The sequence below is a fragment of the Gadus chalcogrammus genome, chromosome 20 (genome assembly GCF_026213295.1).
Source record: "Gadus chalcogrammus isolate NIFS_2021 chromosome 20, NIFS_Gcha_1.0, whole genome shotgun sequence".
In the NCBI taxonomy this organism is placed as follows: domain Eukaryota; kingdom Metazoa; phylum Chordata; class Actinopteri; order Gadiformes; family Gadidae; genus Gadus; species Gadus chalcogrammus.
Genome location: NC_079431.1, coordinates 16,942,439 through 17,014,527, shown reverse-complemented (window position 1 = coordinate 17,014,527; position 72,089 = coordinate 16,942,439). Strand labels below are relative to the sequence as shown.

General features: G+C 42.2%; 2 protein-coding genes across 2 annotated transcripts in view; one reads left to right on the top strand and one right to left on the bottom strand.

The window, feature by feature from the left end:
• The window catches only part of LOC130373641 (protein FAM171B-like), a 10,279-nt gene extending 5,183 nt beyond the window's left edge, over nt 1-5,096 (top strand). The window contains exons 6-8 of the mRNA XM_056580265.1: nt 800-916; nt 1,386-1,506; nt 2,164-5,096. Of these exons, the coding sequence (XP_056436240.1) occupies nt 800-916; nt 1,386-1,506; nt 2,164-3,148 (1,223 nt within the window). The 3' untranslated portion in view covers nt 3,149-5,096. The remainder of the gene's footprint in view (nt 1-799; nt 917-1,385; nt 1,507-2,163) is intronic.
• Nucleotides 5,097-42,270: 37,174 nt separating this feature from the next.
• Nucleotides 42,271-69,075, bottom strand: LOC130373628 (calcitonin gene-related peptide type 1 receptor-like). The gene is made up of 13 exons (XM_056580250.1): nt 68,960-69,075; nt 59,022-59,121; nt 57,705-57,861; nt 57,102-57,218; nt 55,330-55,442; nt 54,428-54,519; nt 53,948-54,074; nt 51,780-51,933; nt 51,187-51,247; nt 50,813-50,879; nt 49,093-49,311; nt 46,914-46,955; nt 42,271-46,440 (listed from the first exon to the last, which is right to left on the bottom strand). The coding sequence occupies exons 2-13, from the start codon at nt 59,091-59,093 to the stop codon at nt 46,219-46,221; spliced, it is 1,443 nt and encodes a 480-aa protein (XP_056436225.1). The 5' UTR covers nt 59,094-59,121; nt 68,960-69,075; the 3' UTR covers nt 42,271-46,218.
• Between the last annotated feature and the right edge of the window lie 3,014 nt (nt 69,076-72,089).

The following is a 72,089-nucleotide window of genomic DNA, read 5'->3' as shown; positions in this document are numbered from 1 at the left end:
GAGCCCCTGAAAAGGGAACCTTCTTCACCCTCCAAGTGGTGTGTTCACTTTGAAAAACAAATACAATTCTCTCTCACGTGCATTCTCTGTTGGCTGTTTTGCATCCTTCTGTCAAATCGGATCATGTGGAGCCTCTGTTGATCCGAGTAGAAAGCCCTATTTCTGGCCCTGTGGAGCGAGACTTGAACAGAATTCCCCAGGGGAAGATCTTTACGCTAATGGAGTCTTGTCTGGACATTCAGTAGTCATGCTGTACCGTTAATGTCTCCACTCCTCTGAAGAAAAAGTGCTTGTTGTAAATCATATCTTAATTAATGTTCACGATAGGCCAGACCACGGAGACTTTACGCTGTGCAGTTTATTGCTTTGTAGGTGTGTTTTTTTATTGAACTGAAATGAAAAATGGTTATGATGGATTAAACCCAGGCTTCTAATTTTTCTATATGCGGTTTCACCTTCTATATTCCAATATTATTTTGTAAGCATGATGAGTACATATTTTATGTACATTTTTATTAATATTAGGTTTGAATTGTGATCATTTTAATCTAACAATAGGGCACCATTGCCAGTTATTATTATGTTTTGACATTATTATACCAAGCCAAAATAATGAACAAATTCATTAGTCAGTCAAACTAATATCTAATTAAGATATAATCGAACTCACCAACCAATTAATCAGTCAATCTGCATGTTCAAGCAACCGATTTTAGGTAATGTAGCCACAAATTATTCTGTGAGTCACATGTAAGTTCTTATGAAGACATAGTGGCTATGTGTGTATTCTCCTTCTCAGGTGGATGGATGAGAGCTGGACTGGGGAAGGTGGTTTCCTCAAGGGGAAAACTCACATGGACCTTCATGGCTCCACATCTAGGATACTGGATCGCAGCTCCTCTGTCTTCAACCAGGGGTCAGTAGCTCTTGTCTTGTTCTGTGGCCCTTTTACCAAACTCAGCGTGTGATGAAACAGCAGTGTCACTTCTGCACAAATGACTACACAGGCTTACATCTATTAGTCTTTGGTCCGATCCCAAGCGTCCGCAGGCAAATTGTGGGTATAATTTAATTGATTAATTGATTTAATTGGTTGATTAGCCGTTAAAAGCTGTTTTGGAAATCTGTCCCTTATGACATCACAGTGGGCGTGTCGTTACAGCTTGTAACGGCTAATCAGCCCACACCAGCATGTCATGGGACCTTTAAATCCAAGTTGCCCCTTTTACCATACCTGCTCCTGAATGACAAGTACGGTATCTTGGTCTATTATTCACTAGACAACTACATTTGTAGACAACTCTGTTTTATGTATATTCCCACCAAAAATCCTCAAGGTTAAAATAAATGTGTTTCGTAGTATTCATCATCTGAATGTTTTGAAGGTTCAAAGGACCTGTCTGTCGCCATCGACTTCCTCTTCCAACACTGCCTGTCCATCATGGCCGGCCTGGGTGCCACCCTCCTGGTCATCCTGCTCCTGCTGGTCACGTTGTGCTACTGCAGGTAACCATGAGCTTTATGTACACAGGCTGTATATGGAAATCTAATTGGTCAAGAGAGAGTGCCATTTCTGGCCTTTCCTCGGGTAGTCAGGTTAGCGAAGCAGTCAAAGTGTTTGACTCCTGGCCAAAAGGTTCTGTGTTCGACTCCATTTTCAGCAGTCTACCTTCTATCCTTGAGCAAGATACGCTAACCCTAGCTTTGTGGAAGAAGATGATCATGATGATGGTTGTATTCACGTTTGCGCTGACAGTCCATGCAAGGCCATGGCAATTCCCTGTAGGGCCCAAAAATGTGTGTGGACTCTTAGGTTATGACCTCCATGTTGAGCTTCCAAATTGCAGAGGTGCGCCACACATGACAAAATGGCCTATGAACCGTGATCCGCATTCCTTGGTTACGTAAACTTTGGCTCACGTAGTTCAAACACAGCCGCTATAAATGGTGAAGCTGAAATCTATTTGGATGAACTCATCAATTAACAAATATCTGAATGTAATGTATATTGTTGCCGCAGTATTGGTTGATATATAAAAATGATGATATGCTTGGAGAGTTGATTATGCCTCATGTGCAAATGTGTAGAGTTTGCATATACTGTCATGAACTGTTTGTTCAGTCTGACCCATTCTCTTCTGTCGCCTCTTCTGAATCATCCAGTCAATCCAAGCCTAAAGTGGCCCTCGTGTCCAATCTGCCGCTGTCGAAGCGAGACCAAAGCACGTCGACCTGCGAAAACGACCTGTTTTTGGTGTCGATGCGGGACTCTCGGCTGGACCAGGAGAGCCAGTTAAACATACCGGCTGCGGGACAGAGCAACACCTACCATCGCAACGACTCGGCCTTCTACAGGGAAAATGCCATGGCCGTAGAGATGGAGTCACTCGTGGAGGGGTACCACACCGCCGCTGGCCACGCTGATCACCTTACCAGCCACCCAAATCAACTGACCAGCCTCCCCGATCACCTGACCGGCTTCTCCCAGCAGCTCGGCGCTTCTCTGTCTCTCGACGACAGCCTGTTCTTCTACAACCAGCCGATGGCCATTCTCCACGCGCCGGCGTTCTTCCACGTGGACCAAGAGCATTGCAGATCGTACGCTCTTCCCCAACACCTACCGGCGACCAACCCTCCTCCCGTTGCCGCGGAATCGACACCACAGAGTGCCGCCCCCTCCCTCCAGAACCAGCCGAATGCCGAGAATCCGCCTGAGGCTCAGGGGAGTACCGATCCCTCGACGTCCATCTCACCGTCAGTCGACCCGACCGCCAGCGCCAGCGGCAGCTCCCCCCGGGGGCACCACCTTCCGGAGTCCTTATCGGTCCCGGGGACACTGAACAAAGTCAGAGACAAGAGGCACTCCTGCTCGGGGCCCTTCCCCGGCCCGGGTCTCCAGGGGGCAGGCGGGGACCCGTCTCACCTGCCCCCCAGGGCATGGTTTGTGTCGCTGGACGGGAAGCCCGCGGCGGAGATCCACCGCGCCGTGTCGGACCAGCACAGGCGGCCGCAGCGGCCCGTGGAGAGCCGGGACACCAGCCTGGACTCCGGGGTTGACATGAGTGAGCTGAACCCGACCGCAGGTCGCAGGGCGGCTGTAGCGCTGGAGCGCAGCGTCACGTTTGTGAAGCACGGTCAGCAGCCGTAAGGACCGGGACTGACGCAGTTCACAACCTCAGCCCCAGAGTCGAATTTTGCAGCTGGGAAACGCTGCGGTAACAATCAATGGAAGGCGCCACACACAGGGGCGGATTATGAGTCAGTGGGCCCTTGGGCCCCAGAAGACGAGAAAAGCCCCCACCCTCAAGCAGCACCAGCATACAGCCCAACTCTGCACTGACGCACAAATCAGTTGCGATACAAAGGTTGCGTTAAGAGCACAATACATATTTATGATATTAGATTTATGGCATATGATAAATATGAGAAATATGACATAATATAACCAATGATATATGGCTTCAGGGCCCCATTAAGATATCAGTAGAAAAATGTAATATGTTGTAAAGACAATATTGAAATGGTAGTGCAGATGCTTGGGCTTCAGGCCCCTCTCGGCGCTTGGGCCCCTGGGCCTGGGCCTGGTAGGCCCCAGTAATCCTTAGCCCCGCATCTAGCCAAACAACCAAACCGAGAAAACTGGCTAGCTTCACTTCTCGATGGCCAGTACCAGCATCGACTCGCCCCTTTCAATAATTTATGTTGACAACGTTCTTTGTACATTGATGATTTTCGATAAATGATTTGTGTCGTGCAATATATGGCGAGTTGACGTGGTGGCGCTGATGGGGATGCATTTTCACTGGAGCCCTTGGGTCAGGGTACGGTTTCATCCTTCTCCCTTCGTCACATTTATTCAAACACTCATTGTCGCTCACACAAATTGTACTTCTGTGTCAAATAGCCGTTGTGGGTACGCTGTGGGTACGCTATGGGTCTCTCTGTGTAGTTGACAGAAACCGTAGGTAAAAAGCACGTCCCGCCTTGTCCGCTGAGATTAGACGAGTTGAGGAGACGCATGCATTTGAATTCAGAAGGCACATCATATGCATGTTATAAAGATCACCAGATGTCACTGAATCAGTGGCTTTTGGTGACTTTTGGCAATGTGATGATAGGCATGACTCAATCTTCAGATATGCAATTTTAATAACGCCAAGGCAATAATGATTATTCTGATGACTTACAGTTTGCATTTGTTGCAACATTTAAACACAAGCTCCAAACAATTTTAGCATTAGCCCTATCGTCTTGCTGGAGCCAATCTGAGATCCTCAGGTCTCTTGTGTAAAGGACAGTTCCAATCTGAACAAACTGAACAAGTTTTGTTTATATTTCAATAAAAACATTGTACATTTCTAACTTTTTTGTCTTACATTGGGTTGCGCTTGCTACTCTTGTGAATTAGCACTTATCTCACAGATGTTGATTGGTACTAATTTGTGTACTGATTTGCATGTGTAAAACACATATATTGCTTAAATTGTCACAAAGTACTCCAGTGAGGACCCTTTCAGTGCTGTGCCTTTCAAGATCCCTTCCTGTCAATCCATTTTCCTTCCTTTATTTCCATTCATCTTGAGAAATGTGTGGTGCACCAAGATGTTATTTTTACATATTTAAATACAGTATGACATTAAGCGATGTACACGTGATATGCACTTGATTCTGTTTTAGCTTATTCTAATAATTTGCCAAACCAGTAATTATGAAAATGGGTGCACCCTGTATGATTGGGTTTTTTGATGAATGTGGTTTTAAGTTTTTTATAATGAATATTAACAAACCACTAGATGTCGCCACCGTTCAAGCTTTGTTCCTTTGTGACTGAAGGCGCATGCCTGTTCTCTTCAAATAGACTTATGGAGTTGTACTATTGTGTTTCTGATTTTATTATTTCTTCTTGCAGTATTAAATCGTTTTTTAATATCTTCCTGGAAATGTTTTGAGTCGAAACTCAACTGTCAAATAGACTTTTTAAATTGTATATATAAATGTCTAATTATACATTTGTTCCTCTTTGATTTCTAAGGGTCATTCTCTCTCTTTCTCTCTGATGTGTTTAGCACCGATCTCTTGATAAAGTTGTATTTTTATCCCCCCCCCCCGCCCCAGAGTAGAGCTATCGAATGTCTTAACAGCACTGTTGCGTGCACAGCTTCCCTCAGGTAGAGAAGACTTTATTTATAACCCATAACAGATCATCTGTTAAGAAACACAACTAGTAGCAAATGTTGGCGGGTCACTTAATGGTACTGCGGGATTTGAGAGTTGTAAAGGGAGAGAGGAGAAGAGAGCAAGATTTTGTAACTAAACAACCAAAAACATTTTTCTCCCCCTCTGCTCCGTCCCTATTTTTCTCCACCATTGAGAGGTATTTGTTGTGTTCAAGCACCTTTGAATGACCGGCTTCATGGATTCCCAAAGCAATCAGGGAAGAGATGCCCTGAGGTCAGCAATAAGCAGGGAGCTTATTGCTGACCCCCCCCCCCCCTTGAGACCAGAGCTAGCTACGCCACAGGTTGACCAAAGGGACGAGGGAGCCGGAGTAACATGGATGTATATACAAGAGAGATATAGCGATCCCATTCACTATCCCCCTACGTCAGCACGACTCACTGTGAATTTAATGATCCAGCAAGTGCGTCAAACCTTTTTTCCATTCCCCCCCCCCCCCCCCCCCCCCCCCACACACACACACTGCTCTAGTTTCACAGTCACAGAGTTCCTTGGTCCAAAGCCACCAATGTCAATGCATGCGCAAATAAAAAGCGAATGTATTTCTATGACACATCCTTGTCTGAGGGAGTGCCACAAACCACAAAAGACCGGGCACTATTATTCAACTAAATTGTGTGGCTTAGAAAGCCTGTAGAATTATGTATTTTATGTTATACTAGGCCTATCTATATTTACAGCAGGCTAGAAGGAATAAACCAAAAAAACAGACACACACCCAGTCTGAGTTAAAAGACAATCGATGTGATCGGTTTATACGAATAGTTTGGGAGGAACGTCAGCGGTCATGACCAGCAGGCCTGTTAACACGCTGGGCTGCCACCACGCTTCCTGATGCGCTGCTTTCAGCACCACAAGTGCACACAAGATATGGCTATCTAAGATCAACAGCAACAGCTCAACATCAATGTATTTACTCTGTACGGTGAGCGTATACAAGTATATGGGGATCAAAGTGTTTAATCTTCTCTTGCCTTGCTTTCATTCCAGTTAACTTTTGCCTCACAGGGTGCATTTTCTCTCTGGATGATTCTAGCAAAAGTATGATAGTGATAGTCTACCATCCTTGTTATACTGTATTTCTGTCTGTCTGTCTGTCTGTCAGTCTCTATCATTTAATCTATCTGTCAGGCTTTATCATTGAATTAATTGTCAGTCTATATCATTTCGTCTATCCATCCGTCAGTCTATCGATCTATTTGATAGATTTTATCTATCTGTCAGAACACCAAAGGTCTGGATTGCTTGAGGTGATTTGCACAGGTGGAAATAATGACATTTTACCAATACGTGGGAAATAATAAGGTTATCGATGTTTTAATATTTGATAGCGTGAGGCAGAAAATCTTCTTGAGGAGATTTAAATATAATAAATGCAGAAACTGTAAATAATGCACAGTTAGATACAGGCATTTTCGGTTGTGCAACATAGTTCCTTAGCAATAGCTAGTGCAAACCACAAGGAGTCACTGTGGGGACATAAACGGAACAAGGGGAATTATGTCAATCACTTGACACGCATGGTACACAATGGCCCAATCCCAAAGTGAGCCCTGAGGAAGGGCTAAGGATTTACGGACTTAATTGATCTCAGGTGCTATGTGAGTGTGTGAGGCCACATGGGCTTAGATAGGTATATATGGGATTAGGACAGCAGTTCACAGGAGCACATACCTTGACAACGTTTAATGACAAATGTTGCTGACCCTTGCCGGTTTGGGAATTCTCATTTTGAAGTTTTTTTTGTTTTTTGTAAATGCAATGTAAACCATTGGCTACAGCAATTTATTGATAGTAGAAAATATAGTTTTTACTTTTGATTACTTCAGTATAAAGGATGTATTGAATAGTTTAGGTGATTATTGGCCTACATACTAATCATAAGTCAGAACATTTGGCTGAATTATAAAAGGTATAAGTAGTAATATGAAGAGCCGTTTGGGAGCCAAAAGAGCAGGCTCTTGTTGGTGAGCTGATCCAAATGATCCGGCTCACTAAAAAAAGGCAGAAATTCCTAACTGGTCGCGCATTGATTTCCCTATTGCCTCCGTGGTAAACGTAACAACGCTCTGAACTGTGGGCAATTCCTTAGGTGAAGTCTGCACTGATGCGGACTCATGGAAAGGGCTCGGTAAGTGTGGACTCAAACCCTCACGCCCTTTGGAATTCGACATTGGGACAGCCCTAAAGCCTTAATAATTTTGCGAGAACGCGCATCAAAGTCTGTGAGTCTGTAACTCCCGACATTGGGATTGGGCAAATTACATCTTCGGCATCTGTCAACATGTGTTGCTGGGTCATCATGACCTCTGTGAGCCTCACCGATAAAGCCCTTTCTTGATACGATGTGGTTGATAGGACTATGGCCCCGCCCACACAACTCAGTTTTTCCGTTGCATTTTCACGTTTTGGTTCCACACAACGTTTCCGAAGTATCCTCGTCAACACGGAACACAACAACAAGTAAAACATTGTAGGAAGTGTGTTGGGGTTTGTGGGTTCTTTAATAACGACACATTAGTTAATTAAAAAGATAGAACTTTACTGTTATAAGACGTGAGCTTCAAATTTTTTGGGTGAATGGGTGTTTGACCCCTTCCCCAGGTGGACCTTCTTTTGTCAGTCCCATGCAGTGACAGGGAAGCCCCCCAGGCACTCTGGGCTGCGGCCCAGGTTCCGCCCCTCCCATGAGGAACCAGATCTACATTTATGTTGGGAGGTACTGCTTACTTTTGGCCTGGTCCTACCAGACTCTCGTACTTCATTTCATTTGCACAGAGAGTCTGGAGTGGACCCACTCAATTGACTAACGTTAATTCAGTTGAAGGCGGGTGTCTGTTGAAGTTTACAACTATTGGATCTGCCCAGTGCCACTCTGGATCTGCCATAACCAATCACTAACGTTTGGCAAGGAATCATGTTGCGCGCAGGCTGTAAACAAACCAAACACTGTGCGTGAAGATGCCCGTCAACGAGAGTTGACTTTAACGTCATTGTTCTCAGCGACGCACAACATTTGGACGGAGAAAACCCAATAATATAACGCAAACCCAGACGTAGTACTGAAAGGAAAATAAAAATTGAGCAGAAGTACTTAGGCAGGCGGAGCCAGGCTATCTTGCTTTGGGTGTTTCCACTGCAGATGGTGTCTGCTATTGCCTTCAGCACCTGGTCGTAATGCCAGCGAAAATCGTTGGTCTCCAAGGGCCTACATACAGCAGCTCATGCGAGTGCCCCAGTATTCCTCTTGTCTTGCACACAGAAAAGGCTGGTATTTTGACCATGCCCCAGCAGTAGAGGTTTTGGTTGTGCTGGGGAAACCTTCAGCTGTCAAGTGAGTGAAATGCTCACGGGGGAAGTGAATGTGATCAATACTAAGCTTGTTATACATCCACATTACTTCCTCTGGGATTGGGTGAATCTTTTGCTAGGGTTTTGTCTCAAGGATGGGTATCCATTACAGACATCATTCTACTACAGTGAGGGAATTGCACGTTGAGAATATTTGTTTCGAATTTTCCGCTACTGCTACCTCTGCAATTTAGATTTTAGACCACCGGCTAAATTCTGACCAATCAGTGCATTTCTTTAATTATTGGGGAATCCATCTCGTCTGTCAATCCCATGTGCATGAATGCAACACTTCTCGACCTTGGATAAACTCATATGGAGGGAGAGAGCAGAGAGTGGTTTATTGTCCTAATCCTGCTGTCTTATGCTCTTCTACTGAATCCCCATACATCAGCTGTAATTATTTCCAATCAAGCCTTTATTTACATGCCTGAATAGTTAGTTTTCACCACAGACATATATGACTTCACATTTATATAATAAATTATAGTGCACACTGAACTTTAGCAGGACACCAACCTGTCAAGGACCGTTAGTGCATGTGTTCTCTGCCACCCTACGTCAGGGAATGTTTTTCTTCTTACATACCACTGCAATGCTGACAAGTCCCTTTGCAACTCTGAGCCCGGTCAGAAGCAGACGGCAATGCAACCATCTGCAGGGAGGGGTATCGGTTACACAGGCAAGATCCTCGGCTGTTGTCAACAACAACGATTTGTGTAGACCCCCTGGAAGCGGAACTTGGCAGTAGGTTGCTCCAGAGAGTACATGTTGTGTGAAAGGTGGACATTGAGTGTGCGTCATCAAGACATCAATGTTCACCAAAGAAACGGATCATCTTGTCAGTGCGATCGAGGCACTGTTTCAACATACAAGCTCACTGGCGATTCAGGAAATGTACTGACTGCTAGTTTGAGATCTGCCTGGTTGGTATCCTTGATGTATAATAAGGTTGGTGTGCCATGCATCCCAAGGACTGTAGTTCTCAGGTGGCGTGTTCATGTGCGAATGTGCCGAAGGACGATTGGAGATTTTGAGTGCACATTGGTTTCCCCCCCAAGTGCAGCAGTAGTGAATTATTTCATCTATGCATTGTAGCGCTTTAACACAGGTTCTAATAATGCCACGTAGCTAGTAAACCCTAACCCCTCCAGCCCCCGGAATAGCTTAGTAGGTTCTGAAATAGCTAAGAGTTAAATACGGGTTGGTGGATGCCCAAGGATGTCCAATGGGTCCAGTGGTATCAGGTATCATGTCACTTCCTAATTTTCATGGCCGTTACCAGGAACAGTGGCTGGCCTACTTGGGAGGGACACATGGATGTATTATAGCCGAGAAAAACGTAGATGCAGCACTTTATTTTGCTTGCACACACGGCGTACTACAAATACACACTGTTCCTGTTTAGCACTTTGAGTTTGATCCAAGCTGACCTCTCTGTAAGGTGGAGTCGTTATTTATAGGTTTATTGTTTGTATGTTTATTATATCAGGTTTAGCACCACTTTCGATCCATAACATCACACAAACGTGGTTCTCAGTCCAATGATAAATAAGCAAAGGAATGATAATGATAATTATAATAATAGTCATAATAATAATATTAATAATAATAGTACAAAATAATAAATGTGATAACATAATAATAATTCTAAAAGAAGACATTAAATCTACAATCTATTTTTGGAGGTGAGTCCATGTGGGGGTTGAAACCACTTTTTTTTCATTAGGGTCTTTATCGGGGGAGGGGTCATTGTCTTTATCTAATGGCCAAGTTTGAGGATCCACTTCCTGGTTCAGCACTGGATGAGCGGAGTCGGGTCAAGATTCTGGAATCTAAGGTCAACGTCTCCAAGACGACTGTCTCCCTGGCGACGGTCCAGGATGTCTGGAAGGAACGACATGTCCAGGAACTTGGCAAACTGCCTTGGTAGGGGTGACCGTAAATTCACTAAGCATACATGCTTCACTAGACTATAATTCCGTACTAATATGCCCTTCTAGACTATGCTATTCTACACTAATCTATATACTATACTATACCTTCATATGATAGGCCTTTACACTCTCTCGCCTACTGTACTAAGAAAGCATAGTATGCTTATAATTGCTTTGAATAAAGCAAATAAAGTTTGTGCTTGAGTACAACAGTCTCAACAACAATACAGTCACAATTGAGAGTATAACTTTGATTAAGGGCTGTCCAAATAAAATGGCCTTGGCCATTTTCTGCTATGTATGTGTGCTTGAATGCCAACTCGATAAAAACCAACCAATCCACATTAGTTTTCATGTCTTCTTTCGTTGTGTTTGACAGTTTAATGAACCACCTGGCACATATTCTCCACAAATCTTGTTTGAAGTCAGGCGAATCTGTTACCATTTTTCATGCACAAAGAAACATTCCTTTCACATCTGATTTCAAGTTTTTTTATTCAGAGAAAACAGGGATTATGAACCGCTTCAAACAATAAAACACCAAACACGTGTTGCAGAACGAGAGTGATCAAAGATGGCTACCTCTCTATCCGTACGACCCCTTGACAAACGGCCTGTTTCTGTTTAGTCTTCTATATTTATTTGTGTTCCTCTTTCGGGGCTGCGGTGGCTGTTGCTTATTTTGCAAGCAGAGAACAGCTGCATTACATGCTGTGCCCCGACGGTTTTCACCTTGAGGACTTTCCATGAGACCCCAAAACCCTGCTTATCTCTCTCTCTCTCTCTGTCTCTCTATGCCTGTCTGTCTTTCTGTCTCTGCCTGTTATTCTGTCTGCTGTCTCCAGGGCCGGCGCTGGCCGTTTCGGTGCCCTAGGCGACATGACATTAAATTGTGCCCTGGACAGGACTTCCGAGCGGGGGGGGGGGGGGGGGGGGGGGGGGGGGGGGTTTATACAATTAAGAAAAAACAACGATGGGCCTCTTCATAACTAAGTTATATATTTTTGTAATAATTATATTATTTTTATTGTTATTATTATTATTTAATTTTTTTAGAAACCTTAATTTTTGGTGCCCCCCCAGGTACTTGGTGCCCTACGCACTCTGCGTATTCTGCGTATAGGGAGCGGCGGGCCTGGCTGTCTCTCTCTTTGCCTGTGACTCTCTCTATGTACATCTGTCTGTCTGTCTGCCTCTCTCTTTCTGTCTTTCTGTCTGATTGCTGTCCGTCTCTTTTGTTTGCCACAGTATGCTTTATCAGACAGCTTGCCTGGCTGTCCGTCCTGCCTCTCTCTCTTTTTTCTGTCTTTGTCTGTCTGTCTCTCCCACTCTCTCTCTATCCGTGGCGTTCCTTTGCTATAGGGAATCATCTTTGATCATCAGCACACTTTTATTTTCGTTTAATTTCATTGTCTCTGTAGGACATTTAAAAAGGAACTGATTTTCAGCGGTTAAGCAGTTTTTGATGATGTTGTAGAATAGGTTTGTTTTTGAGCAAAGAATTACGAAATGTACACTCAGAAGACTTAAAGAATGAATGTAAATGGATAGGTTTTGAGGTTGGAGAAAGCATAAAAAAACCGTTGCACATGTGTACATGGCCCTAAATCCGATGTAGAACACTTAAAACGCAAGAGCGACGGCAAGAGAGAGTGTATCCATGCTGTAAGATACAAAAGCAATACATAATGGCATATTGTGCTGTATATAGTCTCAATATAAAAGTATACATATATGTATATATATTAAAATTATACTTTGTTATGTTATACAATAGATAATATATGCTATACTACATTATGCTATGTGATTTTATGCTATCCTATAGTATGCTGCATTATATTATCTTGTTTTGCTTTACTATGCTACAATATACTTTATTATGCTACACTACACTTTATTTTTCTGTCATTCAATAGGCCAATGCTATAAATATTTATTAAAATAAATATATTTCAGATGTCATGGGAACCAACTTTCCTTTCTGGATTCCAGACAACCCATCTTGTCTAAGCTGAAACCAAATTAGCCCACAGCTTGAGAAGGGGGGGGGGGGGGGGGGGGGGGTAAACAGAGCAAAAGAGGGAGAATGAGAGAGAGATGTGCAGCAGTGTGTAGGGTAAACCCCTCGCAGGTCAAGCCAAGGCTTTTTCATTATACATTATACACAATGCAGCATACATGTTGCTAAGGAACAGCTTGGGGTTCGAGTTTCTTGCTCAAGGGCGCCTATAGGTTAGGCTTTTGATATGGGGGATGAAAACGCAGAACCTTTCAGCTGAGAGGAGGCCAACACCATAACTACTATGATCTTGCTATCCTACCCCCACCCTAATAATTATGATCATTGTGTTCCATCGCTCGATGTATGTAGTGGAGAACCAGTGCTCCTGACCCCTTAGCTTATCTATCTTATTTCCAGAACTCTTTCGGCTCTGGAAATACAATAAACTAGACCAGTACCCTCCAGTCACAACCAGGCTTGCGGGATGAAGTGTAAAGTGAAGGTCAAGGTTGCTCTATTCATACCCGTGGGTCAATTTGGTTTGCAGGGCAAGAAAAGGCCGTTCACACACTTAGCATACAAAAAAAAAAGGACACAACAAAAATACAGAAGACAAGACAGACACGCCGACAAAAATCACAGAGGTGCTCAGTACATCAGAAAGTGCAACAAAGTTATGCACCACTAGTGGCGCTGCAACATTTTTTTCATATAGATAATGGCTGCAGGAACAAAACTGTTCCTGTAGCGGTTTGTTCTGCTTTTGGGAACTTTGAGCCTCTGTCTGGAGGGAAGCAGCTGAAAATGCACACACACACACACACACACACACACACACACACACACACACACACACACACACACACACACACACACACACACACACACACACACAAACACACACAAACACAGGTCATGGCCATGTGTACGTGCCTAAATCGGTGTCCATGCACCCCCCCTCCCCCCCTTCTCTAAATCTCTAAATGGCAGCCAGAGACACAATTGCAAATGTCAGTTTCATTGAACCAAATAATGTGGTTAGGGGTTAAGGCACATGGTTGTAAAGGTGGCTCTGCCTGCGTCAGAGTGGCCATCTGGGAGATAGCACATCCCTAAATCATCTGAACTTCTCCCCCCCTAAAATATTAAATAACACACAGACAAACACATTATCACCTCAAATATATATATTTGAATTGCCCTATCTTTCCAAAAGTTGCCTATTGACAGGTGTTGCAAATGAGCACCTGTGCTAAGTACTTAAACAATGCATCTGGTCTGTCCAATGTAATTGCTATGTCCATATCAAAGAAACACTAAATAAAAATAAAAATATCGTCTCTCCTGGTGGCCACTAGGTCACATTGTTCTTAGAAGTTTGTACTTTTTTGCAATTTTTAGATAATTATTAGAACTTCTAATTCTATTATCTTTGCCAGTAGTAGTAGTAGTAGTAGTAGTGATCGTCGTAGTAGTAGTAGTAGTAGTAGTAGTTGTTGTATGAATAAATATTTATTCATGGTTTTTTTGTAGATCTGTGGCAATTTTCTTTAAAAAAGTACAGTTGGAGTATAATAAAAAAAAATTGAATAGCTTCATCCAGGTTCATTTTGAGGCCGGTTGCAGCCCAAAAAACACTTCAAATAAATCAAACTTAATGAATCTGATATCATAATGTGTCATCCGCTAACTTGAAAGTATCATTTGGTCTTCAAACGCTGCAATAATCAAATCCAGATGAGAGCAGCGGTTCAAACAATTGAATGCAGAAGAGTTTATAGGCCCCAGGGATGAATTAAACTCCCTTTAGTCTGTGCACTCTGCTGGGTTTTCTCTACATCCACTCGTTGTGGTTCAGGGAAGAGCAAAGTCTTGGAAAACAGGCTTCCTAATAGTTCTCACAGGTGCCAGAGCCTTTAAGAACTTAAAGAACTACAACCAAGAACACACACACACACACACACACACACACACACACACACACACACACACACACACACACACACACACACACACACACACACACACACATACACACACACAAACAGACGCACGCTATGATAAACATTGTAATAAAAGGGCTTAAGTTAACCGAACGTGTAAGCAGTAGTAATGTGTAAGTAGTTAAGGATGTGTTCTCTTCTAATAATACCCTCATTGTTATCATTAATCCATGATGAATTCTACTGTTTCAAAACCCAGAGAAGCGTGTGTCTTTAGCTTTCTTTAATCCTATCTCTCACCATGGCTGGAAAAGGCCCCTTGCATCCTGCCAAAGAACAGTCCCCCCAATGGGGACGGAGTCCTTATATGTCCTACCGGCTAGTGGACAGGGAAGTGTAGGGAAGGACTCTTACTGAGTGGCCAGGACTCATGTGGGATGCTGCAGGCATTTCTGTTTGGATTCCTAATCTTAACCCTTTTAGCCTAACCATAGGCCGCTAACCAGAGCTGGAACGACGCTCAGTTGCATGTGAGGTGGATGGGCAGAGAGCCCAGGGCCTGAGCGTGAATATGGACTGTACCGGTGTGTTCAAGGTTGGGTTGGTGGAGGCCTGCTCTGTGCAGGAAGTGGGGGACTCCATTTGAGGTAGGTGACAGTGAAGACCAGACAGAAATAGCCATCCAAGATAAGCTCCATTCAAAAATGTAAGTCGGTTTTTGCCCTCAAGATCTTGACCCAACTGACATTGTACTGCACAAAATCCATGTTTGCTACACCTATGGGGTGTAGCAACCCTATAAGGGAAGAATTTAATCTATCTCCCATCTATGTACAAAGGGATGAGGACTTTGTGGTCATTAATGCTCAAGGATGGAATCCTTCGTTACCTACAGCTTGTCCCATTGTAACGATAAGGAAGAAGATAGCTGGAAGTGTTTCCCTTGCCCAGGGTTGAGGAGACCCTTACATCTCTCACTCAGCAGAATGGTTCACCCCATTGGAGGTGGCCAGTGGATATAGGCAGGTAGAAATGCATTTCACCACCGCATTTCACCAAATCCTCTGTTTTCCACAGCAAAATGGTACAGGGGGGAAAAGAGCGATGTACATTGCTGTTTTATTTTAATTTTAATTATCTTCTCTGTATCCGTCTCTTTCTGAGCACTTGATATCCTACTCCCTTCCAAAACAAACCTTATGGCCAGCGTCTCAGAATGCTGGCCAACCTGACACATAAACACACACGCACACGCGATAACATTATATGTTGTTGTTATGATAGTATCTAGCCAACATTGTGGGATGTAAGTCCGCCTCATAAGTAATATGTCTGGCATCGCTACACTATTGTGCAACCATGCTGCTCCTGCTGTCAGATTTCTCTATCCTGTGTTCGTGTTGTCATGGCATCTAGAAGTCAATTTCAAGCTTCTGATTTCCACTGATTTGTCTTTGCTATTAAATCACAGCAAAAACGCTACCCTTTGTGACCTTGTTTTATCCTTAAACAACAGCAGAGTGAGACCCGAAAGTGATTGGATTTCCAAAATCAAACTTTCACATCGAAATTGTTCAGGAAAAAAACAAACTATTTGGGGTTTCTCTTGGGAAATGGGGTGATATCTTTCCTCCTCTGTGACATTGATGTGTGCCTCTGTTATCTCTGGTGAACAGCAGCCATTAAAGAGAGAGATACAGAGAGTAAACACCCACAACAATGGTCTAATAAAACCTCCAGTCGAACATCTCTCACTGGCCTTTGGCTCTGTTTTGTTTATTCGCCCAAACCTAATCTCATTTGAAAAGAGCTGCCAATGTCTTGCGGGAGACCCCCCATGTGGATCCTGGAACATGCGGAGGTGGTGGATAATGCAGAAAGTTTTCCATTGTAGGTCATATCGGGCCAACTTCGAAAGATAATCTGACTTAAATGAGGCCTACGTGATTATTTTTATCAAACAAGGAAATTGTTGATCATATTTTGATAAACCTTCATGTTTAAAGCTCCCACATTATACCACCAGGTGTGAGTGTGATTAGCAATCACAAGTCGTTTGGAAAATCGGCCTCTTCTATATTCACAAGTTGGCGTGTCCACCTAGATGTGTGCTAGATAGATCAGTCTACCAGTCTACCCAGTGGACTGTAGCAAACGTGTTGGCCTAATAAATAACCATAGTATTTTCCCAGAAGGCCCTTCTGCACTACACAGCTACATAAAGCCTATTAAGCTCCATTGATCTGTTCTTAAAGTCCCCACTGGGAGGGGAGGAAGCCAATTCTGCTGCAGCTTGCATATCCACATATTTAAAAGCACAATGTACTATTTATTATTATTTAGTAGGCACATTAATGCAAAGTGACTCACATTGATATTTTAGCTACTTCTCATTAGGGAGCAGGTAGGGGTTATGGCATCCTTGCGGTTGGCATTTCAAACAAGAACATTTCAGCTGGGAGACAAACGACCAAAAAGCAGTAAAAAAAAAAAGCACCATCCTGACCACTCTCCACTAACTGCCTGTTCCCTGGACGCCACAGCACTAACCCGTAGACTGGTACGATGTTAATGCTGGGCTAAGGTCTTCTTGGTGCCAGAGAGAGAGACTATGCAGGTTAAGGATATTTTCTTTGTTTCTCTATGCAATATTTGTATGGGTCAGCAGCTTAGTGTTTCCCACAGGCCGGCTCTGATGTAAGACCTTTAGTGCACCATATGTTGAAACATCCCCTCCTGCTTCTCATACATAACTCCCCCGCGCCCCAGCCTACACACCCCCCTCCACACCTCCTGGTCTCTGGGGAACCTTGCTGCTCAACTTTCTTTTTTAATTGACTTGTTTGCGTTTAAGATATGCAACCGCTATCTGGGTCCTGTTGAGTTACGTCATTTTCGGATGACCGGGCCCCGGTTTGTTATGTGAAATCAATCAGTTGACCATCTATTTGTTCGGTTTGAAGAACAGATAACTGCATTTAGGCAAGAGAAATATGAGAAAGAAGAAGCTGATTCATTTCCACACCCAAGAAAGTGTTGGTTCAGAATTGGAATCATTTCCATGTATGGTTTGCTTTCATTTCCGAGTTCCGATCATTTCAAATGTTATGAACACTATTGGGAGAAACTGCAGTGCAGTCATTTTTTTTGCTTTTCTCCAGAATGGGGGGCCCAACAGGAAGAAGCACGGCAGAAGTTCAACCAACACATGTGAGAAGGTCAACTCAGGTTGTCGTTGTGACTACACTTCCTGACCCAACCAGTTACCCCCGCTTTTACTTTCTACAGAGCACAGGTGAGTGGCACGTCTGCTTTCAAAATAAAGTACATTCAGTTTACACAATTTCTCCATTCGAAGACCATGAGGTGACTAAACACCGGGACACATTATTTATAACAGTAACAATACAAACATTTGTATTTCCTGTTGTGTCGGCTCGGCTGATGTCTGTGGAGGATTCCTATGGAAACATCTGGATGTGATCCCCTAGTATTGGCTGCTTGGTCACAGTTCAACGTGACCTCTCTGCAGTCCCACAACTTGCTGTTCTGCAAATCCATCGTTGGGACAGCAACATTGTATTCTTGTGGTTAAGCTGTTCTTTGGACATTCACAGCGCAGTGGGGAAAAGAAAGTCAGTGTGTTCTTTATTGTCGTAGTTATTAAGTACTCAAGAAAAAAACAGCTCAATTTTTGGATGATGACATGTTTTTTTTACCGCCATCAAAAACATTAAAGCGAAAAAGGAAAGAAAGAAAAAACAGAAAAAAAGGAAAGCGCTTGTTTGAGTCAGATTAACTGGCAGTTAGCTTTTTTGATAGAAACCATTTCCTTCTCCTCCATTCCACCAGTTTCCTGTGTCCTAAAAAGAATGCAGGGATATGTTTACCCATTACTCATTTCCACTGTAAATCTCTTGGTCAAAGAAAACCAGCACAGGGGGCACTGAGCTGTCTCTGTCACCGTCCAGACCAGAGAGGAACAGAAATAATATGATGTTCACCACTTTCTGTTTCTATTGTCGCATTGAAACAATAGAATAGATTGGTTTGGATGCATGTGGACGTGTAGGATATGGGCCATTGTCAAGAGGGCAGGATAAGTCGGATGGAGATGGTGTTCTTCCTCGAGCAAGATGCCCCATCCCCCTCACTCTCATATGCTTTAGTATGAAGTTAAGAACAAAATAATAAATAGCCATAGTAAAGGTCCTGTCTGATCACCCTTAACTTATGTACCCTGAATATTGCCTGGGGTACTAAACGACTATAGCATGCTACACTATGCTATGCTACAGTGAAGGCCTACCTAATGGTTTCTTTGAGGAAACAAAAGGAAAAAGAGCTTTGGGAAAGTCCTATTGTGTTATTGGTATACTTTTGACAGAGACAATATAAAATAAACCTTTTATGGATTGTGCTGAATCCAAGTATTAACCATGACAACTGCCATAGTGAATGTTCTCTGTTTGAGTGTGTGCATGTGAGTGTGTGTGTGTGTGTGTGTGTGTGTGAGTGTGTGTGTGTGTGTGTGTGTGTGTGTGTGTGTGTGTGTGTGTGTGTGTGTGCGTGTGCGTGTGTGTGCGTGTGCGTGTGTGTGTGTGTGTGTGTGTGTGTGTGTGTGTGTGTGTGAGAGTGTGTGTGGTTGGCTAGGTTATATTAAGAAAAAAAATCCATTGCTTTTCTCTCCATTTCAGAGAATCTTTGTTTTGGTAAATAAGGATGCACCTGCTGCATCACTCAGTGGAGGAAGCTGGATTTTGTAGGCCAGTCCTACCATAGAGATAAAACGATAATATTAGAACTACCACTCATTATCATCAATAATCTTTTTCTACTTGTGGTACTCTCAAAAACAGCCCCCTCCTCTTTAAATATATGATTACAATTGTTTTGATTATTTCCTAAACTTGTCCAATGTTAAGTATGTTTTGTCAGTAAGTAAGTACACCTCTATGTATACAACACTTTCCAATAGAATGCCTCACAAACAAAATAATAAATAGCCATAGTAAAGGTCCTGTCTGATCACCCTTAACTTATGTACCCTGAATATTGCCTGGGGTACTAAACGACTATAGCATGCTACACTATGCTATGCTACAGTGAAAGCCTGCCTAATGGTTTCTTTGAGGAAACAAAAGGAAAAAGAGCTTTGGGAAAAGTCCTATTGTGTTATTGGTATACTTTTGACAGAGAAAATATAAAATAAACCTTTTATGGATTGTGCTGAATCCAAGTATTAACCATGACAAAAGCCAACTGCCATAGTGAATGTTATCTCTGTTTGAGTGTGTGCATGTGTGTGTGTGTGTGTGTGCGTGCGTGCGTGCGTGCGTGCGTGCGTGCGTGCGTGCGTGCGTGCGTTGGCTAGGTTATTTTGAGAAAAAAAATCCATTGCTTTTCTCTCCATTTCAGAGAATCTTTGTTTTGGTAAATAAGGATGCACCTGCTGCATCACTCAGTGGAGGAAGCTGGATGTTGTAGGCCAGTCCTACCACTCATTATCATCAATAATGTTTTTCTCCTTGTGGTACTCTCAAAAACAGCGCCCTCCTCTTTAAATATATGATTACAATTGTTTTGATTAATTCCTAAACTGTGTATACAACACTTTCCAATAGAATCCCTCACAACAAGCACAACATAAAAGTATGACCAGTTACAAAAGGAAATATAAAAACAATAGCAACAGCTTGGCAAAATAAAAGATCCCTTAGGAGCCTTATAAAAAAATAGATCATAGATTGTAAAGTGACTGTACATTTCTGCTTGATATATTTAGCTTATTTCAGCCTGAAATATTGAAATGTAAATAAATAGTATTGACATGCTGAGGTCAGTTGGCTAAGCCGTCTAGTCACAGCTGTAAGCATCATCCATAGTGCATTTTTCAGACATTTCATAACCGGGAAAACCGATTTGGCCCTGAGACTCCGTGGTCCCCGTGACAACCGCGTGGGAACCGAGGTGGATGGCAGCCAAGCACACACATCTGGAAGGATCCATCCCAGAGGTCAAAGGTTAATGGCACTCTGAGAGCCTGGCAAAAGGCCAGGGAAACAAGGGTTTCACTCAAAATACTTATCCTCTTTGTCACCATGGTGATTGGCACTCATTTGTCATAACTTTAATAACTGTATGTATTCAATTAAAACAAGCACTAGTGGTTGGACATGCCATTTTTTGGAGCTTTCAGATTCCTGATGTGTTATATCTTATATTTTATTCTGAAATGACACATTGTATTTGGAAACCTATTAATGTGGAATAAGCTTTCCAATATCACAAGGCTCATGAGCCCGATTTAATACTGCTGAAGTGAATCACATCTTCTAGGAACGGACATCAATCTGTCCTCAAATCCTTACATCAATATCATTTCCTCCTTGAAATAACAATAAAGAAATCCTCCAGGTGTAGGGAAGGAAAATGAAGAATCTCATGCCTGCATTTTTCTTAAACCGTTTAGGAAATGGTCTCATGTCAGTTATGGTATAAATCTATTCTCTCCAAGGATTTTGTTTTTTTAATGATTCCACTCATCTATTTGAGATTTGATCCCCTCACTTTTAAAATTCTATGTGCCTGTATTAATTGATGTAAGAAATCTGGTCCCAGCCATGACTTTGTATGATGTCTACTGTACAGCAGAAAGAATGGTATTGTTTATCAAACATGTATTTATCAGATAAATGACGATGACCATCGCGTTATCCTTATGCCGTTTGAATGTTATGTAGGCATTTTCTTTATCGGGCTGTTCTGCCGGGCCCATGTCCCATTTTGTTCAATAAAATGGGCAATGATATCCATATGTTCCATGTTCTAGGGACTCAAGGTTGAAGATAAGCTTTATCCCTTCCCAAGTAATGCAATTTTTTTTTTTAAAAAAATGCTTATTAGCCTGGAGAATGGTGGATCAATGCGATGTTGTTTAAATTTTTAAACCAGTGTATTTTTTCATTTATTTCATTAAAGATATTATGGTAGAAATATCTTTCTATCTGTCTATCTATCTGTCTATCTATCTGTCTATCTATCAATCAATCAATCAATCAATCAATCAATCAATCAATCAATCAATCAATCAATCAATCAATCTATCAATCTATCAGTTATTATATAATATTGTACGTAACATGTGGCCTTATAACCCAGTTCTGCCATATACAGTAATTCCTTCTTATTTGTTATTTGTTGTGTTTTCTTTCAGGAGTTTATTGAGGCCGCTGCCATCACAGAGCCCGTCCCTCCACCTCAAGCACCTCTTCTGCATTGGTAGCCCTAAGCCACCCAACCCCCAGGAAGATAGAAAGATTAACCATCGACTGATGGTTTAAAATTGTTGATGCCTTTTTGTAATGTGTAATATTATTTCCATTAAATCACTGGTTCTTGTTTGTATGATATTTATTAGGGGTGTGCATCACCATCTCTTCTTTACAGGACGATCCAATACGTATCTAGATACATGTGCTACGATACGGTTCAGGGACGATACATTTTACACTTTTTCTCAGTCGCTTTGGTACATTTCTCAGATCAGAATTGAAATTTGCAAAACAGTAAGTGCATTTCTCAAAACAATTCGTACAAATAGCAAAACTCCATGGATTTCATGTAAAAGCAAGTCTCTTGCTCAAAATCCTTTGTTCGTTTCTCAAAAGTAAATATCTGTGTCAATGAACATGTCAGTACCATCAAAATGACAAGTCCTTGTGTCATTGTGTATGGATAAGACAGTCAAATTGCTTAGTCATGTTGTGAATATAACAGTGGGGTGTTCTGATGTAAACCATGGCTAAAGTTTTGAAGACAATTATTGTCAATTGTAAGTTACACCTTAGTGTATGTGGGAGATTGATTGCAAGAGACAGAACAAGATTCACATTTACGCTTTGACTGTTTGTACTGTAATTTGTTGACAGACCATGTCATTGCTAGAAATGTGAACATAGGAAAATCTTCTTAGGGTAAACTGTACATGCATTGCTGTAGGAATTACAGTGCAGTCATCCACTCCTGACGTTCTTGTCTGTTGGGCCACAAATTCTCAGACAATGTTACATTGTGTTATGCTCCAGCTATATATATACATGCCAGTTCATGGTTCAGGAGATGCACCTTTGAGCTATTCCAGTAAACTGGTTGATCGTTGGTTGATCTAACACTTCACACATTTCCCTTCTTTAGAGAAAGTCAAGATTCACCTGGTAGCAATTTACCAATTCAGGACAGATTTAGAAAAAAAGTCTAATGGAAATGTTTAGAAATATGCTTGAAATATTATGACAACATGTTCAACCATTTTGCATGTAAAGATTTAAGCAATGAACTAATGCCTAAATGTTTTTGGGGTGAGACTATTCAATAGAGACCCATTACAATACATTTTGATCAACATGACGTAAGCAATGTTGAATTCTCATTCAAAGAAATGAGAAACTGCTTTTTGGATGTGCACAAACGACAGAATGATGTGAAGATTGAACAGGTCGTTTTGGGAATTTCAATTCTGATCTGAGAAATGTACCAAAGCGACTGAGAAAAACTGTAATATGGAACGATTCGATGCGATTCGATTCAATGTTCTAACGATCCGGTGCGATTTGATGAGATATGAATCATCTGATAGGTACAGTTAATAATCATTTAACATTAACACAAACATTTTTCATTAATTCAAATAAAAATTCTATAAAAGAGATATTGCATCGCATGGGGAAAAAATTGAAGACATTTATACATTTAGAACTACATGTCTTTATTTGTTTATTTATAGATTTGATCGCTGTCCTACACAATTCAAAAATGTGTCATTTTAAATCGATTCAGGGGCCCACGTATCGTTGTAGTCCAACCGCTTACCGATTCTTATCGGTATCCAGTTGGATGGCAACCGGATACCGTGGATGGCTTACTACCTCAAGTTCTATGTTTATTCTGGTTTCATATATTATGTTGACTTGATCTTGTATAATGTTTGATCCAAAATAAAGTTTCTGCAGTTTCTAACAGATTGTGAGCATGAATAATGTTGTTAATTAATCATACCGTGCTTTTCCATGTGGGTAAGGTTGCATTCCTAAGACATTCGAACTATAAAGGAAAATTTCAGAGATGGATATTGTATCAAAAGATTATAAAATATAAATTAAAATAAAGATCAAAACCCCGTCAACGACTACTAATAACGTACTGTAACTGGGTCTTCAAGGGTTGTCGTCCCATTTCATAGGGGTAGGGTTGAGGGGTAGGGTTAAGGGGTAGGGGTAAGGGGTAGGGGTAGGGTTAAGGTGGACATTTTTGTAGAGCAAAGAAACGAGATTGGGCATTAGACTTCAGTTCAGATATTGAGAATCAAACCTGGGCCTTCAGAGTGAAACACCATAGCCACTGGACTCTCCCTCCCCCAGTGTAATACTGCACAGAAATAACAGTATACCATTTTTTTACAATACACATATTTTACAATACACATTCAAACCAGCTGCTAGCATTAATAACCAATATGGACACTAATATTGGCCCTGATTGGGTAAACAAAGAATCTACTTCCCTCTGGGGTCATCTGAAGTTATTACCTCCAGGATGTGTCCACACAGCTGTTTGGCTGCTCGCAATCCTAATGGAAGCGTGTGGCTTAACTGCTCTGCCCAGTAATTTGTCTATCATTTCCAATTAACCTCCCACTCACAGAGTAATGAACACGGAAATAGCCCTCGCTCGCCCTTAGGTTTTTTTAAGACACCAACCCACAAAGTTTAACGTGGATTTCAATAGACATGCACAAGAAATACATCTGCACCTACAGAATGCACATGCCATCTATTTGGCACACACAAACACTCTCACACACACACACACACACACACACATACACACACACACACACACACGCACGCACGCACGCACGCACGCACGCACGCACGCACGCACGCACGCACGCACGCACGCACGCACGCACGCACGCACGCACGCACGCACGCACACACACACACACACACACACACACACACACACACACACACACACACACACACACACAGAATGCACATGCCATCTATTTGCCACACACAAACACACACACACACACACACACACACACACACACACACACACACACACACACACACACACACACACACACACACATTTGCCCCGAAGAACCGTCTCTTAAACCCATCAAAATGGTTCTCTACCCATCTCCATGCACCCTCACGCTGCACAGCTCTGCTGTGGGCTCCTACTCTATTATAGGAAACACTTAGAGTTCCTGAAACAGCCCTCAGCTCCACTCATTACTCTCAGAGTTGCGTCAACTGCACCCCAAAGCATGTACATTTCCCCATAGCACCCTGAACCAAGTTCCTGCAGATGCAAGCTTAAAGAACACTAATGCTCACAGCTTCCTTCACAAACTCCCCCAATCAAGGCTAGTTGTCAGCAGGGGGACACATTATATTCAGATGGGGAGAGGCATGTTGTTAATGGGGCGACTTTCTGGGACTTTAATTGGGTATACGCGGCCACGTTCTGACAGATTGTAGCGCGTGTGATAAGCTTCGCCCCAACTAAATGCGCCTTACATAACCAAAGCGGTGCCAAATCAAGTGAGCTAAGCTGGAACACACACTTGAGTTTTGGATACCTTCGGCCATGTTGAAACCACAGCAAACATGCTGTCTCCAAACAGGAGGCTGTATATGGATAGTATAGTGGCCAGGGTGTTTGGACATCCAGCCCAAAGGTTCTGGGTTACAATCCAAAATACCTGCAGGCTAACCTTCGGCTATCATAGAGCAAGATTCCCTAACCCCTCACCTGCTCATTTGGGTACAAGCGTTTCATAAAATCGATCATACTATTAATGTTTACGTAATAGTAGGATCGATCGGACATGCACTCACCTACTTTTCTATGTACACTCAGCAGGAAGGACTGAGGGAAGGGGACCATCTCTCCTTCCAAATACAAGCACATACAAGGGCATATTGTGAGCATATAAACAAGACATCCCTGGGGTATTTCCCCACTGTAGCCTCACATACCCATCCAGGCTCCTGTTTCCTGTCCCCCACGTGTGTGTGTGTGTGTGTGTGTGTGTGTGTGTGTGTGTGTGTGTGTGTGTGTGTGTGTGTGTGTGTGTGTGTGTGTGTGTGTGTGTGTGTGTGTGTGTGTGTGTGTGTGTGTGTGTGAGTACGTCTTTGTGTGCGTGTGTCTGTGTGCGTATGTCTATGTGTGTGCTTGTGAGTGTGAGTGTGTGTGCGTGTCTGTGTGTGTGTGGGCGTGTGAGTGTGTCTGTGTGTGTGTGTGTGTGTGTGTGCGCCTGAGTTTGTATTCTTTGTGTTGGAGTATTGCGTGGTTATGCCTGGCGGCAACTCCCCATTACATGACACGTCCTGTCAAGGTAGCTGTCAGCCAGATACTCCATCCCTGCCACCCAGGCGGATCGCTGCGGCAGTCTGCACCAGAGGATTGATGAGGCTGCAGACGGAGAAGGTTTGGAGAGGTACCACTGGGTCACCACAGCCCAATGATACATCAACAGAAGCAATGGATGGTCAAAAGAAAGTGACAACGTTCTGTTTTTTCGTTTCAAGTTTCTATTGTCATGTGCAGGGTATATAGAAGTAAGAATACATCATATATTTAAAAAATGCAACAAAGTAAATATATATAGCACATAACTATTTATATATTGTACAACTTTCACAACTTTTTTTAGCAAGTTTTATCTGCTGCTGAATATAAACAGTGCATAAGCCTACAGTGTATATTTGGTTTTCATAATCGAGCCACAATTTGTAAAACTTCTTTCATACATTGTGAATGATGTCAGAAGTCAGATTCTCAGACTTGAAACTTCCGAATTCTGAGCGGTCTTGAACGTGGCCTTAATTCAAATTGATATAAACAACTGTACACATCTTTGACAGCTACTTTGTTTTGTTCCTTGCATTTCATCATCATCATCTTAATACAACATAATCTATGGAACCACCCTCTCTCACTCTCTTTTTCTATCTCTCTTTGTGTGTCCACACCCTACAGCTTTATTAGCCCCAAGAGACATTTTGTGGGTGTGTGTGTGTGTGTGTGTGTGTGGTGTGTGTGTGTGTGTGTGTGTGTGTGTGTGTGTGTGTGTGTGTGTGTGTGTGTGTGTGTGTGTGTGTGTGTGTGTGTGTGTGTGTGTGTGTGTGTGTGTGTGTGTGTGCGTGTGTTTTAGTGTGTTTAGAACAACACCGGCCCTGAGATGAAGATGTTTCAGGGAAATGTGCACTGAAGAAATGCATTTAGAAGGTTTAAAAGGGAGAACATTACATTATTAGTTCCGACCAATAACTCATCATGGCGGTCATCAGTTCAGACCAATACATTGATCGGAAATAGAATTATATCATTTTAGTATTATTAGTATAACTAGAGTTTCCGCAAACGCTTTGCGCGCGCTCAACCTCTAGTTGTAATTAAACCCATAGCAATAATGTGGAAGCCCCAGTCGATAGCGTAAAAAAATCCTTTGCGCATAGTATAATAACATTTTGCCTGTAATATTTCAACGTATAACATTTTGGTTCACTTATTACGTAAAGAAGCAAACATAATTATTTCCTCCTTACGTTATGAAGCAAGCATAATAATTTTCTCATTTTCACACATTTTTGCCGCATTTGTATATCAGGTGATTCTACCCTGAGGGTGATTCACACTTAATGCTTTATATGCGGACATCGATGTCGTAGACATCAGTAGAATCAACGGTCATCTTAAATGTTGCTAAAATGATGCATTATATATATTCCGTTGCATCTCCAAAATCCGAAGAATCGATTGATGAAAGATTGGAAAATGAGTTAGAGACAAATAGAAGAAACGACGAAGAAGAAAGGCGTCTCGAACAACATTACCAATTACAATTAGGGCATTTAGCAGACGCTTTAATCCAAAGCGACTTACATTGGATCATTAATACACATTGACAGCAGAGTCAACCATGCAAGGCGACAGCCAGCTAGTCAGGAGCAGTTAGGGTTAAGTGTCTTGCTCAGGGACACATCAACACTCAGCTAGGAGGAGCTGGTGATCGAACTATCAACCTGTCGGTTACAAGACAACTGCCCAACCTCCTGAGCTAAGCCAACCAGACAAAAAAAATATAATAATTGCATCATTTCAAATATAACTAACACTTGGACAAATGTAGTTGATTTCTTTGTTCACCTGAAAAAAGTGGAAGGACGGGACCGTATAATTTTTATATATAAATATAAACATTTTCTATACACGTGCAGCTGTGAACTCATTTATTGTAATCTATTGTATGATGTGTACTTTCAGGGTTATGATAAGACCTATCTTTTAGCGTCCACCATAAATGACTCTTAAAAGCAGTGCCAATATTTAAATATATTTTAACCATTCAGCAAACAAAAGGCAACAGGCTGATTATCATTTATCAACTGAAGTAATGTGAGAAATACAGACTTTCTACTCCTCATTTACATATAAGATAATTAACATTTCCTGCAGAGAAAATACTACCTCAGGGGTAGTATTATTCACGAGATTTTCAGGGTACAAAAGTCTGAATATGTTGTTCACACATGCGATCCATCAGGAGAATATCAGGACTTACCATGTCTGAAAGCAGCAAGTGTGTGAGCATTTGATACATTATAAAATAAGTCAATTCATGGGTAACAGGAGTGATTTTTTGATGGAAAGATTAGTATACTATGCATGCAAATCAATTATTTATAACTTTTACTGTTATTCCTGGCCAAGACAGGCAGCAGTAGCTGACAGTCACACATAGCATACACACAAAACATAAGAAAATTAAAACAACTAAAACAGTCCGCAGGGGAGAGGGGGGATATCAATATTGCAAGACATTTCAGGAGGCTCTAGGAGGAGAGAAATATTAAGCTGAGCAAAAAAGTGTAGTCTTGTGGTGGACTCTATAGACATAATTCACCATACTGTGTTACAGGCACGGCGCCATGATTCCAGTTGTGGATGGGCCAGACCAATTGTGGGTGGTCCTTCAATTAAAAATGTTATCAAATCCTTGTTTAACCTAATACAAATGATTGACTAATATACTGTTATATGATCTGTGCATATTGCATAATAGCTTGATGCTCTTTAAATATTTTGTTGCATTGTAAAACGTTTCGGTGCATAGGACGGACCTGTCCGCGATTGCTCCTTAGGCCTTTTTACACTGCCTAGCCTGTTCGGTCGCGAAGGCACGAAGGAACATTCCTCTGCGTCTTTCTCGTAGATCGCCCATCTTTCAACGTCTTTCTTAAATGCGACTGCATCACCTTCTCTCCCACGACGGTCAGCAGCTCCCGGATTTTACCGTCTCTCCAGTTAGAACTGCTCATGTTGATATCGCTGCGTTATTGTCTCTGTTGTAGAGACAACTCAGCAACACCTCTACCCAAGCCCCCCCCGCACCCCCTCTTAAACCGTGGAGCATCAAATCGCATTTACATCACACAGAAACCGCCAGTGTGTTTAGGGTCTGTAGACCTAAGGCCTATAGACTGTAAAAGGGGTCAGGAATCTAACATTTCCCACATAATTTAGTTATGCTCGTATAACATGAGGCAGACTATATCAGAATTAAGTTTTCAACAATATTTCGATATCAGCAACAGACTGAGCTTGGCTTATATTACAAAGAAGATGCATTCAATTGTAGCCTAGGCTACTACGAGATAATAACTAATAAAATAGTCTACCGGCAATTCAAGGTCATCCACGAAGCTAACAGCCCTTTAACGCAAATTGGATCAAGCATCAATATCAACAAAATTTGCTGCATTGAAAAAATAAAGCTTTTCAGAAGATTTGTATTTATCTTTTCAAGAAAAGTTTTGGGTGGGCCTGTTGAACAGTGGGTGGTCCTAGGTCCGTCAGGCCCATCCATAACGCCGTGCCTGCTGTGTTAAGGTGCGGCCACACCAAACGCGTTACCCGCGTACCTCGCGTATAAAATCGTCAATTTTTCCATAGGGAACCATTGGTTTACTCGCGTATGAGACGCGTACACGCGTTACATGCGCTAAAGCAACATTTTACGCGCGTAACGCGCGTATGAGGCGCGTATATTTACGCGCGTAACGCGCGTAACGCGCGTAACACGCGTATATATACGCGCGTACATTTCAAGAGTTCAAAAAATTAAACTTTTTACGCTCATACGCATGACGATTAGACGCGTTGCCCAATTTTAGAGAGAAATGTGCATTTTACTTTCATAATGTTCGCTCGGTGAATGTGAAGGATGTTTGGTTTGATAGTTATGACGAAGAGGGAACGCTCCGTTCACTTGCATGGACAGAGTCTCTGGTTACTAAGCAACCTCAACGTCTTGGCGGACTATATATCTGCTGATCAACACTACGAATGCTGGAAACACACCAGACACACCATGTGAAGTTATTTAACCCGATTATTGTTATTTATATCCGAGATTATTTAATCTAACCCGATCTAAACTCTATCACCCAAACACGGCGGCGTTTGGGTTTCCTACCTCGGACTCCAGCGCAGCCACGGCCGACAACTTTCTTTATTCTGGGTGGAAATAGTAACATAGTTACGCCATTAAATGCGTTTATGGAAACATTTTTAGCGAGAAATGTGCATTTTACTTTCGTAATGTTCGCTCAGTGAATGTGAAGGATGTTTGGTTTGATAGTTATGACGAAGAGGGAACGCTCCGTTCACTTGCATGGACATGGACTCATCTAGGCGCGTTAGGAGCGTAGGCGCGTTAGGAGCGTATGCCCATTTTTGACACAAAATTGTCAAGCAACATTTTACGCGCGTAAAAATTAAGCGAGATAGGCGTTTGGTGTGGCCGCACCATTATTGACAGGTTTTCGTTCTGCGTTATAGGGACGCTGTCTCTTTAAGATCACCTGACTTGTGTGTTAATATGCCGGTCGGCGCAATGTTTGAATTTAATGGTATATGACCAAATGAACAACCTTCCGTTGCTTGTCGAGGTGAGAAACTGTCTCTTCACTTATTTTATCGCAATTTCTACAGTCTATAGAACGTCTTACCTGGGAGAGTTTGTCGACGGCGGTGCTCTTTAAACAGACAGAAGGGGGAGGGGGGTTATCAATATCGCAAGACATTCCGGGGTGCGGGATTGATCTTGCCGTTGGGTTTCAACGCACGCGTGTTTGCGTGCGTGTGTGCAGGTGTATGTGGTGTGTGTGTGTGTGTATGCGGTGTCCTGCGCTGCATTTGTTTTGAAATGTCTGCGTCATCGCGCGCATGAATGTTTGTGCGCGTGTGCGTGTGTGTGTGTGTGTGTGTGTGTGTGTGTGTGTGTGTGTGTGTGTGTGTGTGTGTGTGTGTGTGTGTGTGTGTGTGTGTGTGAGTGCGGTGTGTGTGTGCGTTTGCGCGTGCTGTGCGTGTGTGAGCTGCAGGCCGCTTGGCGTGCATGTGTGTGCGTGCGTGTGTGCGGTGTTTGTGTACGCGGTGTGCTGCGCTGACTTTGTCTCAAAACGTCTGTGTCAGCGCGTGTGTGTGTGTTTGTGTGCGTGTGCTTGTGTGTCTGTATGCGGTGTGTAAGTGCGTGCGTGTGCGCGTGCTGTGTGTGTGTGTTGGCTGCTTGGCACATGCGCACTGACCAACTTCAGTAACTGGTGCGACAGGCCTATTATATAGTAGTAAGATGATTGAGTGTTGAAATTAAGTACATATCTCACTGAAGCTAGTTGTCGTATTTATGAATGACCTTGTTGTAACCTGTTCTAATTACTCCTCATTAGTTCTCACATTTCTTGCCAGCACCGGTTGTACATGAACTTAACTTGACCTGAACCTTAAGGAGATGAGTGCTTTCTCCTTCCATTGTGTATCCCTTGACATTCTTACCCTTGATTTTCCTCACACTCAAATTAGGAATGTTGTGTTTGACTTGTTCTCTGAAAGTGTGAATGATGTGTGTTAGTTTGGAAAAACCCGCTGGTATGTATCTTTCAGTCCTCCGTATTCAGAAATTAGGTAATTTCTTTGCATTCGCCAAATCTTAACTGTTACATAGTTTGCTTCATATGATGCATACGCATAGTACTGCTGAGGCTGTTTCCCTCAGTGTTACCCCGAAGATTCATTTCCTCTCAGCCTCTGCTTATGTGTGAGTGTGCTGTATGGAGATCGAGTCCACTCCAGTAGATTAGAGGGGTCAGGGGTCAATTTACACCTCTGAGGGGTTTGGCATGAAGCCTGGTGTCGGGAAGGAAACAGGGAACTTTTACCATCCAGCATTTCTCCCCCTTCCCCCCTCCCCCAACCAACCTCAACTGGCCCCAGCTTGAGTGGCTGCAAAGAGAGAAGCAATGACAGGAAGAGGGGATAAATATTTCGAGGATTTGGTTGAAACAATAGTCAGAGTGTCGCAGAGCGCCTGCTTTAAAAACAAAAGCAGTACAATCAGAGATTAGTTTAACAATGGAGAGCACCTCATGATCACCCCAAAGTCCAAAGGTCCTGTGCAATCTAACTGTAAAGTATAAGACGATAGAATACGATAAGATACAATTGTTTTAATTTAACCTAAAGGGGAACTTAAAGCATTGTGTTAGTAGGATATATCCTAAAATAAGTTTATTCCAAACCATTAAATATTGTAAATATTTAAGAATATTTCCATTTTTGTCCATTCATTCTGACCCATATGCACTTGACTGCTGCGGAGGACACAATCAGCACAGGTGTTCCATTCAATATTGATTATCTCCTCAATTCTCCTTTCATTCAATATCATCATTATTAATTATTTACTAAATGTCTTTCTTTGTGAAGTGTTGTTTAATCAAACATTGATGAATCATTTAAAAAAATGCATCTTACAGTCTGTGTGGCTGTACTGGTCCTGAAAAATCTGAGTTGGAGCTCTTTTCATTTGTAGGTGTTGATGCTCAATTGCCGCTGTTTTTCTCTCTCCCCTGCCCCCTTTTCAAAATGCAGCCGTGTTTTGTGAGTGATTTCTATTTCCATTGAGCTGGATGTCAGTGAAGTGGGCTTGCAGGTCGTGTGAGTCATTGTTGTTGCTGCTGAGTCATCAGGTAGCCCCATGGCCGCCCGACCAAAAGGGCTCGCATTTAAAAAACATAGTTTTTACATAATTCACATTGATGCAATCTTGGACAAAATAAACATTTTACTGAAATAATTACTTTCTCAAACAAGCTAAAAATGAATACAGGAGAGTCTGACTACAGTGTTTGACAAGCCTTAAGCATACCTTTATACAACTCCTAATGACTGTCTCTGTATTCACTGTCTAACCCTTGTATAGCCTTGAATGACCTCTCTGTATTCACTGCCTAACCCATACCTGCTCCTTAATTACCTATCTGTATTCACTGTCTAACCCCTACATGCTCCTTAATGACCTGTCTCTGTATTCACTGTCTATCCCCTACATGCTCTTTAATGCCCTGTCTCTGTATTCACTGTCTGACCCCTTCCTGCTCCTTAATGACCTCTCTTTATTTACTGTCTAACACCTACCTGCTCCTTAATGACCTGTATCTGTATTCACTGTCTAACCCTGCCAACCCCTTAATGACCTATCTCTGTATTCACTGTCCAAAACACCAAAATACTTGATTTTCTGGGTATTTCATAGCTTACTTTGCAGGTGCAATATGTCAGAGAGTTATAAAACACACCAGCAAATACACTTTGCGATTTTGCATAATTATTTATCCACATGTTACATGTTAAAACGTATTGCAGTCGTCATGACATTATGCCTAATTGCAACATAACGATGAATTACATAAGGGTATAACGTACATTGAGTTGATCACTATCGCAGATAAGAAAAACAACTGGAAGTGTGATGCAGGTCTTGAATTCCCTTGGGTTGAAAGGTGTTTATTTTGTGATAATATTTATTATTACATGGCTACTTACTTAAGAATTTAATAATTTGACATCAAACATATCAAAATGTTTTTAGTGATTTAAAAAAATATTTTATTGCTTTCAGCAATATAAAATACGGAATGCTGTTATTGACTAATCAAAAGCAAGTATTCATCAAAGATGTGTAATAAACTTCTCTAAAGGGGTTATCAGCACTAACTTGTTTGAACTGTTGAGTCATAACATCCATATAGAGACATTATGTATACATAAAATATACTGTATTCTAGCAGTAAATCTCATTCATTAGACATCACTCCCAAGAAATACATTCAAAATGATCAAGTAGTGTCTGTCGTTGTTTAGATGATGCAAAATAATTTTGTTCATCTTATTTGTCAATTAAGCTAATGTGTTCCAGGAATCTAGGACGTGTATGGTCGGGTGTGGTCCCTCTGCAGAGATAAATTCAAACAGCCCTCACTAGTCTCTTGGCGATTGCTGTGTGATGTTCGCGATTTGTGGTGAGCTTTGATGAACAAATACACATCTTATTTATGTATTAATATTTTTCTGACTGGTTGAATCCAGTCAAAAATGACATTGCACTAATTGATATTAACCTCATGCAACAAATGAGGTTTCTATCTAAATAATGTGCTTTTATGACATGTCAATACGTCAGGTACCATAGCAGACTTCAGACTCCCAAATGTCCTGTCAGGGATGAGTACATCTCAGTTAAAGCAAGCCTACTTTATTAGTCAAAACATATTCAGCATATCTAAGCAACGGGCCCCGAAAAAATGTAGATTTAGTAAATAAAACTTACTGTGCTTGAGCAGATTTGAGTTATAATGAGGAAGTGAGTGTGTGGTCACACGTCACAAAAGTATCACAATGTAATCATACACTTTAAGCTTGTTTTCTAATGATTATGAGTGACTGTATAAGATTGATTCAATGCAGTGAATTAACCGCCCACATTGGAAATCAAAATAAGCAGATGACATGAACAGTCTATGATTACGTGCATCTTCACAGATGATTTCACCATAAGAATAATGACTAATAATAATAAATAAATAAATAAATAATAATGATTTCCAGACCGAAAAAGGGTTGCAATCTGGATGGATAGATAATGCATAATAAATAAAGGGAAAACAAATATTGTGAATAGATATGAATAGAGATAGAAAGAGATGCATATTTTTGGCAGGGATACATTTTCAGGGATGCATTTCCCTAGGTGCCGTAATAATGGCACCTAGCCATAAGGTGAAGAAACGAACAGTAACTGAATTTAGAATAAGGTTTTTGCTACCAGGACAATAACTACATGTTCAGAATAAGTCGCGTTCAGAATGTCATGCTTTGTTATTTTGGGGGGAATTAAAACTGAAGGCAACACAGGCAAAGACAAGTGCAGGTGAGGAGATGTATGTGTTGTTTATTCCGGTGGATTTGTAAAAGGAAACCGCAGTTGACATTAGAGCTTCTGAATTATGCAGGAAGGATTAAATGCAATGCTCTGGAAAGTGTGGCACACTTCTCTTCTACCACACACGACCAAACACACATGCATACACACAAGCACTACTCAGTTACATACACTCTCTCTCATACATACACACACACACACACACACACATTAACACACAGTCACACTTTTACACACACACAAACACACACACACACACACACACACACACACACACACACACACACACACACACACACACACACACACACACACACACACACACACACACACACACACACACACACATATACATTCATATATACACGCACACACACAATGTCGCTGACATGCAAATTCTTGTTTTGAAAGCCCTTGGCACGAAAATTGGGTCAACGTTTCAGCTTCACACTAGTCTCTGATTTCCTCTTGCAATGTGCGATTACAGCTGCAACAATCGCATGTTTATATTCACCATTTGGATTTTGTTATATTTTGTTTATTGTGTGGCATAAGTGACCAAAATACGGTGCCTCTGTCAGGGGGCACGGCGTGGGGGCCTTACTTGTGGTCTTAGAACAACTTAGTACAAGGACAAACAAAAGGTATTCTGGGAATTGATGCCACATCAATACGCACAGAGTTGCAACTAATCTTTCAACGCCGTCAGTGACAGTTGATCCTGGGATTTGGTTTTCCGGATGCCAGGGGGCAGATTTAGCACAGAGCTTAAACCCCCTCTCTGGCCCCTAGCCCAGGGGGGGGCTCTAGGCTCCCATCAAAGGGCATACAGGAGGTGGCACTGGCCCTGGCTTTTTTATTTTTATCAATCACCATTTGCCACTGACACACATGCAGGATATGCCAGCACACATACAAAATAAATATAAAAGGAAACAATGTGTGCACTCTGCAACAACTAACCACGGAAGTGTGCTGGCCTCGGGTGACATGCCAGCTTTTGCACACACACACACACACACACACACACACACACACACACACACACACACACACACACACACACACACACACACACACACACACACACACACACACACACACACACACACAGACAAGACACACACACACACACACACACACACACACAGACACACACACACACACACACACACACACACACACACACACAGACACACACACACACACACACACACACACACACACACACACACACACACACACACACACACACAAACACACAAGCACACACACAGACACACACATGCAGTGCACGTAAACATGGAAGCATAGATGAAAGCATACAAATAAAATCATGCCCACTCATTCAACGCACACAAAAAAAAAGCACAGGCACACAAACTATCCCACCAAACACACACAAACACTCACAGAGCCACTTTCAGCAGAAGCTATGTTCAGACATAATCACTTTATTCTTACTTTCTCCTATGGTGCAGCCCCTGTAACCCCACACCCGTCCTCCCTACACCCGCTCAGCTGCATCTCTTATTTGGCTGCCTGCTCCACCCTAAACAAAGCCCTTCTAATGGCCTTATTCACCTAGCAGTCCGTTTTGGTTCCAACTGTGTGCATATATAATCCACGTGAATTTTAAGTTTAAAATACTGTATACCTTTCATAAATGGTACCATGGTAAAGATTGCACCGTTTTAGGTGATCACAAGCAAATTGTAAATCCTCAGAAATTTAATAGGAGAATCAACCCATTTTGGAAGAGAACACCAAACCTGACTATTTCTACAGATACATCATCATATCACCAAACTGAAAAATACTGGTTTTCCAAATAAGAAAATCATTTAATCTAGGAATGGCCATCACTCGTAATGGCCGAGTTACTAAGTATTGGACGAGTTGTATCCCGAAGCTCACCCTGTCTAAGTTCCCAAACTAAGACAGAAGAAAAAAAAAAAGAAAAGTGGTGCCCCTTGGAATGTTTTGGTGTCACTTACTGTACACCCGAGCCCCACGGGTGTTTCCCTAGGAATGGAAGCTCCTGCCTGAAGAGGTGCATGATGGGAAAGCACCAACCGGCCAAGGCGAAATGTGAAAGCATCTCAAGTGTCAGCACCTGTCCTCTTCCTCTTCGTCATCCGACCCACGTCATAGGGCCGTCGTGCGTTTCCGTGTTGCCAGGTTACTTGCAGTCATTATGTATGATGCTTGCATTCAAAGTTGAATAAGCTTTAAATTTGATTCACGTAAGTACCCTTAACTGGGCCCCTATTGAAGCCCTGATGGGAGGTGTAGAAGATAATAGGCGTGAAGGAGTGAAGGGAGATGGAGAAAGATAAGACGAGAATGAGAATGAGGTAGAAAGAGAGTGAGAGACAGACAGACATTGAGAGAGACAAAGATAACATTTTAGAGATGTATAGAGATAAAGAGAGAGAGAGAGAGAGAGAGAGAGAGAGAGAGAGAGAGAGAGAGAGAGAGAGGGAGAATGAGGGAGAAAGAGAAATAGCAAAAACAAAAGTGAGCTAGAGCCTGGGGGGGAAACAGTAGGGGGTCTGCAACATGGAGTTGGTTTGGGGCGGGAGGCAGACATGGAGGGGTGTTGACAGTGGCCAAAGAGAATGCGGTTCAATTTCCTGCACGGCCACGTTGAACAAACAATAACAAAACGGACCGCATACCGCTCTCACCTCCTCAGCTGTTCCTCTCTGCCCTACACTGCCATCAGGGAGGCAAGGGCCAGAGGAGGAAATGGGCCTTTAACGGGCGACCACGGGCGGGCATTAACCAAACACAAAGACTTGGTTTAGACTGGAAATGAGGCGATGCAACCAGTCGATATAATCAGCCTCAAAGCTATAGGGAGTCTCTTGGTTAACTATTTAGTATTTATTCTTAAGCACACGCTCTTATCAGTGGAGGCTAACACTGAGTTGAGGTACATGTAATTCAGGAACAGTAATGGGGTGATTCTCCGGGGAGCTCTTGCTGGGGATTTTTAATTACTAATAATATAATAATTAATAACTGTTAATTTAAATATATATTGGGTATATTTTTTTTTAAACAGGTCTCGCTCTGTGTCAAAATATTGGATGTAACATTTGTATTACAAAATGCACTATTTTCCTCAATAAGAAAGCTGCTGCTGCTGTCATTTGTCACCCAATCCCTAAGGGTTGCAAATAAGTTTGTGACCCTTTATTTTGCGAATAATATTGCACACAGGTTAAAATGTAGTGTTATAGAGAGACCAGCACAAACTGGTTACAATACAGTATACAGAGACCAGTAGACACTAGTTATAAAACAGTACTATAGAGAGACCAGCACACAATGGTTATAATACAGTACTATAGCAGTCCATGATAAAAAAACTGGTTATAATACAGTACTATAGAAAGAGCAGCACACACTGGTTATAATACAGTAGATATTCCAGCACACACTGTTTATAATACAGTACTATAGAGAGACCATAAGCACAGAATGGAATATTGTAAATAACCGTAACAGCTATATCTTAACAGCGGACTGCACTTACCTGGTAGGACAAAGTAGCCTAACCTACATGATATATACATTTTTGTAACTTAACTTAATAGTTATATTATCTGTGGGATTGTCTCAAATAAGCCAACTTACCTGGCTTATTCGCTAAAAGAGTAACAAGATCAATCACCTGTTACTCCTAGTTTCTGATCAGGTGGACATAACAGACCGTAGTTACAACTTCGTACCTTCAACAGACAAAACTATAATTCTGGTGCTCAACGACAAGGAAAGATGTCCTAGTTTTGATAGGCATAGAGTCAATAGAGTCCCTCTATTGTCAACGCTGTGACATAACTGAAAAAGAGTCCAATTGTGACGGGATCCAGATATTGGCGGCCGTCCAAAGCGTTTTGGATATGTACAAACAAGGGTGAATTGGAATAATGTGGATGACAGAAATATTATCCTGTACTCCTGCCCTGACATCCACGTGTCCAGTTTGTTATTAAGGAAATCTATGGCACTGCTGCCTCACAGCAAACAAGTCCTGTTTCGAACCCCGGGGATGGGACCTTTCTGTCTGGATCTAGTATGTTCTCCCCGTGTTCACATGATTTTCCTCGGGGCACTCTGGTTTAACTCGGGCACTCACCTGTGCTCACATTTTACCCCAGGATGGGTTACGACCATGAGAATCTAATCAAATTGAAAATCAAACAATCTTAAGACAGATCAAGATAGACTATAGACTAAATAGAAAGACTAAATGGCCCCACTGTATTCCACATACGCAGTACTTCTAATCAGTCTTCTGTACTAAGAGGATCTATGTTAAACAACTTAAATGTTCCGGAAGCCAGAATGGCCGCCCTATGCTTGCACTCTTCCAAAAATCCCATTAGTTCTCTTCAAGAAAAATAAACAACGTCTTTCTCTCTCAAGCCGAAGCCCAGCTTGCCTCTGGGGAAGGCATCATTGGAGGAGCTCTCAGACCTAAGGAGCTTTATTGAGTTGAAACCCTTCCTTCACCCTCATTTCCTCTGCTGTCTCCGAGGGCTCACAGGGTGGGGTTGATTAGATAGCGAGCGAAAAGCCAACTTAACGTTGGCGCCTTCTCATCCTGTGGATGCTTTCAGACTGCTTGAACACCGGTGGCTTGCACCATTATCAAAACATACCCAGAAGAATGTGTCACAAGCCGTTTATGACGCAAGTGTTGTTTTTGGCTTTTTCCGCACTGGTCAAGTAGGCAATTAGAAAGGAAACAAAGTACTGCTTCGTTATTGTGCATAATACAAAAACAATTATGCCGCTGAAAACCCTTAGGATATTTGTGGATGTATTGGTTTGCATTGGTGTTCTTTTGTTTTTTTATCAAGAGCCACACTAACCCCTTGGTCACACACCTAAATTAAAGAGTTGGCATAAAAAATATTGTACATGCGTTAGTGATTGAAAGTAGAGGGCAAGCAATTTGGTCAGAAAACACAACCGTTTACAAATGCTCAATTGTCAAGACATTGCTCTATTAACGCCTTTTAAATTGTACAGTGGAAACCTCCCTTTCAAGCCTTCTGTTGATATTTTGATGTTTATTCGTGGAAAGTCTGTATGAGATCAACACAGAACATTTCTATGAAATAACTTTCTGAATAATGCCATTGTGGTTGTGCCATTGTGACGGATATAGAGCATGTAAATTCCTTATTTACACTTAGTGTGAAACAAAACATTTTCTCCACAATGCCAATTGTTGTTGTTACTATACATGGCAACAGCCACGTTTACACTCTTGTCTTTGTTAGGGTGAGCTATGGCCTGATTCTCAGAGGGTGGTCATGGAAACATGCCAAGGCCTTGCATATATAATGAGCAGGAAGTTTTATATATTGTATTGTATGATTCCACAGCCCAGTCATAGCTAAAACAGATTTGGTTTACTTGACAGGTCAATAAAATCAATATTTATAATTTATTAGACTTAATATTGAACTTCTTATGATTCTGCTTCTTTTATGTATGAGGGCACGGGTAGTAGTCTAAACTAGTGTTTACTACCCGTGCCCTGATACATAAAGGACCAGACCTATAATAAGTGTTATGAGCTACACCTTTTTTTGTCCTACCATGATATTGTCTCTGGGAAAGGGTCTATGAAGAAAATAAAACGTCAACTGCATCAAAAGAAAGAAAAGTGCTGTTTTCCTATTTCTCACACCATTTTTTGCATTTTAACCACTTCCAGTCTGTCCCTTTGAATGTCTGAAAGAATCACATAAACACAACCCTTTGAAGACATATTGTGGTTTTAACTCCACTCTGAGCCTCCATGGCCCCCACCTAATCCTCCGAGCCTCCACGACTGGCCTGCTCCCCCCTCCCCGCCCCGCTGTGCACTGAATAATAAGGCAGAAATGTCAAGGAACATAAATCAAGAGTTGAAGTGTGTGTGTGCTGGCCAAGGAAAGCAGGTGTACCAGGGGTACCCAGCAGGCTAGTAAGCACTTTGTTCATACGGCACAAGCACTCAAATAAGTACCCACTGTTGGTAGGGAAATCCCACCGTTATTTTGTGTATTATCGTTTTATCAACTTCTTATTACGGTCCACTCTGATATCCCTCGGCTATTGACTGACGGATTTGATGAAACCACTCTCTTTGTTTATCTGGCTATTAAGCGTTAGTTATAAACTTGATACATTGATTATTTTACTCGGCTACACGTACTTATGTGTTGGCCAGGATAATGTATTAGCTAGGGTGTTTGATTCCCATCCTAAAAGGAACTGGTAACTGGGTTCAATCCCCCAACATACGCATTAAGCCAGATGCTTCTCCTAAATAGTATGTGTGCCTGCAGTAGGCTACAGGAGACACATCCTATTTAGATTTAGATATTACAAAAAAATACATGAACTCACGTTGAAACATGTCTCTAAGACTTAACATCTAGTTCCTTTTCTTCCATGTGTTTGTGGATTTTGCGCACTCATCGTTGCTTTGAGGATAAGTGCAGGTGAAGTTCCTCCAAAAGCAGCTGTAGTACTTCTCTCATAATAAGTGAAGAATCTCAAGATTCGTTACACCAAGTTGTTTGTGGTGGAAACAACATGTTCCATCTGGGAACATGTCAAGTGGAAGGAGTGACAGATTGCCTTTTCATTGCTAAAATAATTTGTCTGCTGTCAATCTTAAAGAGTTATGAGTTATGAGACAACACAATGCAGCACAGATGCATTTTCTTCAACCATCAATATGGCAGCTTTATATACCAGTCTTTTGAAAAGAGAGAGTGCGTATTAGGTAGCCTAGAATCTAGGTTTCCAATACATTTCTGTCCCCCTTTTTTTCGTACTGTCCAGAAAACCTTTTTGGGTCCAATTTTGAATAAGCCTCCCCTACTGTGTGTTGGATCAAGGTGAAGTCCTCTAAAATTCCCCACGTCAGTCCAGACATGTTCTGAAGCCGCAAGATGTTAAGGTACAGCAGGCTGCTTGCTTACGAGTTTTAACTGGACGTCGTCTGATACAGAGGCCAGCGCTGCCGTGAAAGATTTGGCCATAGTTTGTGGGTTAATGCCGAGGTACTTCGTTGCTGTTGAACTATACACAGCCAGACATTGCTAGTTTTTTTCTTTTTAGGGTAGATGAAATCAGTGTTTAATTGGACTAAAATTATTGCTTGCTTGTGGCTAAAATGGATAAATTATTCAATACTACTTAAAACCACACAATCATTTAAACTAGTTACAACATGAATTATTCAGAGATTTAAAGGGGACCTATCATACCACCAGGTGTGAGTGTGATTAGCCATTACAAGCCGTTTTCAAAATGTGCAGCATTGTGACATCACAGGTGGGCGTGTCCACCTAGATGTGTGACGGATAGATGAGCAACGTTTACTTCAGTCCACTGGGTAGGCTGGTAGACTGATCTATCCAGTACACATCTAGGTGGACACACCCACCTGTGATGTCACAATGCTGCACATTTTCAAACCTGCTTGTAATGGCTAACCACACTCACACCTGGTATGATATGCCCCCTTTAATAATAGTTCATCAATAGGGTTCTAAATTGAGCAGCAATGTATTCAATACATTATTAATGTGTGAGTGTGTGCGTGTGTGTATGCATGTGTGGTGTTTGTGTGTGTTTATGTTTGCATGCAGTCATTTTAGGGTGTTGCGTGCATGTATCTTAGCATGCAATGGAAAGCCTTTTTTCTGGTTTATACCGAATCTGACTTAGACATTGGAAATTGGCAAACTGCATCCAATCAAGAGCCGTTCGGTAGCTAATTATTGAAGAAACTCGGGGCACAAGCAAGTCTCCTCGTAAACCCTTTGTCCAGTTAGTCCAGTTATCATTTCTGGTCATCTAACAAACTTAGAATTTAACAAGACCGAACAGAAAAGTTCTTGAGTGAGTGTAAACCAACTACTATAGTGCGTTTTCCGTAGTATGTATACATTTACAGGAGTTTAGGCTTGAGACCCCAATGAAAAGCATGAGAGAAAAGACAAAACTTTGGTTGCTAAGGCTTTGCTATGCTGTATTAGTTTCATCAGATAAACACAAGATAGCAACATTGTCTGTTTCAATAAAATACAATAAAAAATATATATAATATGTAAATATGCTTATTTTTTCCGAAACTTATATAATACAACACCACCATGTACATTCAGACAGTAGTGTGGAGACATGGTGTTCTGATACACCAAAGATACATACAGTAGAGTAAAATCAGATATTACAGACATCGTCCTCAATGCATTTGTCATGAATCCCATAAATCCAAAGCCACACTTGAGACTTCATAAAGACTTCATAAGACCTTTGGAAACCCATCTAAAATAAGTATAGCCTCAAGAAAATAACACACAACGTAAAGGTTCACATAGAACTACATTTGGTAATTTGTTTATATTAACAAACGTGTGCTTATTAAATGGTTATAATGTACACTAAACGCGGATAATAATGTTTCATGAAGACTTTGTAACAATTCATAAAAATAACTGAATGATGGTTAAGAGTAAGTGGGTAATGTGCTAAAACTGTCCTGCAGAAATTTAAACATCAACAACATTATTAAGAACAAAAAGCCACAGTCAACATGGTTAACTTCATCAGCTTTGTATTTGTATACTGTAATTCTGAAAGTCAACTATGTTGCTAAAGAGGCAGAAATGCACCCTTTGAATATTAGCCTCATAGCTAACTCGTTCCGTAGTAAAACAAAAGCACATTTATGTGGTCTGTCCCTGTCCGGGGGGGGGAAAAAAACAAATAAATAGAGAAAACCAAAAGTACACATCCTAACAGACAACACGGGGTCGAGCTCAACGTAGCAAACCAAACTGATAAACTGTCAGGATAATGTTACCCAGAAGACTTTCACGGGGGAAATAGTTTTGTGAGAAAAGGTTGGATGACTCTTTCAATTAACGTTCAGAGTTCAGTCTCTGGCAATCTGAGGACACGGACAGAAGTCATGAGACAAAATCCTCCCCCATCCTCAAAGCTTCTGCAAATAATTTAATACTAAGTGCTTTAAAAATAAGTGCTTCAGAAACCTTTTAGTATGATACTGCTGTGATTGTGCAATTCAGTTTAAAACACCGCTATACAGAGTCCCTCTCTACAGAGAAATTGTACGCCAGTCAAATAGAAAAAAACAAAGGAAGGACGATCGACACTGGACATTACTAAACAACATGTGAATCCAGGTTCCATTAACGGTCCACCCCCTTTCTTGGAAACAAACCCCCCAACCCCTCTCCAAAATACAAGCCAAATCTAACCAAACTTATCTCTGCAGCAAACACAATCATATCAGTTCATGATTGGTTCATGATCTAAACAATGCTAATCGTATTAGATATTGTATAAAGACGAACCAAACCATGACCTTGTTTGCTAATTTATAGATAATAAATCTAGATGAACAAATTGTTGTTTCCTACAACATTTGGAGTCATAAATGACATATGTAGATCTATTTTGAATAGAAAAATAGATTTCAATTAGAATTCCACACAGGGAAAATGACAGCAGAATTGGTGGAAATATGTGCCAAGATTTAAAGACCAGGTTTCACTTAAATAATAAAATAAATTCGAAATCTTTAACCATTAAACGCATACTTAACGCAATGCAGCCATGGACATAACAGATACTTGACACACAGTCTTGAAAGGTCCTACCACCCATAAAACCATGCAAAACACCATTGTTTCTGATACCAATGTCGATATGACTATGACTATTGGTAGTAATTGACCATAAAGAGTGTTACGTGATCAAAGGATAAACTGACGAACAAATAGGTGATTGGAATGTTATGCACTGTGAAGACAGCGACAGTACATGTGCAAGTCGAGCGATTATGAGCAGAAACAAGTCTAAGTCTAGGGCTGCCAGAATGCTGCCCGACATCACGATAAGCCTAGTGTCTTACTATGTCCAGACATAAGCTCCAGATTTAAAAGGAAGGTGTACATACGTTAATGTCTGCATATGGCAAACATGTACCAAAATGAATGTAGGTATTGAAGTAGTCTTTGTGTACTACTGCTTGGTATTTGTGCAATATAGAAATGTTGTAGCTATTTCGTGGTAGCTCTATATATATGTACATTGGCTTGTGCATTGTAGGATGTTAACGATGACCTTTTACAAAAAATGCAGCAACAAATGTTTTTTGGCAAAGCTTGTACACAATACATTAATCAATTTAAAACAAATTAAACAAAAGAGAATTGAAGAAATGTCCTTCAGTGGTGATCTAACCTTCAGTTTAACAACTATGTACAAATGAGTTCACGAAAATGTTTCCCCTTTTTGTGATGAGAGTTCATGCAACCGGAAGACTTACATTGTAACCATGATTAACAACTGGTTGGTATTGATGCGTGAAACAAAACCCAAGAGCACATATTGAGTGAGGTATGTGAACTGGGCAATTTGGTGGGAAAATTGGATCTTACGGTGCAAGGTAAAAAAAGGCACAGAAAAACATAATCTGCAGTACAACAAAGTAACAAGGTTTACACAGTGTACAGAATCATGAGAGGGGTTTTGTTTGCACAGCGCTGATAAACTAGAACGTTCCCAGGCAACATGCTTATGCAAGTAAAATAAAAGAAAGATGGTTTTGTTGTCAGTCAGTTTGTCGTCTATGCTCTCCTTCTTTATCACCTTCATCACCTCAGCAAAGAATAGCAGGATCTCCAACTATTCAACACAGCGGTCATCCATTATCCGAAAATCCTGTACGACACCGGTCAAGTCTGTAGGTGTTGAGTTATGGGTGTGGAATTAGTGGGGGGAAGGGGACTGCAATGGCCCTAGGATCCATTTGATTGCCCTAGGAACCGTTATTTGCCCTTTAACCATCCATGAGCCTAGATCTGTGCAGTGGCCCTAGAACCGCTGAATGACCTTAGAGCCGTGCAGTGGCCCTAGAACCATTAAGGGGCTCTAGAACTGTGAAGGAGCCCTAAGATTGTGCAGTGGCCCTAGAACCATGCATTGGCCCTAGGAATGTGCAGTGGCCCTAGAACCATGCATTGGCCCTAGGACTGTGCAGTTGCCCTAGAACCATGCAGAAGCCCTAGAACCATTGAGTGGCCCTAGAACTGTGCAGGAGCCCTAGAACCATGCAGGAGCCCTAGAACCATGCAGGAGCCCTAGAACCATGCAGGGGCCCTAGAACCGTGCAGGGGCCCTAGGACTGTGCAGGGGCCCTAGAACCATTCAGGGGCAGCAGTTACCTCCAAAGGCAGCAAGCTGCCAAGGAGCCTTCAACGGAGGGGTGGAGCTGAGGGGCATTGAGGGCTCCGCTGCTTCGGGGCCTTTGAGAAGAAAGATCCCATTGGTTCAGGAGTAAAGATTATCGGCTTTCAAGATCGACGTCTCCAGGTCGTGGAATCCCTTTCCGTTCATGTGCTCGGAGTTGCCGTCGATGCTGTAGCAGCCCTGCACCTCGGTGATGGACGAGGCCGTGTAGGACGCCGACCGCAGGGCGTCGGAGTGGGAGCCCAGCCCGCTGCCGAACTGGATGCGGTACTGGTTCCAGTGCCGCCGTAGAACCCCTTGCACCTGCAAAGACAGCAGTTTGTTAAAACAGAAGCCTTCCATTCCAGTCGAATGTGTGTTGATGAGATATTTGTATCCGTAGGCGCTACAGTGAATACAGATACTGGTCATTGATGAACCTGGGAAGATTTATAACTTTATTTTACTCATGGATCTTTTAGGTATCTTGCTCAAAGATGCCCTGTGTAATTTGTTGTCCCGTTTGCCGTCAACAGAATGGTATATAATGGGTTAGGTTTTTGTGAAACCGAAGATTACTTGAGGTGACCCTGACACAAACATAAGCAAGCAACTACATTTTGTGGAATACCGCCAACAGAGTAAATTCTTATTTATCACAGAGCTAGCAACTATCGGCCTGTTTTCAAAGCTAAAACAATTCCACCCTTCATCATGTATTCCCATAGGGGCTTTCTGTCAGAGTGAGATGTGCCTCCTTTATCTCTGTTATGAAGTGAAGGAACAAATACACTTACTTCTCCATTGAAAAAGCAGAAGATTGTGGCAACCAGCAGGCCCTGAAAATAAACACGATTGAATAAGTAAAGTAGGGTTAATTACTGGGCAGAATTTCTTGATTTTAGATAATCAAATATGTATGCATCTATACACCAAAAATGGGAAGTGATTAACAGAGTGATGATAGGAAACATTTAATCTGAGCTGATCCAGCTTGTTGCACAAGACATGCTGCCTGATCCACCAGTGTTTGGACAGATCTTTCAGCTTATATTTGGCAGGAACCCTCTGGGAATGTTTTAATGTCTTCCGCTCTGCCGAGAGTTCAACATAAACAAACCCGCCGGCCTCCAACAAATTGGGACGAGCTCGAGAACAAGAACAGTAACTGCTTTGTAGAAACTTGCTACCCTGATATAAAAGACATAGGGCCCTACCTTGCATCCGGCGCAATTGACTTAATCACTGGCGCATGCGTCGTTGCTGGTTTGCAACTGCCGCAGAGCGTGCTTTTCCCTCCTGCGCCACGCGTCAGTAAATTAGGGAATGATCTTGCGCCCCAAGGGGCGGTTCGGCGAAAGGAGGAGGCGTGTTCTGGCGCAAACGTTCCCTGTTGCTATTTTGTCGTTTCATAAACCACTTGCGCCACAAACCAGAAAATACCTGGTTTAAAGTCAGTGGCGCGTTGTTCAGATGCTATTTTAAGGGTGCATGCATAATGTTGCTTGTGCACCTCGCGCATACACTTTGCTTCTCTCATCTACCTAGCCACACATTCTTGGGAAATTATTTGGGAAAGAACAGCTGATACAGCGGTAGTAAGTTGTACTTTTAAATCAATGCATCTGCAAACACTGTACAGCAGCAAACACATATTTTCTTGAGACAGACATCGTGTACATGCCCATAACTTTTAGGATTGATGAGTATTTGATTGTGAGAAAACATTGTTTTACCGCGAGTGAGTGTTAAAAAGAATAAATGAATGCGGGCGCGCGTGTGTGTATGTAGAACACACACACGCACGCACGTGCGGGCCCGCGCATATCATCTGTTTAAACGCACGCAAACTAAACACGTAACGCATAATACAGTCCATGGCAATGTATATTAACGTGGGGACACATGCATATTAGGAAAACAAGTCGATAACGATAATGCATACAATACCAATAAGAAACTATGTTTATAATGTATTGCGTATATCATGAAATAGAACCACAGTTACCGCATATCATATACGTTTTCTTTGCCGAAATTTGCTTGAGGACTCAGTATTTCTGAAGTTGTGGAAGAAAACCTTATCCATGTGTGAATTAGGCCATATTATTTGGCCATAAACTGAGCCATTTTCAATTTGAAATTCATGTGCATCGGAGACTGCAGACGCGCTGTCAAAATATATGAACTCGTCAGATTCAAATGCGCTCATGGCTCTTAAAGGGGATGGGAGCTGGCACTCTCATTTGTTTGTTGCACGTTACGCCCAAACCATAGCTACGGGTAATTAGGCTACTTCAAGCCAATCCTTTTTAGATATGCACCGGGCGCAAGAGTCATTTTCCACGCCGGTAAACTAGCGACATCACCGTAGAACCGCCCACAAAGCTACTTGTGCTTGGCGCTTCTCACTTGCGTTTCAGACCGTTAAAATAGGGCCCATAAAAAGGTCATATATGAATAAATAAATAAATCAACGACTGCTAACTATCATATTCATTACCATTAGTAGTACTTATAGTAGAAGTTGGTGTAGTACCAGATGGTGCCACAAAGAGCTCCTTTGCCCTGTTGTTTTTTCCAGGGACCACTGTGTTTGTAAATGTGTGCTCAATGTATTTTTTTGCTTATTCAATGTGGTTGAACTGTATGAACAACCTTTTAATACCTCACCTAAACAAATTCCACCATGACAAAAGTGCAATTCCCTAATAAGCAGACACTTTCATCCAAAACGACTTACAGTGAATTCCGATACATGTGATAATTGAGCAGGTAGAGGTTAAGGCATTTTACGGACGGAGGCATACAAGTAGACATGTGAACTGCAGTATTAAAACCCAGAGCCATCTGGAGATGCAAAGGTGTAACCACTTACCACTACCCTCTCCTGGCCTCTCGGTATTTCAACTTAAACCCCCCTAGAAATCCCCAGATTGTGGTGTCCAGGTCCACAACTCAATACTAGATGTTTACCTGGTAGTGCATAAGGATGTGCATGATGTAGTCGTAGATCTCGGAGGAGACCCGTCCCGCGGGCTTGTAGGGCAGCAGGACAAACTGGATGCCGAGGAGCGGGATGAGGATCAGGGTGGCCCTCACAGCCTTCATGTACAGACTGGACTCTGCCTGGTGGGTCACCTTCAGCTTGGTGATGAGCACCCGCACGATGTTGAGCAGGAAGAAGAGGTTCACCTAGAGAGGAGCACAGTATTAGTGTAATATTCTTTGTTTTTTATTACAAACTAAAACTGAATTGAAAGTGGTGCGTTCAAAACAAAATGGAAGTTTTGCAACCAAAACCGAGCACTACTGCCACAGGCGCAGGATGCTCAATCAAAATAGAACATATTTTCCCACCAAGCTCCCGAATACACAGCTGTCCTTAATTGGCCAACAACACAATGTGAGTATGACTTCCGTATCTGCTATCCGTAAATATTTGGCATCTGTAAACTATTGACTAAATGGACCTCAAATAGCAGGATTTGTGTAGAATCTGAGCTAAAGCACATTTTTATGACTTCTCAAACAGTGATAACAAAGGCACAGAGATCATATAAACATCTGGCGTCGATCAATAAAGGACTCAGACTTGGAAGTGAGGGAGATTGGGGGATCAAACCCAGCACCATTAACAACTATCCTGCCTCATTTAGCTAAATGATGATTCAAGCAATCAATAGTTAAATTAATTAATTAATTATGAATATAAAGCAGTAAGAACAGTTATGATATTAATAAGGTTTCTTCAATAAGAAGATCAGACAGCAGATCATTTTCAACATAAAGGCAAGCACTGTTACCCAATTGATATTAAAAATATACGATACTATTCATAGAAACGGAAATTGATTTATATTCCACATCTTACTCAACGATCACTGGCACGTCTTATCAGGAGGTTTGAACAATAACTTAAGTATCTGTTGTCATACAATGTTAACACTACGCATTAGGCTTGAATACAAGCTGCAGGATAAATAACACTTTAAGGGCAACCGGAAACAACCTGAATCCTCTGGGAATCTTAAAAGGATATCTGAGGCTTGTAGAATGCTGTGCTGAGTTAGGGATTTTCTAGAATGCAAAGGGCACTTGGGACCGGTGGTCCGATCCAAGCCATTGATTTAACCAACGACCACTTCCATGAACACACCCACAGCCAGATGACAGTCCTCACAGACATCAAGATCAATCAGCTATTGGACCTTAAGCAACATCAGCTGAAGCTTTTTACTGCATTAGATATGCTATTGTTACAGATCTAACGACGTGTCATACATATATATATACACACAATACATATATAGATATAAATATATACATACATAGTATGTATGTATGTCATTGTAAAAAAAGCTTTATATGTATGTATAGTTGTGTATGTATTACATACACAACTATACATACATATACATGTATATACCTACATAAATACACATACATACATACATACATACATACATACATACATACATACATACATACATACATACATACATATAACGGATATAAATACATATAGTAAAACAAACATCTAAAAAATACTTTATTAACCCAAAATGGGAATATCTGAACATCTTGGATCATCCTATTTCTCAGACAAAGTATCAGGAAGTAAAAGGAATGAAAAAGATGTCAAAACACATTTTGAAAAGTAAGAATTGACAAAAGAGGGTGAAAGTGTTTTTACCAGGAGCGCAGCGCAGATGGGTCCGTGGATGATGTAGAGGAGGGAGGTGTTGGAGCTTATCCAACAGCTTCAGGAGAACAGGAAGAGAATAAATGACATAATATATCCTCCACACGCCTGCAGAATAATAGATCAGGTCCCCAAATGTATTTTGTGTAGTACCAGGGGGGAAAGACTGGCAACGCCTTATTGATCCAGTTTAATGGCTTATTAAAGAGGACTAAGTGTGTACCAGAGGGTGTTGGGTCATTTGCTATGGTTTTTTTACATCAATAATTGAAGAAAGGAAGGAAAACAGAGAGGCAGACGATAGGATGTGGGAAACAAATCATCACAATAGCCATGAATAGCTACGAAATGATTGAATCACTTACTTGTCATTGTAGTAGTAGCTACGAGCCACGGCGTGTATACAAGCTGGAATGAGCGGGAAGCCTGAAAACATACGTGTGTCCACACATATGTCGTTAAAACTGGTTCTTCTCCACTCAATCATCCGTTACTCTGTTAATAAGTAAAGCTAATATGCTAATTACTGTACAAAATAATTCTTATATGATGATTTGGTTTCGTTCATTGTGAGATATATTATATATTACAATTAGCCAATACGTATCCTTAACGAAAGGGGCCCTATTTAAGCACCAGGTGTGATGAAGTGTTGGTCGGCCATTACAAGCCAATTCAAATTCTACCCTATATTGACATTACACATTGGAGCGCCAGCCCGGATGCACAATGGATAGATATATCTGCCTACCCAGTTGCCTGTACTAACGTAGGTTGATCTATCGATCATAGATCTGGGTGGAAGAGGGAGTCCACGTGTAATGTTACTTAGGGGTCGATTTTATAAATGTCCTGCAATGGTAGAACAACATCAAACCTGGTGGTAAAAAGGGGGGCCCCCCCCCCCTCAAGAAAAAATGCCGGATTATTTGAACGGTAGTTAATGGTGATGACCTACCCCATCCTAAGAGATAGTACCACATCAGGTGCTGCTTTTCAGCAAACACGGCCACCACGATCAACGTGTGCAGGTATATTCCCTCACACAGCATCCAGAAGTAGTTACAGCCAAACAGGTACAGGAGTACGAACTGGGACACCTTGCAACTGGTCTGTGGACGGCAAGAGGAACGGATATAGGTACGTTCACAGGAAGTAATTTAGCAGACAGTTTTATCCAACGTGACTTGCAAGTGAGGCTGGGAATGAATCTGCAAGCAAGCAAGTTTGCAAAAACCAAGGCACTGCAAACGGAGGATTGCAGAGCTGCATAGGTGATTAATCAAAGCTCTGTTTTTCTTTTAATAAGTTAATATTTAAAGGAAAACTTCACCTCACCCATTTGCATTAAGCTTTGTATCGTTAGAAACCCAGTCATATTTTTGAATGGTCTTGCATCATTCCCTGATGTTCCCCTGACACTGGAACATGACCTCTAACACTTCCTGCTTTAAATTATGCAAAATGATGATTTTTGCCTCATTTAAAGCAGGAAGTGTTAGAAGGGGGAAGCGCTAAAGAACTACAAGCACTTTACAGATCAGTGCCAGTGGGTGGGACTAAGGGCGTATGGTATAAACGGTATAGCGAGTACACCGGTGTGAATTTGGGCTACGGTTTGGATTTTGACGTTACCGTATGACCGGTAGTGCACAAGAGCGCTGAAGAAGCAATGCAGCAATGGTTGAAGTGGATGTTTTAGTTGCCTCCTGAACTCCTGAATAACATATCCAGCACAGGAGAAATATCGCTCGCAATTGCAAAACCCGTGACCGACCCGCACTGTTCAGGCGTTCGACCCGACCCGCACCAGTCTCCGAGGCCTACATTATTTTTCACCCGTTTCATCCAAATTGTGCGGTTCACCCGTCGGGTACCCGAACCCATGCAGGACTCTGGCCGAGATAACCCCACGAGTAGGGATGGGAATCAAGAACCGGTTCTTGTTCAGAACCGGTGCCGAGTCAACCGATTCCTTGGAATCATTAGCAAGCCTGCTTGATGATTCCGCTTATCGGTTCCGGTCGCGGCAAATGCGTCATGACGTCACACACACGCTGCTTTGTTTATGTTCAGAACGCAGCCGAGGAAGAAGCGCATTGTGCGTTCACACCAAACGTGAGGGGGTGACAGGATCCCATACAAAGTGAACGTAGAGACGCGTATCGGGCGAATTTTTCGCGAGAGAAAACCGGCGACAAGTTTTGATTTGTCGCGCCACACTTTCGCCGTGCACAGGCGAGCGCGTTCACGAGGATTTGTGCAGTTGAATTTTGTTACAAGTTGAATGCAAATGAGCACTGTTAGTATTCCAAAAGGCACAAGCTCTTACTTTACTGTTTTCAGTCTGTGTTTTTAGTTTTATGGCACATAATGATGGCATTTGGGCTTAAAAAGCCAAACATATATTTTTTTGTCTAGACCAATTGATTTGAAAATGTACAATTTCCTAATACTAGACGCACTTCTGATCAGATATTAAAGAGATTTAATACAAACAAACACATTTGTACTTATTTTCTCACCCAATGAGAATCGATAAGAGAATCGATAAGGAATCGGATCGATAAGCAGAATCGGAATCGGAATCGTGAAATTCTTATCAATTCCCATCCCTACCCACGAGTCTTTACTTCTTGTTGAAGTACAAGAGACGTCCGAGAACCAAGAGCGAGCCAGGCTAGCTAGGTTGGAGTTTATGGTTGTCTTCTAGTGCTAGGTCCAAATGTGCATTAGCTAGTTAGCTAGCTCCAGTAGCTACCGGAGTGCAGTACGACCGTTTGATGGACGTACTTACTATCCAATGCCACTCGGTGGTTCTGGAAATCATTTGCTGTAGTTTTTCGAGCCCTGCCCGTTCCACAGATGATTGACTTGTTACATTTTCATGTCAGTACTTCTAACTCAGTGGCTGCAAGTGGGTTATGATAAGGATTTCAAGTAATTTTGCAAAAATGGCCAAAAAAGAGAATTCCATACCCAACCTTTAATAAAGGACATTTACTTGTATTTATTTTAACAACCTTGAATTTGGTACTAGCTTGATGAGCAAATGTTGCGATCATACAGTAATCACTGCTGTAGTTGTAGCTTGTTTTTTCGGGGGTATATTCTACAAGTACTCACTGGATTTCTCTGCACCAATTCCTGGTTGTTTGCAACAGCCGTCAACGAAATGATGGTGATAATAGAATTCAGAACGAAGGAGCAGAACAGGTTTTTGTGGAGGGTGATCCGTTGGCAGCTCAAACTCCTGCAATGATGGGAAAAAAACATTGTAGTATGCTGCTCCTAAACATATTATATAACTAAAATAAAATAAATAACTGTAACACTAACACTGTTTGTCGTTTGATTATCATATGGCGCACCTGTCAAACTAAACACTCCTCTTGTTCAGGTGCAACTACATATAGACGTTTTAATTTGTACATTACAACAAATAACACAAATATAAGATTGCAGAAGGTGTTGAGTTGTTTGTATTACAAACCAGTGACTAAGAGTTTATAATAAAGCATGCACTTTTTGTGAAACCAGTCTGAGGAGTATGCAAAGCTTTGTCGAGCTTCAAGTGTATGAAACTGTGCCTTTTTTCGGACGTACTTGAAATAGAAGAATATTCCAAGTGAGATGATCAGGGAGGTCACCGACAGCCCATGTCCAATGAACGCCAAGTACAAAAGATTCATTGCAGTCTGGAGGCAAAAGTAAAATTCCATTTAGTCAATAACGTCTTCAGGATTACTTCATATGACCAGTGTTACGTGTCAATATATATTGTTGTCTGCCCGTTGTACGTGTCTGCCATGTATATTGCAGCCTCCTGAGTGGTGATTGTGGGCACCTGCATGAAGCTGTGGGTGCAGCCTATATAAGTGGATCCTCCCTCCGGCTCTATCTCTCAATTTCCTGACAAGATCCCAGCTTTTGTTTGTGTTGTACTTCTTCTTGGTTGTAAATAAACATTATATTGCATCATACTTAGTATGGTGTCCTTCTATGTGTTGTGGCCTTGAGCGGGTCGTAACATAATGGGGCCTCGTCCGGGATTATATCAATATGCAATATGCGTTATCTCTTGAGCAGAATTCAGAAGCCTTAACCTTCAATTGTTTGGGTCATTTCCTTTTTTCGGAAAATATGTTTTTTGCTTTCACAGAAGATCCAGATAAAAAAAACTGCATTTTGGAAACAGTAACACAGTTGATGATGCTAGTGCTTTAACTTACTGTTATAGGTTTAACCTGTGACTGTCTCCAATAAAAAACGATAGTCATATATCACATTAACCCAAACTGAGCTGTGCGCTCTATCTGGTGCCTTTATAGGACTTGCTTTCAAATATACATGTAATTAAGGTACAATTATGGCCCCTAACCACAAGTAGTGGTTCGGGCATCTTGCTAGAAGATGCCAACAGGTAGGCTGCAGCCATATGTGATCGAGGTCCCCCCAGTTCCTGTCGGCAGGAATTGAACATCATATCCATTACCCAATAGACCTACCATCCGTCCTTCGTTAGTGCGTGCGTTGCAGCGGGTGTAGTTCGTCCACGTCCTGTTGCTCTCGGGATGGAGGAACCAACTGCCACTGTCAGTGCAGATCTTCACCACCATTTCTGCACGTCAAAGGAAAATGCACATTTAGGAATATTTCAGAATCATCACGTGCTTACTGCCACCATTTGCGTTTTTTGCTTCAGGATTTGAATGAGTGATATATACTGTATAGGTTTAAATGTCACCAAAGGCGTATTTGGTCATTACTTATTTGATATATTACCAAATGGGCCAATTATTTTTATGTATTTTTCGCTTTTTGGATTTAGAGTATTTACAAACGAATACTACTATACTCAGAAAACAACAACCAAAACAAATTAAGAAAACAGAAAATTGAACAGAAAAACATTTATAAAGACAATGTTTTCAAAAAGCTGCCGAGAGACTAAGATTATGATTTTACCTATGCATTTAGCTTCACATTTCTTATCTACCACATTACCTAATCTGTGAGAAATCAATGAACAAAAGTAAACGATAAACAGAAAGCCTTTGGCCTTGAAACTATATCAAAAACATGTGGGGAGATTGTGTTGTTGTTGTGGCCGTGTTGTCAATTGAAACATCTTCCCTGTCGTAGGGAACTACTGGTTTCACTCATGTATAGCAGCCTGAGGCCTTGTCAACACTATGCTGGAGAAATGTGTGCCAGGTTTCTTTCTCTGTTGTGATCACTTCTGTACATAATAAGCCGGCATTTTCCACCATCCAAAACTGAGCTGGACTCTATAAAGTAAGTAAGTATGCAAGTAAAATGTATTTATAAGGCACATTTAAAAACAGTTTTCACTGGCCAAAGTGCCGTACATGGTGCAAAAAGGCATTTAAAAGAACACATAACACATACAGTACATAGACAGTACATGAAAAACATAAAAATAAACAACATATCACAAAAGGTGAGGAAAGGCCAGGGAGAAGAGGTATGTTTTGAGGCCAGATTTAAAAATGGTGATGGTAGGAGCGTCTCTAATTGAAGGCGGCAGTTCGTTCCAAAGGCGGGGGCAGCCACAGCAAAAGCCCTGTCACCTCTTTGTTTTAATCTAGTGCGTGGAACGTGCAGGAGACCCATACCACATGATCTAAGGGACCTGGGAGCTGAGTGGCGGTGGATGAGCTCTGTGTTATAGGGCGGGGCCAGGCCATTTAGGGCTTTAAAAACCATAAGTAGGGTTTTAAAATGAATTCTGTGCTGGATGGGCAACCATTGGAGGGAAGCTAGGATGGGGGTTATATGATCCCGCTTTCTGGATCCAGTCAGCAGCCTTGCTACAGAGTTCTGGACCAGCTGAAGGAGAGAGAGGAGTGATTGAGTGATTGAGGGAGTCCTAGGTAAAGGGAGTTGCAGTATCCAGCCGTGATGTAATGAAGGCGTGTATTACTTTTTCCAGAATCATTCTATAAAGGGGATAAGTCTATAGTGTTCTATAGTATCCTGTTCTGGACGGGCACAGGTGGTAACTTTACATTTCTGTAAAGTTACCACCTGTATTTCCACGTGATGTAACACATTTGTGGCAGTTGGAGCGATTACATAATTTGACTGAAGGAGTTAGATGTTTCAGGGGGGAATGACAGTGTTACAATTTAAAACATTGGTACAGCCCTTCTATGGACCAAAAAACCTTTTAGAGGAAAACAGTGTTCTTTCCCATTCAGCTGGTGTAGCGTGTCTGCAATGCGATCGTGGTAATCCAATAGCAACAGCACCTCACCTGAAGGATCAAAGTCCTGGAAGTAGTCAGGGCAGCTCTGCTCTGAGGTGTAGCCTGCAGTCGTGTCCTCCCAACAGAGCCACCCGTCCCAGGTGCGGTTACACATGGACTCAGAACCTGGGGGGCAACAATACCAGAGGAGTGACTTCACGCACCGCTGTGATCACGAAATAACCCCGGTAAATGGAAGCATCAGCTCGGATTTGACTCATTCATCTCTCAAGGAGATTGACTAGGGATGGCAGAAAAGCATAATACATTTTTGTGAAAGAGTGCATGAAATTTCTCCCAGGGAGAAACTTAGGATAAGTTATACCAATTAGGGTTTAAGATGTATTTATAAACAGTACTGTGCCACCCAGATGGTGTAACTTTTCACTCCAAATCATTTTAATCAGAATCTCTCTGCGTAATTTAATGCAATAATTTTTTATTGTAAAACCAGCAAACACGCTTTAATCCCCATATAAATTGTGTGCATGCATTTTGCTGCTATCCTATATCATGCTATAGTATGTCATGCTGTGCTATATCATGTGCCATTATATGTTATGCTTTGCCATGTCGTTCTACATCTCATGCAATGTTATGCTAACTTGTTACCTGGGCCTTTGGGGTTGTTGTCCTTCATAATCTTTTGATAGCACTCAAACTGTGCGGTGACTATCTTGTTCCTGGTGACCCCCAGGTCATGGTACACGTTGGTGGGATACTGTTGTTGTTGGGTCTCATTCACCTCCAGACTCGCCTTCACAAACACCTGCAGCCAATGACGTCAACCTTGCATCAACATTTACCCACTTACGTTTAGCCGTTAGGCATACCTCAGAGTTCTTCAACGATATTAATGGAATACTAATACATTCTACTTTCGTTGTACATAAAGAACATGTTATACTACATGTTATTTCACTTTCTTTCATTTCAGTTAAAAGATTGATTGTCAATCTTCATTAAACTTAAATCTATATATAATATCTATATTTATTAGACGACTCTTCCCAATGCCGTGGAACGCTCCGTTCACTTGCATGGGCCCCTCACAACTTCCGCCGGTGAATTATATTTGATAATGCACTGTTGCTAAGTATAATTGACTGCAGGAAAGTGGACTTTTTGCCGTCTTTCACTGCAAGAATCCGGTAACTTATCAACCCCTGCGTACTCGGTTGCTAAGCGATGGCAACGTCTTTGGCGGTCTATTTCTCTGCTGATCAACACTACGAATGCTGTTGACAAATAAATTGTAAAGAAACACACAGTGTGAAGTAATTTTTTCCTTTTGGCAAGTAGCCATGTAATAAGCAAGCAATAATGTACTGAACGTTGCCGGTCATTATCGAAAATAAGCCCCTTTAGTGCGAAGCAAGACACCTCCACCTCGCCCTGTCGAGGCTTATTTTCCCGATAATGACCGGTGTACTATACATTATCCCTGACATATATATACTATAATTTTTTTCAATCCATAAATATTCCACTGCACAACACCCTCTCAACATCCATTACATTATGCAGGATCGACTATACAAAACATTATGTTGGTCTTGGTATCAACATGATCCATGCAATTTATTTCTTACCAAATATATCTCTGGATACTTTTGAATTAACAAATCCCAACCCTCTATGGATTTACGTCGGAAAAACTTTGGAGGGGAAACCTATTTTTACCCAGCTCTATTTCCCTGTTATCCCACAGGGGTCTAATAAAACAGGATGGAAAGAGTATCCTAATTTAGCCCACAGGAAGGGGCCTTCACACACTGATTTACATACAATCTAGATAGAAATTATGACCTTTGTTCAATGAGAGAGAAAACAAAACCCTGTCCAGATGTGTCCACTCCAGGTTGGTTTTTAATATCACTGCATGCTTTCATTAACATAGTAGAGTTTCACATTGCAAATGTAGCTCACCTCATTCTGTGTGCAGAGGACAAGGGCCAGGATCCACAACCATCCAATCACATCCATGTTGCAATGGGTCATGTCCGAGTTGGCCAATCAGGATATGAATCTAAATAATAGATAATAACAATAAATTAACAATATTATTCTCAAGGATCATTCTTCTTATTATACTCAAGGATCCTCTTCAATACAATGTTGTTTCCAAATATAACATCCAATCCAAGCATCTAAATGACGTTGATGATGATGATGACTGCTTTTGAGAAAAAGCCTGAGTGATAGTCTTCTTGACTATCACTCAGCCTAGGATTCATCACTGTATCGTGGATGCAGAGTACAAGTTGGAAATGGTTTATGAAGATCTAGATATGTTTTGGGAATAACTGAATATATAAATATATATATATGTTTTTGTTTGTACAGATATTGTATAATCAAAGGTAAACAGAGCAAAATATAAAACACATTCCCAGCGGCCACGTTAATACAAATCCAGCTTCCTATTGGGATTCATGTTCTAATGGACAATACAAAATACCCGACATACAGGCTACACACACAGAACCCCATGCTTCCCCTTTCAGTCCCCCTGGTCATGTAGACATTAGCATGAGGGTGCACTTTGGGTAGGACATGGGTTCAAAGCCCATCCAACCGTGATGGCTGAGGGAGGGTGGGGGGAGGGGGTTCGGGATGGCCCCTAATTAGATTGGAATGCCAAAGCGGTTTTGAACGCAGCATGGCCGAGGAGCATGGATTGTGCTGTGGATGCTAATGACATAGAAATAAAGTGGAGACAAATCCCCAAGGAGGAATTTGCTTTACAAATTTGCGATTGTGACAAAAGGGAAAGGTTTGAGGCGCACCAAACATGAACCGCTGTTTTTCTAATCCACAGAAAGCATAATACACGGCAACTAGTGTTAATGAGATAAATGTATGCCCATCTCACACACACACACACACACACACACACACACACACACACACACACACACACACACACACACACACACACAAATACAACTTTGGAACTTTCATCTTTGAGCCCTACAATGGACTGACAAGAAAACTGATCAATATTTAAACAACTTTAGAAGTGGTTAAAAATGCCCGATGCAACCCATCTCTATCTGGCCACCAGCCTGCTCAAAGCTGCTCCAAATCAACAGACGCGCTGACACATGGGAGAGGATTTGGAGAAGGAGGAGACGCAGAGCTGGCTGAAAATGGGTTTGCAGTTTGCACGAAATTAAATTCATGTGTAAATTGGAAACATACAGCTGTCTTCTCCCTCTCTCTCTCTCTCTCTCTCTCTCTCTCTCTCTCTCTCTCTCTCTCTCTCTCTCTCTCTCTCTCTCCCTCTATCTGCTTCACATTCACTCTCTCTCTCTCTCTCTCTCTCTGCTTCACATTCACTCTCTCTCTCTCTCTCTGCTTAACATTCACTCTCTCACTCTCTCCATCTTAATTGGACACACTAATGCATGTTTTCCCACATTCTCCAGAGACAAATAACATAATGTTTCTTGCTATTGTTCTCTACTTATTTGTCTATATTTATTTTTTTGGCATTTGTGTAAACTGAGACGGAGGATGCATCTTGTCTTGATTAAAAACCAAAGAATAAAAAGCATTTGCTGAAAACGATTATGTCTTCATCTTTCACGACTTTAATGAAACAAATATGACTGCTACTAATTCTAGTAACTGCTTAATGGGTATGGACAATGGTTAACATTATCAAACATCATCAGAAAACAAATATACCCGCAAATAATCTAGTAAGGAGGAAAAAATTGGGGAGGTAGAAGGATGATAAATATTTCTGTAGCAAGTATGTTCATTCTGTGTTGTAAAAATGCCAGCGCTCTGTATTTTAAAGAGGGAGGCCCTCCATTGATCAACTAGACGCGATCACAGATCTATCGGGGTCAACGCAATCCAAGCACTCACCATTTTCAAGAGTGGGTGGCCTGCCTCTCTCCCTGTTAGTCATGAACACTTTACACAAGAGCCTACGTCACACGTTACATCTGCAAACACCCAGAGGTTTGCCTGAGAAATGGCTTGCCCTTCTACAGCTGCTTGTCGTCCTTTGCCAGAGGCCTGGTTTACATTTTATCGACTGCCATATCCCTGTCATGGATCCATTGGTGCACTGGAAAACTCCTTCTGCCCACACAGGGCGCCTTGGCAAGTGTTCCTACATTTTCCTCCAAGGATTTGAATGGCTTTCAAACCGACAACAGGCTTTCTGCTCTAATGACAGGGCATGCCAATCATCTGCCAATCATGGGATCCACGGAGGACTATGTGGCTTTAAATCTGCCCAATCATGACAATGGCAATCATTGCCAATTCTCCAGCAAAATCCTAATATAAACTGGTTTGGATTGAACACAGCACCCAATAACTAATGACCAATGGCTTCGATAAAGAAAGATTGAGGACCTGAGGTTGAGACAAAATATAATGGCAATAGATGGACCTCCATGCATTTACCTGCTTCCTAATTGCTGCTGAAATCAGTTGCTTGGATTAGCTTGGGTATAAGCAGCTTCTTAATACGTAAATAATGAAAGGTAATAATGTATTTCATTATGACGCCATATATTGGTGCATTTGTTGGAAGTCCAAATCATGTTGAATGTAATGTTTGTAGAAACTTGCCATTTACATTCCTAACCCTAACCCTAACTAGCACAAAAACCTCAACTCTGAGTTGATGCCAAATAATCTTTGCATTGAATCTATGAGAACATGATGTTTAAGTTTTGACAACCAAGATGAATGTCCTTAATTATCTGAAAGTTCCCGAAACTCATCCGAGTACAAACAGGGCACATCGGCGAGGTCATTCAAATGTCTGTGTGATCTCTCACTCAAACTCTTTTTTGTCTGATTGAGCCAATTCATTATTCAAGTACAGCCATTCATTGGCAGGGATACACAAATACACTCACACACCACTAGCTACTTTTCAATTAGTCAAACTTTTATTTTTCCCGAGCTGCACTTTCATTTATATTGTTTTGCAGTTACTCAGATTTTCAGTGTATGCCTCAATTGGACACTTCTTGGACAAAATGTTAACTTACATAGGAAAATAGTTAACACACATAAACACAAACACACAGCAATTTTAATCAGATAAACAACAAACCCCATCTCCAACCTTTCATTTTCCAGCACGCAGAACCGATACACGACTCAACGATTAGAATTAGTGGTCCAGTATTGACAGTGTACTGCACACTCTGTTTACTCTGAATACATGACCTTTACCTTCCCAGCCTGTGGCATAGGGGGGGTGGGGGTAGTTTCAACGTGAAACAGGTGTCCCCGGGTGTTTGTGAAGTTTCAGCACGTCACTCCTCAATGCTAAACGCCAACCATTCCGCACATGAGCCCCGAACTCCATGCGTGGAAAATGTACACGAGGAGACAACCCGGTGTATTTTCTTTACCCCATGTGGTGGTTAAATTTATCCTGCAACCCCCACAACCCCCACCCTCCCATCCCATTCCGGCGCACTGTTGAAGCGACACAAGACATGATTTACAGTCAGAACTTCATTCAGTTGGGGAAAGGAAATGTGACTATTTTTGTGTAAGTATGTGTGTAGGTAAACACACATACGCGCGGCCATGCTGATGATGTAAAGGAAGCCCCTTACAGATTTCCTTCAATCGACAATGCTTGATGTATACATGCATTCGTTAACATTGATGTCCAAACACACAAGAAAACATTAAAAATGCATGCATTTTAAAAGGCATTTCAAAAGCACACTCGATCTTTCCAAATAGATTCAGGGGCATACATGTAGTACCCTTTCTCCATGCACTATGCATATTTCAATGGAATCCCGGCGGTAATAACTCTTGATAATAATCTGTAACATTTGAGTGTTTCAACTTGAACTGAACAAATCTCTCTGTCCTAGAAGGGAGCTGGAGAGGACCACATGCCATTGCAAACAATTGCCCAGGGCTCCAACAGACAAAAAGTAAAGCAACGAGGCACAGATGTAAGGGAGGCATTCGCCACTCTTTAACATTTAATCGCGTCTTATAGTCTATTCTTCTCCATGAGCACAAGGAAAGGTATGTGAATGCAGAATGCCAGATGTCAGAGACAAGAACTGCTGGATGGATCGCTTAACTTTTGCAAGTATCTTTAGCTAATGGGACCAGAAAACAGAAACATATTTGGAAAATTTTCTTAACTTTTTAAAGGACCCCTATTTTTCCAGAAGATATGATGCTGGTTTGGCATAACAAGAGTTTTCTACCTTAGTCTACTTTATTAGTGAAATCACAAGAGGGAGGGTCCCCCCAGATAGCAGATTGATAGATCACACTAGATGGGACTGACCAAGTACTGTATTACCTAATGTAAGTGTTTGTAGTTTGACTAAAGCTTAGCATACATATTTACATTTAGTAAGATCATATAATACTGGTTCTTTAGAAATTCCAAGTAACAAAAGATTTTGCTGAATAAAGTATGCAACATCATAAACTATTTACCAAATAATATATGTAAAGTCACATCTTTGACATGCATCTCAAGTCCTGTCAAGTACATTTTATTAGTATAGCCTTAATCAGTTAGTCTCAAGAGCCTTTGCGGGACATACATTTAATACTCATATTTGTTTGACCCAAACCCATATAAATATGTGTACATCTGGGACATCCTGAACCCGCAGGAGTAGGTCCCTACTGGAATCTACATCTCCAAAATAACCCTGGGTCGGGGAAGTGAGGTCAAATTCAATGCTGTTTTAAAACGGCCCACAAGATGCCAAAGAATATCCCCGGGGGTCCTCCGTGTGACCTCTGAGGAGGAATATTTCCGTGAGACCCTCAGTGTGTGAATGTACTTGTGCTTGTACGTGTGTGTGTTTGTGTGTGTGGTGTGTGTGTGTGTGTGTGTGTGTGTGTGTGTGTGTGTGTGTGTGTGTGTGTGTGTGAGCTGTTCTATGACTTGACCCATGAAGTATTTAGTTCAATATGGTCAGGGTATTTATCAAGGGTTTGTTTCTTGAACCTTATTTACTTTGCAAATTATTTACTTTGCACATTAAGGACCAATGAAACACCAAATAAGATTGGAAAGCTTTGGAAGTTTATTTACAAATCTGCTTACATGGTTTCTAGTCAACATATAAGATCAATCGGGCAGCGAATTGCATTGCATATCCGACATCCCGACGGAGAACTGCGAATGCTTGAGGGAGTAGCAACCAGTGGGAGCAGTATACTTTGGCTAAACGGTCCGGGGGGAACTACGACTTCAAGTTTAAATTCTGCATCGCTAAACCAGCCTTTACATTCACCATATTAACGCTATGTAGTATGTACGCAACATTTACACACCGCTGTCCACCTCTGTAACCACCCAGAAGTGCCTGTACCGTGACGGTTCGGTCCAAAGGGATTGTTGCCGGCCATTGTCTCCCGCCAGAGCCCCGAGGAAGTGGAGGCACCACCGCCACCGCGGGCAGCGGGCCTCTCGGCGTTGTTGCCTCGTGGCGTCGGGCAGCAGGCAGCGGGGCGGTAGAGAATCTCGGGCATCAATCCCTTTCTCCTTCATTTAGCGGTTCATGTAGCCTACTTCAGGGAGCCAAAGTTCCTTTCCCCCAATTCCTTCTCAACCATGACTGAGATAACCCCCACCACGGGCGGAGTGGGGCACTAATAGCCACCGGGAGAATCCTCCCGGTGGCTATTGGCTATAACTTTGTAAACAGATTTTTTATTAAAAAGGACATTTTATACACATAATACCATCAGTAGATCACCCGTCGACACCATTTTGTTTTTAAGACTCGATAGGTAGATTGACGAACACAGAGATTGTGACATCCGTCAGCAACATGCAAGCTCTGTGTTTGCCATCTACCATCTACTTATTGAGTCTTAAAAACAAAATGGCGTCGACGGGTGATCTACTGATGGTATTGTGGGTATAAAATGTCCTTTTTAATAAACAATCTGTACACTTACAAAGTTCTCAATGCCTCGTTTTATATGTTAAGACCCTTAATATACTACCAAAGAAGTGCCGGGCTACTTTTAGCGTTTTAAATAGCGATTTAATTTTTACCAAAACCAGTGAACCCATCGTTCCAAGTTTATAGCGTTTTGATAGAATCGGCTAAAAACAGCCAACTGAAGAAAGCGTGTATATGCGGTTTTTGTGCTCCAAAACGAACGTTTCAACTCGTTATCATACAAAACATATCCCAATCCATATTACACCGGAATTACCCTTTAATCGCGCGACTCAACGATTCGATGACCAAATTCGTTGCAAACGCTTTTAGTCATCTTTTTTTATCAATTTTATCGATTCATTGTTACAGCCCTAGTGGAATACCAGAGACGTCAGAGAATGTTATGGCCATAACACCAACAGAGGAACGGTTATCCAAATAACGAAGAAGTGTACAACACTAGCGTTACAGTGTGTAATCACATACATGTACATATGGCGCTCGCACGGTCGTGGCTCATTGTCTCATTGGCGGGCCAAATTCTCTCGGCGAGCAAGGCGGAGAAGGGGAATGTAACTTGGCCCCATATGGGGCCAGGTTCCATTTTTTCAAAGGCGAGCAGGATACCTAGGGCTCGTTTCACACAAAATGCAAGTTTTAGCCACTGGGGTACCATAGGCAGGCTAGGGGAACTCATATTCATGATAGAAAACCTCATAAAGTGAGATTTTCATGCCATGGGACCTTTAAAATACACATTTACGTATATCGTTAACTAGTGCTGGCCAAGTTTGTGTTTGCCAACTACAGATCCCCACCTCGAACAAAATGATTGGTGCACCCAGATTTGACCTTAAATATTAGATATTACGTAAGCATATCTTTAATACACACGGGTTGATTAATGTCTCTGAGCAGAGTGGCAAAGTGTGTGTGTACACTAGAACCCAAAACAATATTCTAAATACTGTGATAGCTCACTTTAGTGTATTAACTAAACACAAGAAGAGGAAAACAAAAGCTTGAAAGGGTTAAAAAGCCAGGAGCACTGTGTTAGGCTTCGGCTATAGAATCTTTAACCGTTGAACTTGTGACCTTTGCGTGTTGACATGCATCAGAACTTGGACATGTGTGCGTGTGTGTGGACACCTGATCGATGTTAAAGCAGGGGTGAGTTGAAGGTCAGGGGTTATGAACGTTATACAAAAGCATATATACATTGACAGTATAGGAAATTGCTATGGTCGAATGTACACAAACACACACACACACCAACACACGTCCAAACCCAGTTAAGCAAGAATACACACCCACACACACTCACACATCCATGTGCATGCATACGTATGTGCACCTCCCTCCCAATAAATCTGGCTAACTTGTTTCTCTCATGGACACTTTGTTTAGCTGGCTGAAATACCAAACACCCTCAGGAACCACACTCCAAAACCCTGCACGCCACTGGAACATTCTCCATGATAAGACCCCGCCATAACCAACCCTACCTCGAGCAGGAAAGCAATGTGTGATGATGTCATGGTCATCATGACATGACATGCAGCGAGTGAATCGTGAGTCGTGACAATAAACATTTGACAACAAAAGGTTGCAACTCCCTGGAATTTAGTCTACTGCAGGGTGTTTTTTTATGTGTGTGCATGTGTGCGTGTGTGTCTCTGTGTTTTTGTGTCTCTGTTTGTTTTTTGCGTGTGTGTGTGTGTGTGTGTGTGTGTGTGTGTGTGTGTGTGTGTGTGTGTGTGTGTGTGTGTGTGTGTGTGTGTCAACATCATTGTGCACTACTGTAATACTTTAACCTGAGCATCCTTTTAACCACCCCGGGACGGGAAAAATCTAAACGGAAAACTGTACCTCAAGACCCCCGTGTGGGTGCAAGGCATTCACTAAAGGATAGGAAGGGTGATTGAATACATACGGGGGGGGGCGGGTGAAAGAGCAGCAACCCACGCAGGAAAACAAACGTGGCAGGAGAATAATAAAAGGGAGATCAATAAACGGGGGGAGGGGTTGCTAGCGTTAATACCAGTACAATAAAGGAGATGGAGTAGGACTCGGGGGGGGGGGGGGGGGGCCCTTTTGGCTCCGCCTCTGTCCGTTGGTGCCGGGAAGAGTTATGAGGTGCTGCTTAACAACGCCGGCATGGCCATCATTCTCCCAGTGGACACTCAGGCACACGTCAGTCACTTCCAGTTAGCACAATAAAAATAACAAACACCTCGCCGGTGACACAGGTGGGGGAAGGGGGGGGGGTTGGTGGTTTGGTTTTAGGTTTGGCTGTAGATTAAGGGGTGTGTGTGTTTGTGTGTGTGTGTGTGTGTGTGTGTGTGTGTGTGTGTGTGTGTGTGTGTTTTGGAGTGGGATACAGTATTATATTATCATTGACTAACTATATTGCTGGATTATATGGTGGGGATTCATCACAACACTTAATAATTAATTTATAAATAAATAGCCTATTGTATCAATATATATTGCAGATTGTCTTATTCTCAAAACGAATAGGTTCAGAGAAACGCTGGCATAGTCATTCGGATTACGACTAACAGCCTCCTAACTATGATGTTGACCACCTGCACCTCATTTCTTTGCGGTATGCCAGTACCGCAAAGATCCCATGGTATGAATTAGTCATTGGATGTTTATTGCAGTTTTTGTACTGTAGGACATCAGGGTACAACACGCACACGCACAAAGGGCCACTATCGTGCCGGCTGGCAGCCGTATATTGACATAAAACCTTACCTACGCTGGCATGGCTTTGGATACGAAGACCAAGCAATGACCAACACTACAGATGAAAAACAATGTTGGATGGTTTTGGTGACCACCACAGCGTTTTCATGACACTTTCTATCATGGGTTATAGAATGCAAGATCATCGATTTGTAGAACTATCAGCAAAGGTGCAATACATCTATGGACAGAATCTATGTCTGACAATGGTAGAAGGACCAATCTATATACGCAAGCCTACTTGATGGGCTTGCTTTGGATGTGTCAGGTCTAATTAAACGCACTACGTTACAGGTGCCACATGGAAATGAGTATAGGCTACCGTCATTATCACATCATCATCATCGTCATCATTGTCATCATCAGCCACCTTCTTCCAAAGGTATCACCTATCAGATTAGTCAACGAACATGTACAAGGTCTACAAATACTATTGGATGTCGAGATTACTTTTTTTATTCAATCTGGTTCCATGGTATTTATTTTCAAACAAATAGAGACCAAATGAGCATTCTGACATGGTCGTTCTTCTTTAAAATATTGCAGCGTCCAATTGTCATGATCGATTCGACCGTGAGCGATCAATCGATTTTGTGCATTATATGAAACATGCAGTGACATCTGATATTATTCTAGAGGATGTCACGAGCTTCATTAAATGTGGATCCCGTATATTTAGCGGCGCTAATGTTGAACATGCAACACACAAAATAATGTGTCGTACGCGAAGAATGAACGAACGAATAGTGGAAGTCTGAGTGGCGATTCAAACTACACATCCACGATTTCAAACCTGATGCTTTTGGAATGCACACATGGAGTGGCTCTCTCTGAAGGCCTACAGTAGGCCTGCACATTCATACTACATTTATACCACATTTATACCAATACCATGCACAGGTTATACGCGGTGGAATGCATTGAACCCAAATTCCCAGGTTGTTTTCATTCGCAAGTATCCCCCGTTAACACGCACGTACGTCCCCATCCTAATGGCATACAGTTAACGCATTCAAATGCCATGCTTGTGTGATGTGCAGATGTGCTTCCTATCCTTTAAAGTTAAACTGAATTCACGCCGCAATAGCCTACACTGGAGAGGAATAGAAAGGAATGGGGAGCGTTCCCTAACGTCCTCATCCCTGCACCGTCGTGTAGGATCAGCTCATGTAAACGTTCCCTTACCTGAGTGTTTAGCCCAGCCAATCCAATCGTATGGTCGGGAAAAGTTGGAAGGCAATCCAACACGGCGACGCGGTAGGCTGCGAGGCGGACGCGACGGCTCTGTCCGCTCACTGAGGAGCTGGGGAGGGAGAGGGATGACACACTGGTGTCAGCCCACATCTTCCTGTTACATCACGCCCCCCCCCCCTCCCTCCCCAAACATTGTCTATCCGTTTTAAAAAATATATATTACATTTATAAAAACTCGCGGCAGCGGCTCTATAACAGTGTATAGGGCCCACTATTATAGTATAGTACTATCTTTTACTAATAACCATTACAACAACAATATATAATTATAATTATTAATATGATATAGAATGCTTTGAAAAATGCTGATATTAATATATGTCTTATCCTAATTCCTGAAATAAAACATAAAACCCTCTTCGTGTTTTCTTCTTCTATATACGAGTGGCTTCTATACATTATTATCTATATGCATACATGCATATTTATTTATATTGTCAAATATAACTTTTAGTACTCTTTCCTTGAATTGTGGGACATTAGTTAAGTACTGAAAATACTGCATTTAGTAGGTAACGCAAGCACACACACACACACACACACAACACCCACCACACACACACCACACACACCACACACCACACACACCACCACCACACCACCACACACACACAACACACACACACCCACAACACACACCACACACACACACACACACACACACACAAAGCGCAATTACTTTTATCCAACACTGCCCTCCTCTGTCTTTTGTTTAATATTACATGCAGGGCCATGGACCAAATATTTAGTACATTTAAAGTATGTTGCTATAATTTGATGGAATTCATTGAAAAATCTCATCTGATATGATAGACAGATTGATTTCAGCATTTATGGCCAACTTATCTCATTAAAATAAGGAGACAAACAAGCAATGACATCTACAAGTTATGTTTATAAAGATACATTGTGTATGGGGTATAAATCATATTTATTTTTTGTTGTAGAAATAAACGAAATTAATTATTAAAAGGTTAAATGCATAGTTGTTTACCAACTTTTAACCTTAACTATACAAACAACGTTGTATAAACTGAAGACTAGAGGCAGATAACAGAGCACATAATGGAATATTTAATCTCACAAAATAAGGGCAGGCCTCTGAGACCCCCAAGCAAGGGCAACGTTAGGGGTAACGGCAGGGGCAACGGCAGGAGCAACGGCAGGGGCAGCGGCAGGGGCAGCGGCAGAGACAACGGCAACGACCCGCCTCGGGGATGCAGTGGCAGGGGAGCCATGCGGTCAACCCCGATCATAAGACCTCTTCTGCCTCATCTCTGAAGCACCCTGATCCTGGCGGGTGTAGTCATGGACCACCTGTAGGCGATTTCTTGGCCTGCGAAAGTAGTGCTGCAGCCCCGCACCCCCAACCCCTAGGCTCAGGCGGGGGCCGAAACACCAAGTCCATCAGTGTCAGGAGCTCCCGCCCAAACATAAGAAGCAGGCATGCAATGGCTGGACTCCTGCATTGCAGTCCAATAGGACCACAGGACCAAGGATAGGAGTCGGTTCAAGTCCAGTTGATGCTTGCTGGTGAAGATGGCAAGCTGGAGGGCCAGAGTGCGGTTGAACCACTACACCAGCCCGTCACTCTGTGGTTGGAGGGGTGTTGTCCTCGTTTTGTGGACCCCAGCAGCTGGCAGACCGCCCGGAAGACCTGGGACTCATAGTTCTGTCCCTGGACACTGTTGAGCTCGGCGAGGAACCCGAGGGATTGAACATCTCCTCCACAGTCCAGGCTTGCCACACTGGAAACAGCAGCTGTCCATTGGGGCGAAGTCCAGCCTTGGTTATTGCCTGGAGGTCCCGCTGCTGCACTGGGGCCACATGGAGGAGTTCCCACAATCCCCTCTAGTGTCCCCTCCAATGCCAGGGCAAGGTGATTGGCCGACAACTCTAAGCCCCAGCCGCTATGTAATGCAGCGAGCCAGAACTGTGCAAGGTATGGCTCTTGTGGCTTGGGCAGTTTTGCCGGCATCTTTGCCACCAGGGGGGGCTGCCAGTCTGAAGATGTGTTTGGCTCATAAGCGGTAAGGTCATCAACCTAGGGCTGCATCAGAGGCTTACCCCACTCTGGGAATGCCTTTCGTTGGTAAATACCCTGTCTGTGTTGGTGGGATCCTACAGACGATGACGGCGGGGGTACGGCGGTCATTCTCGCTTTTCCCAAACTACGTGAAGCTGGGTTCTCACAGCTTCATGACATTTTCTGACCAGGTGGCCAGGCTGCCCACAGCCCCAGCAGACCCTCAGCCTCTGACAAGACAGGGAGTTATAGGGTGCACTCACACTATGCCATCTGGCCGTGGCCGTGTGGCCGTTTTCACACCTAACCGTGCTCAAATGGCCCCATTGTTCTCTGGCCTGCACTCAACACTAGGTCATCTGGCCGTGGCCGTTGGCCCGTCGCAGCTGTGGCCTGGCCACGGAAGGCTCTTGTACATACGTCATCACGTCGTAACACGTCATCACCAAGCGTCCGCGGCATCGACCATATAAAGTCTGCCGCCAGGCAGAGTTTTTAAACAACAATGGATAACAACACAGAGAACACACCAACATTGAACTGCTTGACGCGATGTTTAACCGTTAATGGGAAAGAAGGCTCGTCGCCTTTATTATGTCCGTGGTCGTCGCATTGACTATCCGTCATCCAGCTCAGGTTGCGTAGCCGTGCGTGTGCGCGTGTCGGCTCATTAGAATCTGCACCGTAGCGGCCCGTGCCGTAGCAGCACACCTCTCCCAAGTGGCCAAATTGGCCCGGCCTGGCCAGACTGGCCACACTTACACTGGCAGATTTGAGCACGGTTAGGTGCTAAAACGGCCACGGCCAGATGGCTTAGTGTGCGTGCACCCATAGGCTGCATCCCATTTCTACCCCTTACCCCTCCCCCTTGTTTTGAAGGGGTAAGGGGTGTCCCAATTCTCATTTGGATTAAGGGGTAGGGCCAAGACAAAAGGCTACGCAGCCCTTGAAACGAAGCTTTCCAATGACCACACTTTAAAGGGAGGGCTTCGTGAAAATCCGGCCGGAAATGCATTTTTACTAGTTGTTCATTCT

Excerpts from the sequence above, each read along its gene's own strand:
- LOC130373628 (XM_056580250.1), bottom strand. The coding sequence starts at position 59,093 with ATGACCCATTGCAACATGGATGTGATTGGATGGTTGTGGATCCTGGCC. Across the intron at positions 57,862-59,021 it reads TCCTCTGCACACAGAATGAG|GTGTTTGTGAAGGCGAGTCT; the intron begins GTGAGCTACATT and ends CATTGGCTGCAG. Across the intron at positions 50,880-51,186 it reads AGCTACTACTACAATGACAA|CTGTTGGATAAGCTCCAACA; the intron begins GTAAGTGATTCA and ends GTTCTCCTGAAG.